This window comes from Notamacropus eugenii, chromosome 7 (genome assembly GCF_028372415.1).
Source record: "Notamacropus eugenii isolate mMacEug1 chromosome 7, mMacEug1.pri_v2, whole genome shotgun sequence".
Lineage (NCBI taxonomy): Eukaryota > Metazoa > Chordata > Mammalia > Diprotodontia > Macropodidae > Notamacropus > Notamacropus eugenii.
Window position 1 is genome coordinate 108,878,340 of NC_092878.1, and position 67,022 is coordinate 108,945,361.

Below are 67,022 nucleotides of genomic sequence, written 5' to 3' on the forward strand. Positions count from 1 at the left end.
TGTGTGTGTTGTAATTGGATTTTTTTTCAAGTCACATATCCTTATTAAGTATCTATTTCATTAAAAAAAACATAAAAACAAATGGACTGTGCTATACTTTACTTGAAAATGCAGTTTTTAAAGAGTTTCAGAACTGATTAATTCAGCCATTACAAATTAGTAACACATACAAAGTATATAAGACCATTTTTTTAGCATAGGATTCTGAACTTTGATTTCTAGTTTTCTTGATTTGTACTTGAATTAAAGTTTTATGTTTAGGAAGGTTTGACTGGTAAAACTGAGATACCAACTGACAAGAGGGAATATGAGAAAGTATATTTTTCCTCCTGTCCATAACTTCAGACTATAACATTTGTTCCCTCATCATTATTCACTTAAAGAATAGAATAGAACTATGCTTTAGGCTTAGTCTGAAAATCAGATAGTTTGACTGAATAAACTCCAAGGCCCTCTTCTATCATTATTCTATCATCCTTGTCATAAGGAAAACCTAGGAGATAGTAGAGGCTAGGAGAGGAAAGTTAAGGCAAGATTTTTCTTTTCTTTCTTTGCCCAAACAACTGATTAAGGAATTAAAAATACAAATCCAAAGGTATATAAAATATTAAAAGAAATTCAAATAAAAATTAAAGAGATTGTTCAGAAAAGGTCATTGATAGGCAAATTTTCTCCTTAATGATTTAACTTTTGCATGTCATTCCAATAGCATTATTATCCTATATAATAAAATTTGTTTCCCTATCTTATGAGATATTAACATGCAAATCAAGCAATCATTACAAATTCAATTTCAACTATGGCAACAAACGAGTCTTAATTCTTTATACTTTCCATACCTAGAAATGAAGTAATCATGTTTTTGTTCTGGACAAAAAGGATTTGTTAATATGAATCTTTTTTTTCTTAACTTTCTTCTGTATATTAGGTGTTTTCTATATTTTTTTTATTTTTTCATCATTTTTAATCATTAATGATCTAAATTTTAGAAGTTACCTCACCCCAGCTATTCTAAACATGTCCCAACATCCTTGACTGAACACCAAAAGTGATGCTTCAGAAGTACCCCCTGACGTTTGAATAATATTGTTTTCAAGAATTCAATAAGACACATTTTTTGAAACTACCTCTTACAAGATCCATCATATACCTGAGTTAATAGTCCAGGGATCTTAATTCTCCCCAGGTAGGTAACTGGTTCCTTATGGTAGCAGTCATATTTGATCATAAGGAGCATCTCGGCATGAAACTTTCCTTCCATCAAAAAGAGCTGTAGTTGATGTGTTGAACACAAAGTGTTCTTGATGTGCAATGAATCAAACATTTTCTATTAATGAGGAAAATGTTTTTTGTGCCACAGTGATTTCTGAGTTTCTACCTTTCTCTGAAATACAAAAACAAAGCTTCAAGGTTGTTTTATTTTTTTTTTCTTCAAGACTAGATGATGCTTGGTTAGTTACTTGAAACTTAGATGTAAATGTAACAGGGGCTGAGTATTCAAATATAACTGTCCATATTATATATGTATATATCAAATATAACTGAGTAATATTCTACACATGCCTATCACTTGATAGGAATGGAAAAATGCTCCTTCAAATTAAAACATAGGGGTGCTACAATTATTGTCATATTTCTGATTTTTTTTTAAATTGTGGCTTTATCAACAAAATAGTAATCCTGATACTCTCAATGAAACTCCATCATGTTCATACCTTGAACGAAAATGACATCTTTTATGATGTATTTTATAAAGAGAGAAGATAATGTGTCCAAAGCTGTCTCATCAATATGGGAATTCCTAATTCAGAAACTTTCTCCAATAATGCAATATCTAATAAATTACTGCAATTTATATTCTTAGAGAATTGCTCAGGGCATGGAAAGATGGAGTGACTTGCTCATGCTAGATCAAAAATAGGTGTCAGAGTCATAGTCTAAGTCTAACATTTCCTGACATCAAGGCTGACCCTCTATCCACTGTATCACACTAACTTCACAGTGTTAAGATCTAAGAATACTATGAAAAGTAAAAGATAGTCTTTGCTTCCAAGGAGCTTGCAGTCAAAAAAAAAGGTACAGAGTCTAAAAGGAATGATCCATAATCAACATTTATTAATTGCATTCTCATCAGTCCATTCCACTAGAGGAAGTATTCACATGCTTATAGGAGACATCTCCCTAACTCACTGATGATTTTAAGACCTGTTGGTTGTCCTCAAACTTTTTTAATTCATCTGTCATGATGGTTTTTCTGGGGTTGGCCCCTGCACATGACACAATTTCTTGGAGATTCAGGTAAGAGTGAGATGAAAAGAGGACACCAAAGTGGATGAGCATCCATGAAAAGTGCATCAATCTTAGTCAGTCATCTCAGCTGAGAATGTCATCCTTAGACCATCACGAGTTATCCTGCCTTATCCTGACATTGGACTTCAGTGATTATAAGAGAAAGTGAGACTGATGAGAGTGAGGTACCTTGGCCTCTATTAAATCCAACTGATAAGTCAGGAAACCCTGTGATGTCATAGGTCTTCTTCAAAACAAAATAAGAAAAAAAAAACAAATCAGCAATTAATTGCATACCCTCTGACAGGCATTGTTAAACTCTGAGGATGCAAAATAAATTATCTTGAATCACCTAGGTAGTGCAGTGCATAGAGTTAATCTTGGAGAAAGGAAAATGTGAGTTTAAATTCTGCCTCTTATGTGTATTAGCTATATGATCCTGGACAAGATGCAACCTCTTTTTTACTCAGTTTCCTCATCTATCAAATGAGGGACTTGATTGTCTTTTTAAAATTCCTTTGAACTCTAAATAAATGAGCATAATCTTGCCTTTAGAAAGATCTATTTTCTCCTAACATTAGCAATCAAATGAACTTTCTATGTCCTTAGGCATGCATCCAAATTTTACAAATGTCACCTAGCTCAATTCACTTCCAGAATATTGGAGAAAAGGACAATAATCATAAGAGTCAACACTTTTTTTTTTCTGAAGACTGAAGAAACTTAGACAGGAAGAAGTAAAATTACTTGTCCAAGGTAAATTAGCTAATAAGTGTCAGAAGGAAGTATTTACCTTAGTCTTCATGAATTCAAGTAGAGGACTCCATCAACTTTACCACTTACCTCCCCCATCCCTCCTCCCCCAAAAAAGCTGCAACAAGGCAGCCTAACAAGGTTCATTATTCTAAAGAGAATTTAGAGGAGAATCAAAATGACAGCCTACGACCAGAAATGGAGTCAATCATTGAAGCAACTTTCAAACCCTTACCTTTGCTTCCCTACTTTGTTTGCATGTCTTCCACCCAAACTGGTCAGGTTAAAGAAGATTCATTTCTAAACCTATCAAACCTGGCCTTTTGTGATAAGGTGATTATAACTCCAAAATGTTTGGAATCATTGAACCAAAGAAGGTAGTTCCTAATCCAGGGAAAATGGGATAGATAATTCTAATTTCAGGATAGTAACAAATGAACAAAATCTGAACGAATCATCTTTCCTGGTAAGGGCCAGAATCTTTAAACCAAAGGTTGTTAACTATTTTTGTGTGTATACTACACCCTTCAGCAGCCTGGTGAAGTTTATGGACTCTTTTCTCAGAATAATGTTTTTAAATTCATAAAACAAAATACATAGGGTTATAGAGGGTATGAATTATAAGTATTGAAATTAGGATTAAAAATTTCAGTAACTACATGTTGATTACCATTGCTGTAAATGATATCTCGATCAGTTTTTGTTCTTGTTTCTTCGTTTTGTTTTTGAGACTAAATTTTCTTATCTCCTTCAGTCTAGAAGTATGGGAGTCACTGAGACACCATTATAGATCATCATGTGAGCTTGTCCTGTTTAGTTTCCACTCCTGTCAAATTTATCTCATATTTGTCAGTCTATTGGAATGCCCCCTTGGCTCTTCTTGGCTCTTCTATGAGAGATAATTTGCTCTATTCCATTTCTCCCTTTCACCTCCCAATATGTTCACCTCTCAACCCTTAATTTTATTTTTTTTAGATATGGTCCCATCCTGTTCAACTCACCCTGTGCTCTCTGTCTCTGTCTCTGTCTCTGTCTCTGTCTCTGACTCTGTCTCTGTCTCTCTCTCTGTCTCTCTCTGTCTCTCTCTCTCTCTCTCTCTCACCATATGTGTGTGTGTGTGTGTGTGTGTGTGTGTAATTTCTCCAACTACCCAGATACTGAGAAAAATTTCAAGACTTACACAGATTATCTTTCTATGTAGGAATGTAAACAGTTCAAAGGTCAAAGGAGATAGGATTAAAAGCGAGTGTCATTTACCCAGTAAAACTGAGTATAATACTTCAAGGAGGAAAAATGGAATTTCAGTGAAATAGAGGATTTCCAAGCATTCTTGTTGAAAAGATCAGAGATGAATAGAAAATTTGACTTTCAAATATAAGAATCAAGAAAAACATGAAAAGATAAACAGGAAAGAAAATCATAAGGGACTTATTAAAATTGAACTGTTTACATTCTTACTTGGAAAGATGTTATTTGTAACTCATGAGAACTTTTTCAGTATTAGGGTAGTTATAGAGTATATATATATGTATATATATATGTATATATATGTATATATATATATATATGTATGTGTGTATTATGTATGTGTAGGTATGTCTAAGCACATGTGTGCATGTGTGCATATATCTGCATGTATATATGTGTGTGTATACATGTGTGTTATGTATATACACATATATGTTCTCTTTTTTGGATCTCTTTCAGGAGGTGATCTGTGGATGCTTTCAATATTTGTTTTGCTCCCTGTTTCTAGAATATCAGGGTAGTTTTCCTTGATAATTTCATGAAAGATGATGTTTGGGCTCTTTTTTTGATCATGGCTTTCAAGTAGTCCTATAATTTTAAAATTATCTCTCCTGGATCTGTTTTCCAGGTCAGTTGTTTTATTTTTTCCAATGAGATATTTCATATTATCTTCCATTTTTTCATTCTCTTGGTTTTGTTTTGTAATTTCTTGATTTCTCATAAAGTCATTAGGTTCCATCTCTTGCATTCTAATTTTTAAAGAAATATTTTCTTCAGTCTGTTTTTGAACCTCCTGCTCAGTGCAACAGACCTTTCCCTTCAGCCTTCCACATTACCCTGGACTGGAAATCTTCTCCACTGCATATTTCTGTGGCTTCTACTGCTCTAGAATTTGTTGAGGTTTTACAGGTATTTTATGGGCTATGGGGGAAGAACTAGATATGTACATCTTTCTATTCTGCCTTTTGGCTCCCTCCCCTTTCTACATCTTAAAAATGGTTAAATCAACATGTGTATTTTAGTCTCAAATCACTTGTGCTCTTCCTTTTATTTTAACTGTTGATTTCTACATCCAATTCATTTTTAAATTGTTAACATTTTCTTCCACAAGAATTTGAATTCAAAATTTTCTCCCTGCCTCTCCCCACTTATCACCCCAGGACAGCATGCACCCTATCCATCCTTTCCTCCAGTCTGCCCTCCCTTCAATTATGCACCTTTCTTCCATTCCCATTCCCCTTTATTTTCCTGTAGGGTACAATAGATTTCTATACACCATTGCCTGTATAGTTTAATTTTCAGTTCCATGGTAAAACAATTTTTAACATTTATTCTTAAAGCTTTGAGTTCTATATTCTCTCTCTCCCTCTCCACCCACCTTCATTGAGAAAACAAACAATTCAATATAAGTCATATATGTGTAGCAATGCAAAGCACTTCCATAACAGTTATGTTGTAAAAAACTAAAAACATTTCACTCTGTCCCCCTATTCAGTCCTTCATTTATTCCATTCTCTTCCTTGACCTGTCCTCACACAATAGTGTTTGCTTCTGATTACCCCTTCCCCAATTTGCTGTCTTTTCTATTATCTTCTCTCTCCTATTCCCTCCTCCTTTGCCTTCCCGCAAGGTAAAATAGATTTCTGTATCCAATTGAGAGTGTGTCATTCCCATCTTAAGCCAAATCCCATGAGAGTAAGGCTTAATTGTGTCTTTTCATCTACTCCCTCTTCCCCTCATTATAAAAGCTCTTTCTTCCCTCTTTTATATGAGATGACCTCTCCCTTCCTCTTACCCCTAGTACATTACATTCAACAGTAAATTTTATTTTTTTAGGTATTCTCCCTTCATATTCAGCTCACCTGTGTCATCTATGTGTGTGTGTGTGTGTGTGTGTGTGTGTGTGTGTATACATACCATACACTAACTAATACAAAATGAAGTCAGCAGAATGAGGAGACACTGTATGGAATAAGAGCAATATAGGACACTGATCAACTATGAGTGACAGATATACTCAGTGTTTTAGAGTTTTGGTGAATACCTTCATTATATGTCACACTGTCATTGAAGTATCCATTTTAGTATCTGCTCTACCTGTTCATGTGTAGGATCTTTGTAAGCATCAATGATACTCATTTTCAAGAATGTTCCTTTAACAGTAAAAATTGAAGTATCTAGCTAATTCCCTGACTGCGTTTTTTTTTTTTTTGAGAAGGAAGAGGAGGAAGGAGGTTGTATATAGAAAGCTTAACAATGTCTTTGCAACTCCCTCTTTGCCTCCATCGATACATTTCTCAGTATCAATGAAGTGTTTGTAATTAAGCCAAAGTATTTATTTTAAAGGTCTGTGATCAAACATTTTAATGGGAAAAAGCTTCTTAAATTATAACTACTAATAAACAAATGAACAAGGATTTATTTTAAACTGGATAATGTCACATCTAGATTGTTTTTCAAAGAAAACTGAGCTATTTGAGATTATCAAGATTTATTCAATTCAACAAGTTTTGGTTAGTTGCCAAGTATAGACAAAATACCATGGTAGAACAGAGGAAGAAAAAGACACAATGAAAAATTGTCCCTGTATTCAAGGAATTTCCACTCTTTTGAGAACTGTATATATATATATACACATATATATATGTATATATATACATATATACACATGTATATATGTATATATATATATATACATATATATATCCACACACATATACACATGTGTATGTGTATATGCCTGTATGTACACATAGATACACATATCAAATTATTTATTTTATCAAATGTTTCAAACTTCACTCTATCACACAGTGAATTACTTTATATTATTATTAGCAATGTAATAGAAATCAAGTATTGAATCAGATTTTTATGACATCAGTCATAAAAGATCTTTATCTGTGACTCATTACAGGTTCAGGTGGTTTGTGAACTCAGATTAGAAAAAAAAACCTTTATTTTCACTACCTATGGTTGAAATACAGTATTTTTGTAAATTATGAACCAAATGTAAAAAAAAAATATTCTGAGAAGAATTCTATAGATTTCACTAAACTGACCTAAAAAAAGTTCACAATCTGTACTGAAGACTAAATTACCATTCTGCAGAAGATTTGAACAGAAGTTATCTCAGTCTTTTCTACCCTCCAATTTTCATTTTCAAACCCATTCAAGTATAAATCTCCAGTATGGTTACTGTACAACAGCATTTCTCAATCAGCTGTCCAGCTTTTGGTGAAAAAATCCAATATTTATTTTCAACATCTTGGAAGATCTTAGATAAAAATAATTCTTTAACCTTCCAAATTGTTTTTTGGCAGTTTTTCAAAAAAGTGGAAGGGATGGAGACTCCTTTGTACTGTAAATCTCCCATTGTTTTATCTCGTCTGAGACCAGATAAAATATAGAACAATTAATACAATAAAGAGAGTGATTACAGAAACATGTGGACATACTAACCAACTTGCAATAACAACAACGGATTTAGTAATCCTGAGTTGTAGAGGGGTAGGAAATAAGGACAACAGAAGTAAAATAAATTCTGATGTAGCCTACTTTGGTTAACTTCTGGAATCTTCAAGTGACAGAGGAAACAGAGGATAAAAGAGCTGGAGCTTTTTTTGTGGGCAACTAGAATATGATTGCAGATGGAGTGATAAGTGCCTGTCACAAAGGATGAAAACCTAAAAGGATGCCAAGAAAAATGTATTCTAAAATATAGGCAGCTCCAGGTCAAAAGAGGCCACTGTCTATTAGTGTTATGTGAATAAAACATAAAATATTTCTGGAACTTTACTATTTAATACACCAGTCATGAATAAATTGAGAGATAAGAGAATTCATGCCAATCACCAATAACATTTGTAGAAATGAAATTACAAATACAAAAGACCAAATATATATTCAGTAGAAACATACACAATAAACATATGGATAGCAAAAAACAATTTTCAAGCAAAGATAATTTTCCACTTTGAAGGCTTGAAAATATGTATTTAAGACTGAATCTGGGTAGAAATTTTCCACTGGAAAATAAAACTTTGGTAGAGAAATGTGAAGACAAAATAAGTAAAAGCAATTATAACTGTATTGTATGTATAAAGCAGTTTTTCAAATGAGTTCTGGCTAAATTCTATGAGCTGCTACCTCTATATCCCCACCCTAACCTATGCACAATGCTGTAATTACACGGTTTGACCTGTTTACATAATGATGAAATTTTCCAAGTGATTATTGAATACATGTCTGCTAAACAATCAGAAGCTTAAAAATTGCCTTATGGTAGATGTGCAGAGTTTCTGTATCATAAATGTAGGACTGGAGGTGATCTGAGAGGATGTCTAGTATAAATCCTGCATTTCACAAATGAAACACTGAAATATTAAATGATTTGACCAAGGTTAAACTGTTCATAGGCATGAAGAGTAGGATTTAATCCCCTAAGACTCAATAATCAGTCCATTTTATTGCCCCCTTTCCTTGCTGAAATTAGAGAAACAAGGAAAGTAGGTATTCAAAGCCTTAAAAAAAAACTTGGCTGCCAGTTTAGGGATAAGACAAAAACTTGGATATTTTTCTAAAAGTGCCTTTGACTTCCACTGCAAATAGAGGCAATAAGCTAATTTTACTTTGGAAAGTATCTCAAACATTTTTCCTGAATAATTTTTCCTCTCTTTCATTATTTCTATCACCATTCTTAAATGTATTCCCATCTGCTCTTAAAGTTTTATCATTAACCAGGCCTAATTTATTGCTTCCCCACTTAACACAATCCTGAGTCTAGACTGTATTTCCTCTTTCTCCTAAGGAATATATTTTTTTTTTTTATTATTGGCAGCTGTCTTGAAAATGTTCCATTTAACAAAACTGAACTCTGTTCTGAAATGATGGCCCCATCCTCATACCATTCTGCAAATATCCAATAAATTATCAACTGGGGAAATATTGTTTCTTTCAATATTTCAGAGTTACCAGTGTAAGACTTGGGATGGCCATCCTTCTCCTTTCATTCTTACAAAATATTAAGCCCAAAGTGACAGTATATCATAAGGGATAAGACTTGGATTCAGAAAAACCTGTGTTCAAATCATGCCTTTAACACTGCTGTGTACCCTAAGAAAGTCATTTATCATTCTTGTGTATCAGTTTTCTCATAATGAAAAATTGAACTCTATAATCTCTAAGATCCCTTCCAACTTTAATATTATGATCCATGGTTATGCCTCATGTGTCACCCATTGCTCTTTACATTAGGTGCCATTGTGATTCTACAGATGTCTTTAATGCTCCATGATTCACTATCACAGAATATAATTAACACTTTCTAAATAGAAAACTTCTGCGAGGGGGAGGAGTGATCATTGAAGACACTGAACAAATGTCCAATTTAATGCACCTAATTCCCCTTCCTCATTAAAAGAAAATTGCCAATATTCATGAAGCACTCAGTCTGGGGTACTTTCTAATCTCTCTTCTTTTCACTAGCAGATAAAATAGAACCTGGAACAGTAGAAACTGAAATTTGAGGAGACTGTAAAGATGGAGAAAAGTCAGTTCATTTATTTTCAAAAAAGACATTTTTTTCCTTTGTAATCTCTCAAAACTTATCTTCATTAAAGAATTGTATTGTTTTTCATTTTCATGGTTGTATTACCTTCATATGGCAGTCTTGCTGCTACTTTTCTACATTTTTTTACTTACCTTGTACATATGACTTTAAAAATAATTTTGGTTCCCTTTGTTCATTTACTTTTCTGACATATTTTTAATGCACCATTTGCTTGATGGCATGAATACCGCTTGGGCTTCTCTTCATTTGTCATCCAACTTCAATTTCCTTTTTATATCCTTCTTTAAAAACTAATTTAGTGGAGTTAGACCCATAAAATCTTCTATGCTTATAGAAGTATTGTTTGATTAGTACACACTGAAGACATTCTACACAATATAATAAAATGCAAAAGAAATTGAACTCAGAAACTTGGCTTCCAATCTCGGACTTGAAACTTTTAGTCCTATGACCTAGTTTTAGTCACTTACAGTTTTGTTTTGTTTTCGTTTTTTTTCCTGAACTCAGTTTCTTTATTTATAAAGTGGGGATAATTGCATAACTTATAACTCTGTAGGAGCTCATGAGGGTCAAATGTCATATTAGATACAAAAGCATTTTGAAATCTTTGTTAAAACACAGTTTTATTTTTGTTCTCCCTTCTAGATTTATTTCTACTGACATAACACATTTGTTTGTACTTTCTCTGAAAATTGCCTTGCTATAATTATAAAATGCAGGGTTTTTATTTTATTTTACATCATTCTGATGTGAAATTAAACCCTTAGTAAACAAAGACTGCTAATGAGTTTTCTTCAATTTTTCTCACTTGTGATCTCTGAAGCAGTGACCTATGAATAAGGATTTTTTTTTTTAATGTCAGGTGAATTCAAAGTCATTTCTTCAAATCAAAAGTCAAATAATCAGGATCTAGCAACAATTGCTACCACATAATTAACAAAGAATGAATTGAATCAACCAGAATTTTTTCTTTTAACTCAATACTAATTGTCCACAATTTAATCACAATATAAGATTTTAAAATGAAATGAATCATGGAACTCACATAGTCCCATTCTTCATTTTACAAATGAAGATATTAAGACCCAGAGAGGTGAAGTTGTTTGTGTCAGGAAAAGAGAAGATATACAAGATTCAAAACCAGGTCTATTCAGTTTAGATCTAGTATTCTTCTGATTATGTCATGTTCTGTTGGTATCTAAATAAGAGGAAAATACAGTAAACATCCATCAACTATTTTAATGACTTGATTGATAAAGAAAATTCAACAAAGGGATCAAGTTCATGGTATGGAAAAAAAGTGGAAATTGACTCAAATAACATGGGCTTGAATTTTTACTCAGATTCTCATTTCTTAAGTGATCTGGATCAAGTCTTTTCCTGTATCTGTGTCTTCTCTTCTATCATAAAGGCACCATATCAAGTTAAATCAAATGTATCATTGGCCTCCATAACATATGATATTATTTTCTTATTGGAAGTTTCTGGAGCCCTGTATGACTCAGGAAAGCAATCCAAGCAAGTATCAGAAACTACATGAAAGCAAAACAAAGCACGAAATCAACAAAAATTTGATTATGAAGCATAATCTCCCTCAGCTCCAACAATGATCTCATTCTGTTCAATTATTTTGCTTATCCACTTCATGTGGATGATTCACAAATATTAGTATCTAGCTGCCACTTCTTCAACAAGCTCCACTTTTAAATTTCCAAGTATTATCTAGACAACTATACTTGAATATATCATTGGTATCTCAAATTAAGCAAGTATCAAACTGAGCTAACCTTTTTTCCTTCTAGAGTAAAGTAAATATTTCCTTCTATTAAAGGAAGCACAATTCACCCTGTTTCCCTAGCTTGAGTCTTTGATTTCTCTTGTCCCTCACACTCACTGTAGACATTCACTGAAATCATGGGATCATAGGATCATTAACTTAGGGCTTGAATTGACCTGATAGATGATCTCATGCTTATAGGTTACATGCCTTTCCCAAGGCTGATACATCATACCTACAAAGATCTTTCAATTATAATTTCACAATATTTCTGCAAACTTTCTCCTTTCTAGCCTTTCTGCATTTAACTTGGTTGAAGTTTCTCATATCTCATCTTGACAACTATAATAAGGTCAAGGAAAATATTTGTGTTTACTGTCTCTAAATTCTCCAAAGAAACCTTCATATACTCTTAAGTGTGTGTGTGTGTGTGTGTGTGTGTGCATGTGTGTGCGTGTGTGTTTGGGGTTGGGGGGGAAAGGATAAGAATAAAAATGGCAGCAACAACAGCAGCAACAAATAAAAAAACAAGGATGATTTTGAAATATTTCAATTCATCTGTGATCTCATTGATGTAAAATTTTCTAACAAGAGTGCAGATGGTGACCTATTCATGCTTTCTTTTTCTGTGACTCTTGATGAAGTCTGCCTATATAACATCCACAGGTATAGGGAATATGTTGCTGACTTTCTATAGACTCCTTAAATACTGTGTATTAAACAACAGTAAATACAGATTGTCCAAAAAATACTTTATTTTAGATGTTTTGGCAAGGGAACTCATGCAAATTGTAATAAAACCATAGTGAGAAAATGTAGACATAGAAGAATAGATACCAGGAACTCTCTTCTTGGGAGTAAGGTAACTCTACTTGACCAAGAGGAATAGGAAAGGGTATTCAGTGGCAAGACTGAAAGTCAACACAATAGATGATGGTGTAGGATTCAATTGATGACCATGACCTTTCAAAACTAAGATCTTTCCCAGGTCTCAGTCTGTCTGAAGCAATGCCATGTGAAGAAAATGGCTAGGTGAGAAGACAAAAGAAAACATAATTTACTATGCAAAAGTCCCAATCTGGGAGGGGAAGACATTCAGAGTTTCTGGCCAGAATAGAAAAAGAAAATGCTATTTACACTTATTCTAAGGCATCAAAACTAAACAATGAGCAATCTGGGATGGGGTTATTATTGTTCATTCAATTAAAGCCAGAGTGAATTGAGTTTTAAGTCTTAGTCAAGTAGCTTGATGTGAATCACAATGGGCTTTTTAAAAGTCTATTATTTCATAGTTATATTTCAAGAAATCATAAACGAAAACTGTGCAGGACAAGAAGTAAATTTTCTCAGCTTTTTGAAAATAAGAACAATAATAGTAACAAAATAAATAGTTTTAAAATATAAAATCTAACCTCCAAATCCCAAAGTACTGTACAAATCATAAGCTATCAAGAATTATATTCCTGCAACTTCTTTGCTGTTTCCCATTCTTACATCATCAACTAATTTTCAGGCATCTCAAATTGGATATCCAGTAGCTACCTTAAACCCAACATGTCCAAAACAAACTGATTTTCTTTCACCATAAACCCTCCCCAACTTCTACCTGCCCTATTACAATAATACCATTATTCTTTCAATTTCTAATTTTATGTCACCACAAAAAGAACATAATTTTTTTTGTACATATATTTCCTCATTCTTTTTCATTGATCTTTTTGGGATACTGACCTACTAGCAATAATACTAATTCAAAGGTCTGATGATACTTTTAGCACAGTTTTATAGACCTTGATTCATAGCTCCAAATTGTTCTCCAGAACAGCGGGATCAGTTCACTGGTCCACCAATGGTGGACTAATGTCTCCATTTTTCCCCATCCCCTCTAGTGTTTGCCATTTTACTTTTCTGTCATGTCAGACAATCAGATAGGTGTGAAGTGGCACCTCAGAGTTGTTCAATTTTAATTTCTCCATTTATTAGTGATTTAGATGATTTAACATGATTGTTGGTAGTTTTGATTTCTTCTTCTGAAAATTACTTGTTCATATATCTTTGACCATTTATTAATTGGGGAATAGCTCTTATTTTTTGTGAATTTGGTTCTCAGTTCTCTTTTTATTTAAAAAAAAATAGGACCACTATCAGAGAAGTTTCCTGTAATTATTTCCAAGTTTCCTACTTTCCTTCTAATTTTGGCCTCATTGTTTTCTATGAAGGAATGTGTGTATACAAATTTCATATATTCATATATAGTGTGTTTAGACAAATTTTATATGTGCACTTATGTGTATACTAGTTTGTTTTTAGATTAAGAAGTGTGCATTTCTTTTTTACCATACGTGTTGAAAATATATGCATATGAGCATGTTTATAAATTTGTGCATTTGCATACACACAGATATGGATCTATATATACACCTAAGCACTTGTATACATGTTTGTATATATATGCACATGTGTGTATATGTATACATATATATATATAAATATGAATATGTGGTCACAAATATATTTATATATGTACATGTATGTGTGGATAGATAGAAAGATAGATAGATAGATAGACTGGTTGGTTGTTGTCCTTCATCTTTGAAGAGGACCGAAATGACATCACCATTGTAGAGTGAAATTTCAGTGTGTCTGACTGTGGCTGATAAGAGCAATATGAGCTCAGAATGCTCTACTACAGGTTGGGCACAGATAGTCCATTTGAATATTTGGGGTGGATGTCCAAAATTTGTGCATCCTGCATTTACTTTGTGCTCTCTCAATCCTGCTTTGCTCAAAGAGCATAGCACCTTTGCTGATGTGGACATGCCGTGCTGAATGGTCCTATGCCAGTGTCTAACATGTTGCAAATCCAAAGTTCTTGAGAGAGACCTTGAGAGTGTCCTTGTATCACTTCTTCTGGCCACCATGTGATCACCTATCCCGTGGGAGTTCTTCATAAAATAGTCTTTTTGGCAAGCGTACATTTTCCTTTTGAACATCGTGGCCAGCCCATCTGACTTGTGCTCTCTGAATCATAGTTTGAATACTTGGCAGTTCAGCTCAAGCAAGGACTTCAGTGTCTGGTACCTTATCATGCCAGGTGATCCTCAGAATCTTCCTAAGACAGTTCAAATGGAAGCGATTCAATTTCCTGGCATGGCACTGGTAGACTGTCTATGTTTCACAAGCATATAACAATAAGATCAGAACAACGGCTCTGTACACCTTCAATTTGGGACCTGCACAGCCCTCCCTCACTCACAACAAAGTCAAGTGAAGGTCAAGTGCAAGTCAAGTCATTTCTCTGATGGAATGTTCTTCTTCAGCGATGAAGGACAAACATACAGTCTAATACTTCTTCTCTCCCAAACCTTTCTTCAATGCCTCCCAAACACTGAGCTAGCTCTGGCAATACATGCATCAGCTTCATTGTTAATGTGTACATTCCTGGAAAGCATACTACCAAGTTTAGTGAATATCCACAGCATTCAAAACTTCTCCATTTGTTGTAACCAGATAGTTCCACTTGTGGATGGTGTGGTGGTGGCTGATAGAGCACCTGTGCTTTTTTACTGTTAATTATTAGGCCAAAATTAGTACAGGCAGCAGAGAATTGATCCATATTTTGTTACATCTCAGCTTCAGAGGCTGCACTGAATGCACAATCATCTGCAAACAGAAAATCACACACCAATACTCCCTCTACTTTGGTCTTGGCTTGTAACCTTTTCAAATGGAATAACTTGCCATCGGTATGGTAGTTGACCTTGATGCTATGTTCATCCTCATTGAAAACTTTTGTCAACATGGCTGAAAACATCATGCTAAAAGGCATGGGAGCAAGCACACAGCCCTGTTTCACTCCATTGGTGACTGGGAAGGCACGAGAGCTTTACCCATTATCCAGAACCCAGGCAAACATTCCATCATAAAATTGATGTACAATATTGATGAACTTCTCCGGGCAATTTTGACATAATTTTCCACAGAAAGAGACAGAAAGAGAGAGAGAGAGAGAGAGAGAGAGAGACAGAGAGAGAGAGAGAGAGAGAGAGACAGAGAGAGAGACAGAGAGACAGAGAGACAGAGAGAGACAGAGAGACAGAGAGACAGAGACAGAGAGACAGAGACAGAGAGAGACAGAGAGAGACAGAGAGACAGACAGAGAGACAGACAGAGACAGAGAGACAGAGAGACAGACAGAGAGACAGACAGAGACAGAGAGACAGAGAGAGACAGAGAGACAGAGAGAGAGTCAGAGAGACAGAGAGACAGAGAGAGATACAGAGAGAGAAGGACGGATAGATGAATTTTCCCTCATGGAATTATGAAGAACAAAAAGTCCTTGATAATTAAAAAATAAACACACACGTACACATCTCTATGTGATGATAAGAAGGAAAAATGTTAATTAAAATAAAATTTAATTCTAATTTGGATTTATCACCTTCCTCTCCATCCACTGTAGAAAATGACTTTTTTTAGTCATTAAATTTTCTTCAAGCTTTCAGAATTTAATTCTTAGAATTTTTCCGTCATTTCCAATTCTGTTCATGAAGCATTATTCCATACAATCCCAAATCGCCTCCTTAAGAAATTCTGAAATTTGCTTTACTAAAATCTGAGATAAAGGGTATTTGATAGTTAGCTTGCCTGCCCTCTATCCAGACAGGAGAGAACACTTTTTTCCTGAGCTGGTTTACTTTCTTCAGTCCAATAATAAAATTTCCCATCACTGAGAAATAGATCACAAATAAAATTTCCCTTGTTTTTGGCTTCTCCACTTTTAGAACAAAAACATTTTTATAAAGACAAATTAATATGGTATAAGATACTCTACTTTTGGTAGAGGAAAATACAGATATTGGGACAGTTGAAGTCGTATATTATGCCTCTGTGCCTAACCTGTGATCTGTTTGCAAAGAGGTTGCAAAAGGTTTTGTTTAAAAGAATAAATTATGCTAAATTACACTAATCAAAAGACACAAGACCATGTCATCATTCTAAAATGTTGTTTGAAAAGAGTGCCAAAAAAAGTATTTCTTTTAGGTACAAATTTGGATAGATGATAAATACCTTTTATCTATCACCAGTTGAAAGTTAGGCTTCTGTCTCTTTTCATTTATATCATTCATCTCAGTGACAAATTACAAAATGGCTTGCACTTTGCTCAGCCAAATGGCACTTTTGAAAATACAAATGATATTGGGTCAAATGAGCACTTCCTATCTTTGCAGTGAAACAATTTTTTTGTTGCTTTCAATACTGGGTAGAATGGAGACTTTTGCTATGGTGTTGCTCAGAATGTGGAGGAGTCATAAACCTAAAGGAAGTCAATAATATGTTCATTGTATTTAGTTTCAATACTCTTTTGGGAAATTCGGGAGTTCTATTAAAGACCCTCAACTGTTCTCTGCCACAAAATCATACTTATTGACACCAATGAAAGCTAAATTATGACTTCTAAGTAGAGCAGTGGATAGAATTTTATGTCTGGAGTCTGGAAGACTTATCTTCCTGAGTTCAAATCTGGCCTCAGAAACTTATTAGCTGTGTGACCCTTGGCAAATCACTAAGGCCTGTGCACTTCAGTTTCTTTGTAAAATGAACTGGAAAAGGAAATGGTAAATTACTCCAGTATCTTTGTCACAGCAATGCCAAATGGGTCATGAAGATTCAGACACAACTAATATGACTTCCCAAAAAGACAAGTTATGTGAGTACAAATTTTGGAAAACCTTGATTTCAAAGGAATAAAAATATCAGATGATTCAAACAGGTTTTGAAAACGCATATGTTAGGTGAAAACAAGTTGTTGTAAAATCCTAATTGTAGATTTCTAAGAAATAGTATTGAAGACCTTGTAAAGGTCATGTATGATCAAAAATGAAAGTTGGTGAGTCTTGTAGAGAAGGTGAGTGGCAGGGGGAGGAAGAGATGGGCAGAATGTGTACTGCATGAATATATAGAGAATATTAAAAGAATCAGAAGATAAACCCCAGAAAAACTTGTATTAAAACATGACTAGGAATTATAAGAGACAAGAAATAATTTGTGAGTGAGGTTTGTTTTAGAGAAAAGGGATAAACACATTGACAAAATCACAATAACAGTTTTACAAATGAGAGAATATGTAATTTGAAATCATATCTCTGCATCTTATAAAATCTCAATACTAACTTGTTTTTCTTTTCTTTGAGAATATTGGGGGCAGAAATATCACTCATTTATTGGCATTATATATGGACATATATGACAGTTTAAAACTAGACAATGTTCTTTTTTTAATTTGGTATTCTGCATAGATTGACAGAACATATTTTCAATCATAAGAATAAAAAGCATCATGGTATAGGGAAAAGAGTGCTGGCTCTTCTTTTTAGATGTCCTGTCTTCCATTTCCAATGCCATCATTGTGCACTTGGAGAAGTGACTTAACTGCATGTACGTCAGTTTCCTTATCTGTTAAATTAAGGAGGGTATATAGTTTCAAAAACCCTTTGTAGCTATTGCTCTATGATCCATTCTTCCAAAATACTTGGTATAGTTTTCCAGGAAAAACAGCCACTAAGTATCTAAATAAGTAAAGGAATTCTTTTACAAGAAAGCATGCTGATACATCCGGTTGGCCTACTATTATAGGTTCTTTGATCTTTTCTTCCTAGAAGTTTTTTTTTTTTTTTCTGAAAGGAAAGGCAATGTTTGAGCGGTCAATAATCACTTTAATCAAGCACATATATTATTCACTTAGTCCCCAGGAAAAAGTCAGCACCTTGAACTTCAGAGAAAATGCAAAGTAATTATAATCAACAGACACGGTTTCCAAATGTCTGATTATATATACATAGTTATCAGAGAGAAACACCAACATTTGGTGTTTGCAAAACGACGGGGAGGGGGGTGGAGGGAGAAAGGGAGAGAGTGAAATGGTGGAGGGTACCTTAGTGCATGCCCAGAGTTTCATCTGACCAAAGAAACATTTCCTATTAATAAGCTCCAAAGTAAAACCTCCCCTCAGAATATTAATGCACTTTTCAGACCCAGAGGACATCACACACCTTGAGAACCAGTGTCTTATTAGAAAATTAGCAAAATTTGTGGGCCTCCCCTAATCAAGCTTCTATTAAGGGGCAGGCCCATTAATGGGTGGGGAAGATCTTTAACTTTCTGATTAACATTGCACTTCTAAATAACAAAAAACAAGCAAACAAAAACCAAAGCAGAAATCAAAAAATTGCAAAATAGAGGATACTATATGTAGAATATTTTCCACATTTGACAAGACAACTCTGTTCCTAACAAAGCCATTGATTACAGATCCATCCTTTTCATTTTTTAAGGCTTGTAGTTGGGTTATAATAAATCAGAACATTATTTCAATTATATTCACATTGTCAAAAGACATCCAGTTTTCAACTATATGAGTCAATGTGGATAAAGCATCAAACAGACCAAACTTTTCAATCCCGTCTCCTACCACCTTTGTTGAATTGCTTTAAAGTATAGGCATTGATTGGGATTTTAGTTTATTTTTCTTTCTCATTTTTGTGCAGAAGTGATAATAAGCAGAGAAATGTCCAAAAATAAAAATAGAGGGAGTTATTTTTTTTAAATGAATTACTCTAGAATTTTGGAGACAACATCGTGCAAAATGATAAAGATCACTTAAGTCAGCTAGGACTTGGTGAAAACTAAACAATTTTTTCAAAACTGCAAATGATTTAAATCACTGCTGTTAAAAGTGATATTTCAGTTACTTTATATAAATATGTTGATTAATGTAGCATGTATTCATCATGCAGTTTTAAAAAACTAGAAAAAATATTTGTTTTTAAATTTATTCAGGGAAGAATTAAATAGGATCAAGTAAATCACTCATGAAAAACAAAAATAATTAAACATAAATTCATGTTTTTCTCATTAGAAAATTCTAGATGTTTGAAGAAAATGACTTTGGTTTACAGTTATTGATCTGTATGTTTGCTTTATTTTCTTCTTTCCCTCTTCCATTCAGAAAGCTTCATTATTTCATGAGGCTAAAAATGAACAGCACTTGACTCAGTCATGGCTCATTGCAACAATGAATTGCAGAACTTTAAAGGAAGAGATGATGTCATCCAACTCCCATTCTTTATAATCTGAAAGGAAACATGATAGGGGGAAAATGATACCTCCTATGGAATACTTTAAGGCCTATTATTTAGAAAGGGAATTGATCTTCTTCTTTGTCGCTCCTAAAACTAGTCATTGTCTGAACCCATGAACTGGATTTGGATTGAGGTGTGGTCACACTTGAGTATCCGATGGTATTTCCTGATGTGAGAATATATCTATGTCCCTCTTAGTATAACAACCCTTTGACATTTGTTCCGTAGGGTGGTGTCTGCAGAAAAAGATTCCATGGCTCTAATAGTATTTTACAACTTTATACAATGCATAGAGCAAGTCTGTTCTTTCCCTGATCCAGAATGAAAACCTTAAGAAAAAACAAACAAGCAACAAGAACAAATTCTTGCATATCTATCCCCATCTAGCTTCCTTGACTGCTTTCTTGCACATGAACTGTCTCACTAATGTCTGCTGTGTGCCTTCTTGGTCCTCCTTCTGTGGTTGTTTTGTCTGAATATTTCAACTAAATTCATATCTCAAATACTGTATTCATCTTGCATATTTATGTGATTTTTCATCCTCATACATTACTGTATATCCAAAACATAATAAAGAATAGTTGATTGGTACTGAATGGTGAATCTTTCAATAAGAAATTATTTATACAGCAAACTGTGCATGATGATGGGCATTCAAAGACAACAATTGACTCCCCTCAAGATGCTTAAATTCCATCAAAGGAAATAACATGCATATATGTAATTGTGTCAAAAAACACATCTGGGATGGAGTTCATGGAGAAGGGGTCACTTGAATATAATTTTGAGGAAAATGCTCAATTTTAAGACGTAGAAGTAAGTTTGGAGCATTTTTCAGGCATTAGGCACAGTCAAGGCAAAGTCTGGAGATACCATCAAACATAGATACCTCCTTAAACCAAAATGTTCTTTTGGTAGAAAATATATAGTTGCATACTGCAATATGACATGCAGTGTCTAACGTGGCCCAATGGCACAAATGATGCCATAAACAGTAGGAAAGATCTCAGAAAGGGTTATCAAGAATTCAGGCATTTCTGACTTGTCATACATCAAAAATCAGTCAGTTTGCAGTCTCTGCTACATGTTGAACCTTAAAGTATCCAACAGCAGGTCACTAAGGATCACAGCCATAAAGCTAGAGTGCTAGAAAGGATTGTAAAGGAGAAGTAGGAGGGGAAGAGAGGCAGGAAGAGGGGAAGGAGGAAGAGATGGCTGAACTCTGTCTCTTCAGGCAGATTCCATGCAGTGAGAGCTATTGAGAGGGGTGTGTGCCCTCTTCCATAAGGGTTTTTGGGAAACAGCTGCTTCCAAGTTTTATAGAAATAGCTTCTAAGCACTTTGGAAAATGCAAAGTACATGGGTTAAATGTTCAAGCATGGGTCACATTCTTATCCAGTTCTCACTTTCCCAGCATCTTATTGCCCATTTCTGGTCTCTTTATCTCTATGTTCCTCCCAAGGCTGTGCTCTACACTTCACTATATGCAGATCCAAAGAAATTTTAACTTTCTATTTAAACCTAACTTTTAAAAACTTTTCAGCTGCCACAACTGTAAACTCAAGGGCAGCATGTACTTCATTATTAATGTAACCAACCTGTTCCTAGAAGATAACAAAGATTTTGCTATAGCTGCCAGCCTTCCAATTCCAGACTTACATCCAATTCCAATTCCAGGTTACATCACTGATTTATGAAGCTTGATGGCTATAATTAAAATAGAAGCCCTACAAAATATCTTTGTGAAGTCTTTCATTGTATTTTATTCTTTTTGTCTGTGACTTCACAGAGAGAATATTTGATAGAAAGGCTTTGCATCATCTGAGTGATGTGGGCTTCACCTGCATAAACTATTTTTTTAAATAAAAAGTCACTTGTAACAATAGCAATCCAAATTTAAACTTCAGCACTTCAATGCTAATGACACATAGTACTTAATAAATATTTATTAATTACCTGTTGATTGAATAGCTCAAGAGGTTTTAAAGGCTTATTACCTTTTCTTTCTCCTTTTTAAAAGAAATAATTTCTTTGTTTTCAGTTTTCAAAAATCTCTTCTATAAATTTTAAATTTTCTCACCCTTCCTCTCCCCTCCATCCCCGAGATGGCATTCAATCTTATATGTGTTCTACACATATATTCTTACTAAAGTCATTTTCACTTTATTCATGTTGCATAGAAGAATGAAAATGAATGGGGGGAATCATGAGAAAGATGAAAACAAACCAAAACATTACACAGGAGAAAATGGTCTGCTCCATTCTGGGTTCTGATTCCATAGTTTTTTTCTCTGGGTGTGAATGGCATTTTGCATCGAGTCCTTTGAGAATGTTTTAAGTCCTTACATTGCTCTGAAGGGCTAGTTCTATCACAAAAAGTTCTCACATCTTATGGCTGTTACTGTGTATAATGTTCTCCTGGTTCTGCTCATTTCACTCAGCATAAGTTCATATAAGTCTTTCCAGGTTTTTCATCATTTCTTATATAGTACAATAGTATTCCATTACATTCATATATCACAACTTGTTCAGCCACTCCCCCATTCATGGGTATTCCCTCAATTTCCAGGTCTTGGTCACCATAAAAAGAACTGCTATAAATATATTTGTCCATGTGAGACCTTTTCCCACTTTTATGATCTCTTTGCTATACAGTCCTAGAAGTGACATTGCTGGGTAAAGGACATGTACATTTTAGACCCTTTTGGACATAGTTCCAAATTGCTCTCCAGAATGGTTGAATCAGCTCACAGCTCCAACAGCAATGAATTAGTGTTCCAACTCTCCTACATCTTCTCCAACATTTATTGTCTTCCTGTGTTGTGATGTTAGCCAATCTGAAAGGGGGGTTGTAGTATCTCAGAGTCGTTTTGATTTGCATCTCTCTAATCAATAGTGATTTAGGGCATTTTTTTTTCAAATGTCTATAGATACCTTTAATTTTTTCCTGTGAAAACTGCCTGTTCAAATACTTTGACCATTTATCAATTCGGGAATGACTTGTATTCTTGCAAATTTAATTTATTTCCCTATATAATTTCAAAATGAGGCCTTGATCATAGACACTAGTTGCAAAAATTCTTTCCCAGTTTTCTGCTTCCCTCCTAATCTTGGTTGGATTGACTTTGTGCAAAAACTTTTCCATTTAATGTAATCAGAATTATCAATTTTGCATTTCATAATTTTCTTTATATCTTATTTGGTCATAAATTTCTCCATTTTCCATAAATCTGACCAATAAATTATTCTTTGCTCCATTAATTTGTTTATCAAATCAGCCTTTATAGCTAGACAGTCTCCCCATTTGGAATTTATTCTTGTGTACAGTGTCAGGCATTTGTCCATGCCCTGTTTCCACCACACAATTATCCAGTTTTCCCAGAAGTTTCTGTCAAACAGTGAGTTCTTATCCCAGAAGTTGGTATCCTTGAGTTTATCAAACAGTAGACTGCTATAAATCATTGACTACTGTGCCCCTCTTCCTCCTTAAGGGAATAAATAAATGAAATAATATGATACAGATATGATTATGAATAAAAATATGGATATTAAACGATGAAGATGTTTATGTGAACATATATTGTGATCTAAGTTTATGGAAAGAGGAGAGGAGAGGGAGAGAAAAAAAGAGAGTGGAAAGAAAGAAGACAGTGACAGATACAGTGAGAGATATGGACAGAGACATAGACAAAAGGGGGAGAAAAGAGAAAAGGGGTGAGGGGGTAATGAATATGAATAGTAAGGGAGGGAAAGGGAGAGAGAAATAAACTGAGTCTAGTAAGTATTATATAGGTGTTGATTAATTAATTTTCTGATCAGAATTGAAGAGGACATCAAAGATTAATCATCCGACTTACCTGTGCAACATCCTGGATATATAGTCATATAGCATCTAGCATTTGCTTGAGAACTTCCAGAAAACGGGAACCCAATGTCTCCCAAGGCAACCCAGTCTACCTTCAGGAACCTTCGATTGTTAAAAACTTGTCCAATACACCAAACCTAAATCTTTCTACCTTCAGTTTCTAATCACTTTTATCAGTTCAGTTCTTTGTGATAAATCACAATAAGTACAATTCCCAATTCCATTAGTCAGCCCTTCAAAAATTCAGACAGTTCAGAAGAACCCCTCAGTTTTCTTTTCTTCATTCCAAATATCCTTACTTTCTCCAACTGGTTCTAATATACTATGAACTTAATGTTTCACCAATCCATTCACTTACCTCTGGAGACTTTCCAGTTTATAAGGTTTTCCTAAAATGTGGTAACAAAATTGAAATGTCTATTCCAGATTTGTTCCGACCAATGCAGAGTCCAGAAGAACTATAAGCTCCCTAAATCTGACTACTATTCTTGCCTTAAGATAAGAAATTAGTAGGTTACAGACATATGTAGGTGGTCCAGACATATATAACTGGATTTGGAATCAGACGCAAATTTGGCCATAGGGACTTACAAAAAAATGTGACCATGAACAAGGTCTGTAAACTCAACCTGCCTCTGTTTCTCTAACTCTGAGCACCAAACTCTAAAGATTATTGTAAGAATCAAATGAGATAATATTTGTAAAGTGCTTCACCAACCTTACAGTGATACATGAATGCTATCTATTTTTGTAATTCTTACGAATGCCGTGAAGCTTAGCTTTGTTGTTTGCCATATGCCATTTTTGTCTCACATGTACCTTCCATTTAGTAAACATGACAGATCTTTATTCTAAGGTGAACTGGCACTTCATTAAGCTTTCTCCATATTGCAATTTGAAAATAGATTACTTAGGATCTAAAGAAAAACTTCAATGTTTTCTTGCTGTTTTTGCTGTTCAGTTGTTTCAGCTAGGTCTATCCCTTTGGGGTTTTCTTGCGAAAGATACTGGAGTGTTTGCAAGTTTCTCTTCCAAATCATTTTAGAAATGAGGAACTGAGGCAAACAGAATAATGATTTGCCTAAGGTCACCCAACTAGTATAAAAGTTCAGATTTGAACTTAGGAAGATAAGTCTTCTATATCGAATTTTATCTTCTCAGATTCAGTGCATTTTATTTTGTCAAGAATATTCTATATAGCTATTCTGTCATCCAAATGTTTTAGCTCTGTTCCTCAGCTTTGTGGCATCTATAAACTCAATTACCATGCCATCTAAGCCTTTTTTCCACAACATTGTTGTTAATCAGCTTAGAACTCCGAACAGATCATTGAACACTCAACCACAGATTTTTTTTTTCCCATGTTGACAGTGAATAAGAAATGACTATCTTATTCTATTGAGCTATTCAACAGGTTCTGCCTCTTCTTTTGCTCTTCCTGGTTTAGTTATAAGCACTGTATTTGTGTTGTTAAAAGGAAATTGTTAAGACTCTTTCTTTGCTAATTTTAATTATCTATTCTTTAAATTTTTGATAGATTCACTTTTCAATGCAACTACCCCTGGTGATTTTTTTTTTTTTCCTTAGGGAGTTCAATGACAGCTTTTTCAATTTCTTTTTTTACAAGATGGGATTATGTAAGTGTTCTATTTCATCTTTGGTTAATCTGGACAATTTATATTTTTGTAAATATTCATCCATTTCACTTGGATGGCCAGATTTATTGGAATATTTAACTGAAGAAAACAGCTCCAGTCATTGTTTAATTTCCTCTTCATTGATGAGGAAATTACACTTTAAAAAATGATCCTGGTAATTTAGATTTCTTTTTTTATTACTTAAATTAACCCACATTTTATTCATTTATTTCCCCTTGTATAAAATCAATTCCTGATTTTATTTATCAGTTCAATGTTTTTCTTACAATTTTATTATTTTCTCCTCTGATTTTCAAGATTTCAAATTTGATGCTTAAGTGTGTATTTTAAATGTCTTCTTTTTCTAGTTTTCTTGGTTGTTGCAGCATTCATAACCAATTGATGTATCTACTCGTTCTCTATTTTACTGATGTAAGTATTTATAGATATAAATTTTCTTTGAGTACTACTTTGACTATTTCCCATAAATTTTGGCATGCTATCTCATTGTTGTCCTCTTTAATAAAATTTTTGATTATTTCTATGATTTATTCTTTGACATACTCATTCTTTAGAATTAGATTATTTTGCTTCTAATGAATTTTTAATCTATCTTTTCATGTCCCCTTTACTGAATGCAATTTTTACTGCTTTACCTTCTTTTAAAAATATGCATTTAATATTTCTGCTTTTCTTCATTTTATTCTGAGGAGTTTGTGCCTGAATACATGGCCAGTTCTTATGTACCACTAAGGAAAAAAGTATTTTCCTTTGTATCCCAATTTTATTTTTTTTATAAAAGTCTATCATTTCCAAATTTTTAAAATTCTATTCAGTTCCTTAACTTCATTCTGGTTTATTTTTTGGCAAGATTTCATTCTAGTTTTGAGAAGGGAAAATTGACATCTGCTCACTAGTGTAGTTTTATTACTTAGTCCTCTAACTCACTTAAATTCTCCTTTAAAAGTTTGGATGCTATGCATTTGAAGGATATATGTATAGTATTGATATTAATTCATTGCTTATGGTAACTTTTGGCAAGATGTGGTTTGCTTCCTTAGTTCTTTTAGTTAAATCTGTTTTTACTTTTACTTTGTCCAAGATCATGGTGACTACCTCTACTTCTTTCTATCCCTCTTTCTTTCCAACCTTCTTTTCTTCCTTCCTTCCTTCCTTCCCACCAATTAATGGGCCTGCCCATTAAGGGAACCTTGATCAGGGGAGTTCTTTTTGTTGTTGTTGAAAGGTCCACATCTTTTGTTAATTTCTAATAAGGCACTGGCTCTCAAGAGTTGTGACGCTCTTTGTCTCTGAAAAGTGTATATGTACTCTGAGTTGGGGTTTTCCTTTGAAGCTTAGTTTTTGGAAGACAGTTTGTGTGCCAGATGAGACTCTAGGAAGCTGCTAAGGAGCCCCCCCAGCTTTGAAAACCCAGATGTTGGTGCTTCTATCTCTGGTAACTATGTGTGTATGGTCAAAGAGTTGGATCTCTCTGTTGATCTATGATATATGTGTTGCTTACAGTCAGACAGTTATAAACCCTGTATGTTGATCTTTGTTTCTCTGTTTGTATTTTCTCTGAAGTTCAGGATGCTAACTATTTCCCCTGAACTAAGTGGAGGTTATACATGCTTTATTAACATGATTGTTGATCCCTCAAAAATTGCTTTCCTTTTAGAAAAGCAGATCTAAGAACCTGTATAGCAGGTCCTCCTGTGTATGTCAGGGACCTTGCTGATACACTCTCTCTCTCTCTTTCATTTTCATTCTGAACCTCCTCACCTGTGTTTTCCATCTGACTACTTCTCCAAACCACTATCCTTTCTACCAGTACCCCCTTCTCTTATCTCACTTCTCTTCTATTTCCATATAGGGTAAGAAATTTACATACTCAATTGAGCATGTAGGTTATTCCCTCTTTGAGCCAGTTTCAATGACAGTAAAGTTCAAGATGTTCCCATATAACAATGATCTTTTCTTCCTCTGTAATAGATCTTATACATATTTTCAGGTGAGATAGTTTATCCCATTCTTCCTCTTCCTTCCTTCTTCTTGCAAGACCATCTTACCTCTTATCCCTTAATTTTTCTGTTGTATATCAGCAAAGATATCCAGCAAAGTCAACTTATTCCTGTGCCTTCTATCTATGGTTATTCCTTGTAACTGAACTAATGATGATAAAATTCTAAAGAGTTGAGTATCATTTTTTCCCATTTAGGAATATAAACAGTTTATCCTTATTAAGTCTTTTTATTTTCTCTTTCCAATGTACCTTTTCTTGTTTCTTTGGAATCTTGTATTTGAAAATCAAAATTTTTCTTCAGCTATGATCTTTTCAACAGGAATTCTTGAAAGTCTTCTATTTCATATAATGTCCAGTTTTTTTCTTTGCCCCTGAAAGAGTATTTTAACTTTCACTTTGTAGGTGATTTTTGATTCTAATCCTAGTTGCTTTTTCTTCTGGAATATCACATTCCACATCTTATGATTCTGAAAAGCTGCTAAGGTCTGTGTAATGCTAACTGTGGCTCCATGATGTTTGAATTATTGCTTTGTGACTGCTTGTAATACTTTCTTCTTAACCTGGAATTTCTGGAACTTAGACATAACATCCTTGGGAATTTTCATTTTAGGATCTCTTTCAGCAGGTGATTGATGTGTTGTTTCAATTTATATTTTACCCTCTGGTTCTAGGATACCAGGACAGCTTAACTTCATAATTTCTTAAAATATAATTTCCAAGCCTTTTTTTTTTTAAATCTTGACTTTCAGGTAGTTTTATAATTTTTGAATTCTCTCTCCTTGATTTATTTTCCAGGTCAATTGCTTTTCTAATGATGTTTCCCACATTTTTTTCTTTTTTTTTTTATTTTTAATTTTGTTTTATTGTTTCTTGATGTATTATAGTCACTACCTTCCACTTGCCCAATGATGATCCTTAAGATTTTATTTTCTTCATTAAGCTTTTGTACTTCCCTTTCTATCTGGCTAATTCTACTATTTAAAGTGCTGTTTTCTTAAGTTATTGTTATACCTTTTTATCTTTTTGGCCAGTTCTACTTTTTAAAGACTTGATTTGATCAGTGAAATTTTATGCATATTTTTTCCATATGGTTGTTCTTCCTTTATCAAATGATTGACTCTTTTCTTCATATTTCTCTTGCACCACTATAATTTCTTTGCTCCTCTTTCTCATCTTTTTTCTTCTGGTCGCATTGATGTTTTTTGTTTGTTTCTTTGTTTTTTTTTAAATTGAGCTTTTCCAGGAATTCTTTTTGGAGGCCTGATTTTCCTTTGAAGTTTTGCATGTAGAGATTTTGACATTGTTGTAAAACATAAACATACAAACACCTTGTGTTTTTATCTTCCCGGTCAGCATAATAACTTTCAATGGTCAGTTTCTTTTCTTTTCTTTTTGATCATTTCTCCAAACTATGTCATCACTTTTCATTTCATGTTAACATTGAGCTCTGTCCCTGAGGTACTTTCTCAAGCTTTTTGTGCCACGATCTGGGCCCTCACAGCTGGTCTTCTTGGCCTGCTGCTGTCAGAACTGGTCTGCACTCCCATTTTAGCCTAGCAAGAAAGTCCTTATGCATTTTCTTGGGCTAGAAACTTGTTTCAACCTCTCCATCTTAGTTCTGTCATAGTTGTTTGGAGCCAAATTTGAAAGAATTTAGGTGAGTTCCTGCCTTAAACCCCATCTTGATTCCACCCTGTAGGAAGAGTCCTGCTCAATTTCAAAACTTTCGATAAGGGTTTCTTTGCTCCTTACACCTACAAGTATTTCCTCTCTTTTCCAAGCCCTCAGATTACCTTGTGTGGTCTTTTCTGTATGTGTAACAGTCTACCTAATATTGTGGCTATTTGCTAAGGTATTTGTCTCTTCCTTTCTTCCAGTATTTTTTTTTCTTTCTTGGATGCTTTTGGAAACCTGGCTAAATCTTTGTGTCACTTTTCAGCATCATGTTTCCAAATGAATAAAATAAAAATATTTAAGATTGCACACTTAACTGACAATACTGAAATATAGTTTCAACAACAACAGCACATTTATGTTACCTATTTTAAGAATTTTTTTTTCTAGCTCCTAAGTTCTAATTTGGAAAATAACAACAGAAATAAATTGTCATCATTGCCAGTGTAGCACTAAACTTTTTATTTGAATAGGAATCTCTATACACTGGCAATATCATGAATCCTTCTCACATTTGTTTAAATCACAAAATTATTATAGCATGGTAATCTTGCTCTCCCTAAATGCAGATATCCATGTAATTCTATTTTGTTTCAAATTTTCTTAAATGGGTCTCAACTAAAATCAGTAGTCTGGGGAAAAATATTAATTGTATATAGTTTATTTTACTTACATTATATGATGGTACCTATGAATTTCTTGCAAGTTTGTTATTTCTAAGAGAAAAGAAAAATATTTGGCCTGGCTGAGCTGTAGCAATAGTGTTGACATCTATAGTTGTGGTGATGCTCACAAAAACAAATTTCAAAATACATAAAACATGACTCATCATAAAGTACAGGAATAGTATCATTTTATATTTACATGTAAACTATTGTATTTTTGCACCATAAAGTTCTCCATCCCTCCAAAAATAATTTTCAACTTCCCTTATCACAAGGAAAAGAAGGCCATTTAGACTATTCCAATGGACCTGAAGCTCTGTGAGGCTCAACTTAATTGAGAGTACTTTGAGTAAAGTCTGTATCTGCCACCTCACAAGAACTGAGATTCTCATTAACTTAAGTTAATCTCCCCCTACAATTGCCTTTTTTGGCCTTCACAAATTCACATAATGTGCAAAACCAACTCAAATACTTTGTTACTCCCTTCCACTTCCACTGTGACAGGGACTGAATAGCATATTCCAAGAGAGGAACTTGTAAGGAAAAAAAACTTCTTACAAGGTATTCCATGGAATATTAATGAAATAATTTGCATCATTAGCATTGCATTTTTGTCTAAAAGAGGGATCAATATACTAGCAAGGAAGCTCAATCACATCCACATAGTGTAATATTGCTACAAGTTAAATTAAAAGATGTAAATTGATTTCTGAAAATTGTGAAAATATCTCCTGGCTCTTCCTCAGAGAATTCATATAGTTTCTTTTTACAAAAAAAGGAAAAAATATAGTTTTACAACAAAAAAAATAAAAATGAAAGCAAAGCAATCATATTCTATGGGATATACACTCATAGAATGAGTACGAACAAAGAGAATTGTTTATTTTGACAGCAACAAACTAATACAAAAATAAAAGGGAAAAGCAACTCATTGTAGTATTTCGGAAACACCTTCAAGTATAGTCAATGTTCATTTTAATATATAACAATTTAATTTCAAAACTGGAAAAGAGGGAAATATAAACAACTTTTTGGGAGAAGAAAAATAAACTTTCAAGATCAAGAAATAAAGTGATTAAGATTATAGATCATCCCAAAGTCTTATACTCAAACTCAATGAGTACAGTATTCGAAAAATGAGTTGGAAGGTATCAGATGTGGAAAATGATGAATAACACAATGTAATAAAAAACTAATATGATGTTTATGAGAAATTGATTAAGATTTATCTGAAAGTTGACTAAACATAAGGAGTTTGTGTGCAGTCTAATATATTTGTCTTGTTAGATCAAAAGCCAATGTTACATGTAAGTTAGAAGATTGGAAAAGAAGACATGTTTATTTGTGTAGATCCAATTTCACCAGTATAAAAAAAAATTTACTGAAACTAAAAAACTGAGAAATCAATCAAACTAATTCAAATGATCACTGTTCCACAGGGAAGTTTGTTTCATGTCAAGCAGTCACTACATTGAGAAAGTCAAAAGAGGCTAGGAACTTCCTGAGCTAGGAAACATGTAACTGCCTTTCCAAATGAACGTGGAAGGAATATACAGACTTTTAGGAAGATTTCTTTACAGAACATCACAGAAGATAATAATGAAAGATTTTTTAGCAGTTTTCCCTATAGTAACTTCCCAAAATTTTGTGTGTGTGGGGGGTAATTTGAAAGGAAAGTGAAGTTTTAGGACTCTGAACAGATCATTCAATATACACTGTTCATTCTGAGATAATTCATCAGTGCAAATGATAGGAGTATGCTTGACTGATAAAAATAAATAAATAAAATAAGGAATATTTCACAATGACTTATTTTTACTGGTGTGACACTGGAATCACTATATTTGGATTGCATCACTTCAGATACGATTATTAAGTAAGAAAATATCAAGACAACATGAAGACAGATAGTATCCTTGATTTTGAACTAATGACTAAGGAGATATAGTGGAGAATTAGGAGCAGCCAGCCACCCAAACATACCCAACATTCCCCTCCAAACAACTTTAAAATAATTTCTCAAATTAAATTTTGGAGCAGCAGAACCATTTTTTAAACATCAAAGTAAGAGATTTTTCCACTCTAAAAAACTTGAGGTAGGCAGGAGAAATTTATACCACTGGGGTAGAGGTCTGGTGGAGATGTGTCCAGCTGCATCAGAAGGAGCTCCTTCAGGAGTTTTCAGCCCAGAGAATGTGATGGGTTGGAAAACTACTCAGAAAGAGAATACAGGGGACCCTTTTCTGACGTTTTGTATAGCTGGCACTGATTGTTAGCTCTGTTGTCCATAAAATGTGATGGACCACACTTATAGGGTGAGAAGTCTCATTGGGGGTAGATTACAAGGAAGCAAGGGCCTTTATCATAGTATGAAAGCAAGAAAGATAACTAGAGTATGAAGATGAAGGGGACCAAAGAACTTTATCCTTGATAAAGTTGAGAGCACAGATGAGAGCAATGTCCATACTTCTCCCAGGGTCATACATCCTTAGAGGCACCATAAATGTGCTGACTCCGAAAACTGCCTTGAAAACCAGTGGCACAAAAGCCTGAAGCTTAAGAAAGTGCCTTCCCAACCCCAGCTGAGAAAAATCCAACTTCACCATAAAGTTCAAATTTCAGAAGTAAGCTGGAAAAAAAAGTGAGTAAACAGCACAAAAAGCATTTGACAATAAGAAAAAAATAACACTTTAAGAAACATAATTGGTAAAAGAGGCACCAACATTCACAAAAAGAATTCTGTAAAAAGAGGAATAAGGAAAATAGAAAAGGAGTTAGAAAAATGCATTCAAAAAAAGAACTCAAGAAGTAGAATTGGCTAAATGGAAAAAAAGAACAAAATTTCACTGAAGGAAAGGATTTCTTAAAAATTGGAACTGGAGGGGGGCGGAGCCAAGATGGCGGAGTAGAAAGACACACATACACATAGCTCCGAACCCACAACCCACAGAATGGCTAGAGGGGACCAACTCATGGTGAATTCTGCACCCAGAGCCCACGGAATATTGGAGCGAGGGAGATTTCTGTTCTGGAGAGACCTGCAAACCTCTCGCGGGGGGTCCTTGCCGCTGCGGACTGGGTGCCGGGACTGGGAGCAGAGGGCAGCCCTGCAGCGGCCGTGACACCGTGAGGAAAAGATCCGAGCGGGCTACGGGGACGGGATCTCCAGCGGCCACGCGGGTCCCTCTACCCACAGAGGGACCTGCAAACCTCTCGCAAAAGGTCCGTCGTGCTGCAGACGCGGAGCCCAGCCCAGACCTGCGGCGGACGCGGCTCTGAGAGGTACAGATCCGAGCAGGCTTCAGGGACAGGATCTCCAGCGGCCGCACAAGCCCCTCTACCCACAGGTGATGGTGGGTCTGTGAGAGAGTCTCTTTGGCGGGTCTAGAGGGAAGTGGGGTGCCCCCATGGCTCGGGTCCCCCCGGGAGATAGAAGCTGAGAGGCGGCTGCAGACAGGGCCTCCTCAAGCGGGCGGGAGCCTGGATCCATTGTGGAAGGTCTGTACATAAACCCCCTGAGGGAACTGAGCCTGAGAGGCAGCCCTGCCCCAACCTGACCATCTGAACTTAATTCTCACACTGAATAGCAGCCCTGCCCCCGCCAAAAGCCCTAAGGCGGGAAGCAGCATTTGAATCTCAGTCCCCAAACGCTGGCTGGGAGGACCAGGAGGTGAGGTGGGTGTGAGGAGAATATTCAGAGGTCAAGTCACTGGCTGGGGAGAATGCCCAGAAAAGGGAAAAGAAATAAAAGTGGTGAAGGCTACTTTCTTGGAGAACAGACATTTCCTCCCTTCCTTTCTGATGAGGAAGAACAATGCTTACCATCAGGCAAAGACACAGAAATCAAGGATTCTGTGTCCCAGCCCACCCAATGGGCTCAGGCCATGGAAGAGCGGAAAAAGAATTTTGAAAATCAAGTTAGAGAGGTGGAGGAAAAACTGGGAAGAGAAATGAGAGGGATGAAAGAGAGCATGAAAAGCAGATCAGCTCCCTGCTAAGGGAGGCCCAAAAAAATGTTGAAGAAATTAACACCTTGAAAACTAGCCTAACTCAATTGGTAAAAGAGGTTCAAAAAGCCAATAAGGAGAAGAATGCTTTCAAAAGCAGAATCAGCCAAATGGAAAAGGAGATTCAAAAGCTCACTGAAGAAAATAGTTCTTTCAAAACTAGAATGGCAGAGATGGACTCTAAGGACTTTGTGAGAAAGACATATCACAGAACATAGTGAGAAGATTGGAAAAATGGAAGATAATGTGAAATATCTTATTGGAAAAACAACTGACCTGGAAAATAGATTCAGGAGAGACAATGTAAAAATTCTGGGACTACCTGAAAACCATGATCAAAAGAAGAGCCTAGACATCATCTTCCATGAAATAATCAAGGAAAACTGCCCTGAGATTCTAGAACCACAGGGCAAAATAAATATTCAAGGAATCCACAGAACACCGCATGAAAGAGATCCAAAAAGAGAAACTCCTAGGAACATTGTGGCCAAATTCCAGAATTCCCAGGTGAAAGAGAAAATATTGCAAGCAGCTAGAAAGAAAGAATTCAAGCATTGTGGAAATACAATCAGGATAACATCACCTACCCATCAAAACTGAGTATAATACTTCAGAGAAAAAATGGTCTTTCAATGAAATAGAGGATTTTCAAATTTTCTTGATGAAAAGACCAGAGCTGAAAAGAAAATTTGACTTTCAAACATAAGAATGAAGAGAACCATGAAAAGGTGAACAGCAAAGAGAAGTTATAAGGGACTTACTAAAGTTGAGCTGTTTACACTCCTACATGGAAAGACAATATTTGTAACTCTTGAAACATTTCAGTATCTAGGTACTGGGTGGGAGTACACACACACACATGCACACATGCACACATACATAGAGACAGAGTGCACAGAGTGAATTGAAGAGCATGGGATCATATCTTAAAAAAAAATGAAATCAAGGAGTGAGAGAGAAATATTGGGAGGAAAAAGGGAGAAATTGAATGGGGCAAATTATCTCTCATAAAAGAGGCAAGCAAAAGACTTATTAGTGGAGGGATAAAGAGGGGTGGCAAGAGAAAAACATGAGGTCTACTCTCATCACATTCCACTAAAGGAAAGAATAAAATGCACACTTATTTTGGTAGGAAAACCTATCTCACAATACAGGAGAGTGGGGGATAAGGGCACAAGCAGGGTGGGGGGGAGGATAGAAGGGAGGGCATGGGGAGGAGAATGCAATCCGAGGTTGACACTCATGGGGAGAGAAAGGATCATAAGAGAATAGAAGTAATGGGGGACAGGATAGGATGGACGGAAATATAGTTAGTCCTATACAACACAATTAGTATGGAAGTCATTTGCAAAACTACACAGATTTGGCCTATATTGAATTGCTTGTCTTCCAAAGGGAAGGGGTGGAGAGGGAGGGAGCTAAAGAAGTTGGAACGCAAAGTGTTAGGATCAACTGTAATGTTCTTACCACTAGGAAATAAGAAATTCAGGTTAAGGGGTAAAGAAAGCTATCTGGCCCTACAGGACAAAAGAGAAGATGGAGACAAGGGCAGAGAGGGAGGATAGAAGAGAGAGCAGATTGGTCACAGGGGCAATTAGAATGCTTGGGTTTGGGGGGGGGGGAATAAAAGGGGAGAAAATTTGTAACCCAAAATTTTGTGAAAATAAATGTTAAAAGTTAAATAAAAAATTTTAAAAAAAATTGGAACTGGACAAGTAGAAGTTAATGACCCCATGAGTCTTCAAGAAGCTAACAAGCAACAAAGTAAAACACATAAAGAAAGTAGAAGAAAGTATAGTACTATTATCAGAGAAAGAAATGACCTCAAAAATAGATCAATGAGATATAATATTAAAAAATTGGACTACTTGAAACCCATGATCAAAGAAAGTTCCTAGAGATCAGATTTCAAGAAATTATCAAGCAAAAATATTTCAATATTTTAGATCCAGAGGGTAAAATAGAAATTGAAAGAATCCAATTTCTTTACTGAAAGTAAGCCCAAGTGAAAACTCCTAGGAATATCATGGACAAACTCCAGAGCTACCAGGTCAAAGAGGTCTTCAGAAAGAAATGATTCAAATATCTGAAATCACAGTCAGAATCACGTACGATTTAATGGCTTCCATGTAAAAGGAGAAAAGGGCTTCAAATAAGATATGCTGAAATACAAAGGAGCTATGTGACAACCAAGAATAAACTACCCAGTAAAAGTGAGTATCCTCCTCCTCTCCCTCTGTCTCTCTGTCTCTGTCTTTCTTTCTCTTTTTATGTTGTCCCTTTTCAAAAGTCTATTTTGCTTCTAACTCTTACCTCCTTTAATCTACCCTTCCCTTTATCATCCTACCTCCTTTATCTTATCCCCTTCCCCTCCTCTTTGCCAGTTGGAGAAGTTACATTTTTTTATACAACTGAACTTGCATATATATTCTTCCTTCTTTGAAACAATTCTAGTGAAAGTGAGTCTCAAGTATTGCCTGCCCCCCCATTTTTCCCTTCATTCTAAAAGTTCTTTCTTGTCTGCCTCTTCTTTGTCAGAAAATTTTCTTCACTGATTTGAAAAAGACATTTCATTTGACTGAAATAAAAGTTGTTCTCATATCTCTTTCCAAACAGGTATGAATCACAATTCTATTAAAAATACAAAACTCCAGGATGGATTTGAATTTAGAGAGAACTGTATTGAATCACCCATTGAATTGTTGAATGAATTTAGGTCCAAAAAGGAAGACAGAGTTTCCAGTAGAATTCAGATAAATATGTTGATCCTATATACCCACAAAATATAGAAAAAATTCTAGGATAATTGCATATTCACACAGGAGTGTTAAAAGAACAACATGTAAAATTTTATGCATCAACTTTTGTTCCCATTTTAATCCTGTTTTGAAGGAGAGAATCAATTGATATTCATTTTGTACTTTGATTTTGAACCCCCTCTATGCAAACCTGAACCATGCAAAAAACCTAGCCTCCCTTTTTATATGCATTTTCTATTTTTAGAAAATTTGTTTGTATTGAAAAATGAATCAGAGAAAGTGAAGTATCAACATTTCTCTGACAGCCCTTTAGAAATCACAGGTTGGGTGGTGTGACAAAAAGATGCATATTCTTTGAGTGCTGATAAAAGAGTTAAATGCCCATATCAGAACCAGTCAATGCAGAACTTAGAAAACCAGCTCAGAGTAGAAGAAAGAATTAGGAACCAGTAACTCACCTTTCCCTGAAAGTCTATTACTTACCTAAGCTATCGCTTCAATGTGGAATCTGTTGCTTTCCTTTCACACATGCTTCAATTTATGCTACAAATATTTCCTTAGCAATAACTACGTGCAAAACCATATACCCATAACAGAAATACAAGTATAAATAAGGGGCATTTCCTTCATTAGAAAGGGAACTCATTGAGGTCAGGTACTTTTTTTTTCTTTTTTTGGGGTTTGGTACAATGCCTGGTACATGGTAAACAATCAAGTGTTTTTTTATTTGATTTCACTAAATATGCCATGTAGTAACACTTGGACCCATGTTGCTGATACCTAATCTTATCCAGTAGATACTCTATCTTGTTCTAAGTTTTCTTCAAAGTATGTATATGTAGATGTAGGAGAATTGGAATAGGTGTAGAATCCTTACACATTGGCAAGCTCCCATTGCAAAGTAGTGATATTTGTACCCAAGAGAGCAAAATTAAAATGTCAGATTGACCCCTTATTAGTTGTATGGTCTTGTTCAGGTCCTTCTACTCTCTGGTCTTTAGTTATGTATAACCCAGAGAGGTGGAATAGATGACCTCCACAGTCTTTTTGAGCTATAATATTCTGCAATTTTTTTGTCTGGGAATTCTTTCAAAAACAATATATTTAGTGTTTCTATTTTTCATTTTGTTTAGTTTCATTCTGTTTTTCTTCTGTACCTCTGAGAAGACTGACATTCTTTCCTCACATCAGTTTGGTTGAAAGAGGAAAAACGCTGATCTGCATTCATAGACATGTGGAAAGTTTTTCAGTGAGTTTTATCACTCCCCAAATCTTTGGTCCTTCAGTCTTTTTTTCTTTTACATTTACCACTTCCTTTTTATCTCTTCCCCTTTGGAGGCTGTGCATACTTGGACTGAACTGCAAATCTACTTCATTATCTCCCATACTGGGATTTTGATGTTATTTGCCTTGATCTGAGCCATGATTTCTTTCTGGGGACAGGACTGGCCCAGGCTATTTCCAACCCTTTCCTTCAGCAGTTGGGCAGCCACCCACACTGGCTTTCCTCTCTAGCTTCTTCCTTATCTCTTGTCTTCCTCTTCTCTAGCTGGTCTTAATTCACATCTGTCACATATTTAAGGTAAGGGGAAGGCATAGACAGTGGTTAATAAACAGTTCTACAGTATTCTGGTTCCCTAACCTAGGGGTCACCCTAGGTCAAAAACAGCATAATTTAGTCCTCTGTTCTCGTAGTGCATAGGCAGAATCATTGCCAAGATGTGTTGTGCCAGTGAAATCTCTATAAAATGAAGGGATATCAGGATGTAACTCAGGCACAAGCCAAAGTGTCAGTATAGGCATCCCTTTAGCTCAGCAAAGCTTGGGGCTAAACCAAAGTTTTAGTACTTAAAGAATTAGAGTCTCTGATGTTATTTGATATGGATTTTATTTTATTTCCCCCTATGGACTCAGGTATAATTGCCCTACATCTGGCACATAATTTTTCTTGAGGAAGGGGTGAGGGTCTAATCTGTCAACTTGTTGGTTCCTTAAAATTACTTTCAAATGAATTTTATTTTTCTAGAGGAAAGCTTGCCTTAATAAATTTTCTTTCCCACCACATATTTAATGCACTTAAAAATGAGAGATTGTGAATCCTAATCCCTGGTAGGAAAACAAGAGCCAATTTCTTGATCTTTCTTTAGTCAGCTTTACTATCTGTCAAGTGAGGATAACAATGCTAAAGGATTTTAAAGGACCCAATCACTGTAATTGATTGTAAGGATCTTGGAAAAGTGCTTTGTAATTGCTTAGTAAAAAGCTGCAGGCCCACGGAAACATTTCCATTTTCAGTTTCAATTGCTGTTATTGATATCACAAAAAGTCCATTTGGTCAGGAAAAGATATCCTAATACATGTTTACCTGAATAGAAAAGGAACCTGGGGAATATCACAGAGTCTATTGATGTCAAATGTTGTCAACAGGAGAGTTCATATATTTATTTCCCTTCTTTTTCTTTCCTCACACAGTGTTGCAACAGAACCACTGATAGAACAAGAAGGACCAAGAATTTAACCCCCCACCCCCAACTCCCCCAGTACATGCACTGTTTCTCCCTCTCTCATGGGCTAAGTCATTGAGCAGGTTCAGACCTATAAGAGCGAGAACTCTGAAAAGTGCCAAAATCTTTTTTCTTAGACTCATTCACTCTGTTTTGCTTCTAATTCAGTATGCTAGGGAGAATCACTTTACATTGGAAATGTTCATCTCATGGTTACTATTTGGCATTTTGTTTTCTCACAAAGAAATGATCAAACAAAAGAGGCACCAAGGGCATAGAGACACCAACTTAGAGTCACTCAATCAGATCCTCTGCATTAGTAGCTATTTGAAAATGGTCACTAATTCTGCCAGAGTTGGAGGAGAACCCCTTTCCTCAACCATTATAGAAAGCCTCACAGAGATGGTGTTTTCATCTCTTCATTCATGGCAGTGGAAATAGCAAGAGAAAGAAATCTGCTTCTCCTTTTGAATTGATACATGCACTCATCTCATATATCCCATTATTGTGCCAATGGGAAGGGGGCAGGAGAGAATCAGTGACCACCCAAGATTTGTTTCATTTTCCCAAAGTGCCATATTTCAGTATGGATTCAGAAAATACTCTGTAATATTCAATAAGGTCCAGGGATCTAGCAATGGGGCTAGGTAAGGCCACATGTTTCACTCCATTTTATCAGTATCTGGAAGGAGATGTTAATGTCCCATTGATGCAACGTAGGTATCAGTCACATATCTAGGGTTTATATATGAAATTCTCTCTTCTATTGCCTTTTTTATAAACTAGCAAAGCAAAAATGAAAAGTATGAGAAAATGGTGAACATGAAGGAAAATGATAACTTCCTGGTGATTTGAGTTCTGATTTATTTTAAAGCCTTGAGTCTAATCAATATTTCCATTTCCTCCACTCAATTATGTCTAATTCTCAGATTTTATTTAAGAAAATGTACAGTATTGGCAGACATTTATCCTTTCTTGAGATCAGCAATAGTAAGTGTTTAGTGATAGCTGCTGTCTATACTGGGAAATCCTCAACTGAGGTAAAAAAAAAATAAAGACAAGAAAAAAGAAAAAAGTTATAGGGAAAACTACTATACACATTTTGTATTTAAAATGGCTTTAAAAGTGCAACAAATAAAACATGCTAAAATTTTCAAGAAACTACAAGTCTTTTCAAAAACCACAATATTCATTGGTTCATCATCTGAGAGGGTAGAAGTCATGGATGTTAGGTAAACAAATGGCATATGTATAAAAACAATTCATTCAAACATGAAACAAAATGTCTCTTTCTTCTTAGTGGAATGAAGAATTTGCCTTGTGTTTTCCCTAAAACTTGCTTTGTTTTATGAAAACATTTCCAGGAAGTGTAGAAGTCATACCTCTAGGGGGTTCAATAGTTGTAGGAATCTGGCAGGCAGGGTATGAATCTCACCACAAATGGAAACTTTTGTGAGAGTTAAAATAAAAGCATAAAGTAAGAGAAAATTATCTTTTTCAGTTTTATGGAGAATGTAAATATAATTTGATAGTAGAAGAAACATTGAAACTTCTACATTCATCATGGATTCACATATGTAGAGGTGGGAGGGACAACAAGATATTAGTTCAAGTCATCATTTTAAAATGTGGAAAATGAGTTTTGAAGAGGTTACATGATGTACCAAGAATCAAACATGTAGTAATGTTTCAACTTCATTCCTCAGAGCCATAATTCTAGTGGTATTTCCACTTTACCACAGAAAAGCAATTTCTTATTCAACTACATGAACTGGGCTGCCTACAAGCCTTAAAAAGGAAGGTCTCTGTGCAATATTGAATTAAATTGCTTAGTTAGGTCCCTGGTTTGTAATTGGTCTATGATTACGAAAAATAATTAATCAAATTATCATTTTGTTTTTAATTTAGATGGACTGGCTCTTAATTGGAAACCAGAGTTATGTGCTCCAATGATAAAGATGTCAAAATTACACAAATGTTTGAGATTGGCCTATCTTCTTTTATGCCAATTGCAGGAGTTTTATGGGGGGAAAAGGTGCCAACTTGTTTCAGTCTTAAAAAAATCAAAAACAAGAGATTGTATTCTTTACTTTGGATGTTATCCCACCTCCATTATTTGTTGCTTTCTGAAAAAACAGGAAAAAGTAATGAAACTAATATGGCTGACTAGAGGTAATATTCTAGCAAACTCTCCCCAACAATCCCCTCAAAACAGCTTTAAAATAATGCCTCAAAATGGCATAACCAAAAATAGAACCATGTGAGATTGCTTTTTCAGTCAAACAGAAGATAAAATATATGAAAGACAGGTCTATGAGTGACTTGGGGCTTGGGGACATCCAGAAGCAGTAGGCCCAGCTGTGGGTCATGGAAGCTGCTGGAACAGAAGCAATAGCAAGAGCTCTCAGCACCTAGAGACAGTAAGTGAATTGAACACCTTATCCAAAAGTGATTACAGGAGACACTAAGCACAAAAACAAGTGTCATTTGAAAAGTTATTGCCTCTTTTCTAGTTCCAGATCACAGTCTCATGGAAGACAGGAGCGTTTGTGGTCGGTCACAAGGGGATAGAGGTCCCAGTTCCAGGTCACAATTTCAGGACTGAAAGTGAATAATGCAGCTAAGTCCTTATTGTCACTGAAGGGTGGAGAAAAATGTTAGTCCTAAGAGAACAGGAGCAATTATTAGATAAGGACAAAAGAACCAACCAGGAAAGCAATGACTATGCCTTTACAAAGACACTCCACCTTGGAAACACCAAAAACTTACAGACTTCCAAAATTAATTGTGAAAATAAATTGTCAAAAAGGCAGTAGTTTGAGTCAGTGACACCCCAGAGGCAAACAGAGTCCAGCTTTAATGTAAAACTCAAAGTCAAAGAATAGGCTGGCAAATGAGCAAACAACAAAAAGAGCCTGACTACAAATACCTAGGGTGGTGACAGGAAAGTCAAGACATAAATTCAGAAGAGGACAGCAATGTGAAAACATCAACAAATGAAGTTTTAATGAAAAAATAAGACATCTGAAAGAAAGTGATTTTTAAAAACCAAAAATAATATATATTTAAACATCAAGAAAGAACACTAGAGGTAAAATTTGGGGGAAAAAAGAGCAATGCAATAAAATTATAAAAGGGAATTAACATATTTGTTAAAGAGACACAAAAATGCTCAAAATGTGGCTTTTTAAAAACAGAATTGATAAAATACGGTACAAAACCTCTCGAAAAAAATAATGCCTTAAATTTAGAATAGATCAAGTGGAATATAGACTCCATGAAACATCAAGAAATGATAAAACAAGTTAAAAAAAAGAAAAAAAATAAAAGAAAATAGGAAATACATCAAAAATAACTGAAAAAAGAAAATATATTGAAAAAAAACAATATAAGAATTATTAGACTACTTGATATCCATGATGAAATTTAAAAATAACCTAAAGATCATATTTCAAGAAATTATAAAGAAAAGCCTCCCAGATATCTTAGAATCAGGCGGCAAAATAGAAATTGAGAGAATTCACTGATGACCTCTTGAAAAATATGCTGAAAATGAAGAGTTCCAGGCATATTAAAGCAATGGTCCAGACTTCCAGATCAAGGAGAAAATACTGCCATCCAGAAGAAATAAACCATTCAGGTACCATGGAGTCATAGTAAGGATCAGAATGTATTTAGCTGCTACCACAATAAGGGAGTTGAGGGATTGGAAAATAATATTCCAGAGTCAGAGGAGCTAGAATTATAACCAAGAAAAATGCACTCATAAAACTGAGTGTAATCCTTCAGAAGGAGATAGATAGATAGACAGACAGATAGAAAGACAGATAGATAGAGACATACATACATACATACATAAATGTATAGATACATAGATATAGATAGATACTAATGAAGTAGAGAAATTTCAAGGATTTTTTATGCAAAGATGACAGCTGAATAGAAATCCTGACATTCAAACACAAGACTCACGAGAAGCATTAAAAGGTAAATATGAGTGAGAAATCATGAGGAACATGAAGTAAAATTGTTTACATTTTCAAACAGAAAAATGATTCATATATTCCCCAATAACTTTATTATCATTCGTGTACTTGATGGAATGTATTTATACAGAGGGCATGAGTGCATGTTTATTATAACTGAATGATTTTAAAAGAAAAAAAATGGAAGGATGAGACAAAGGGATGTACTAGGAGAGATGGAAAGATAAAGGAAGAAGGGGGATAATTATCTCAAATAAGAGAGAGGCACACAAGGAAAAACTTAAACAATGGAGTGGCAAATAGAAGGAGGGGACAAACAATACTTGAACTTATACTTGTATATTTCTCTGCTAATGTGTGTGTATGCATGTGTGTTTGGAAATCCACCTTCCATAACAGTGAAGGAGAGAAGAAGGGATTAAGAAAAATGAGATGACAATAAGAGGAAGGGGGAAACAAAGGAGGTAGTCGGCAGTAGCAAAACAGATTTTTGAAGTGGGACAGAAAAACAAATGAAAGATGGTTAAACAAAAGAAAATAAGATGAGGGGAATGCACAATTAGCAATCAGAATGAACGCAAAGATAAAACAGGAAAGAAAGGATAGAAGAATGGATTAAAAACCAACATCCAACATTATGTTGTTTACCAGAAACACATTTGAAACAGAAGGATACACACAGATATAAACAGGGGCTGGAGCAATAATGATCTAACGAAAAGCAAAAAAAAAACAAAAAAACATATTCCTCATTTAAAGAAATAATCAAGGAAACTGCATTTTATTAAAAGGTAACAATGACAATCAAGTAATATTAAACTAGATATATGTACACCAAATGACATAATATCCAAATTCTTATTAAAAAATTGTTTTTAAAAAGAGAAAAAAAGTAATCTTCTTGATTATTGGAGTCACCAAGAAATAATTTTGTTGATAAAATTATCAACAATGGAATTCTTGTTAGTGCAAAATTTGCTATTGGCAATTCACTCTATCTTCATCTTAAGCTGTCTGATGAAAGATATTTAATGTCTATGAAAAACAATGAGAATGCTCTCATTTAAGGTGGGCAAAGGAATAGTCCCGGCCAAGCATCAAAGAATAGAGGTTTTTAAGACAAGTGAAATCCTTAAATGGTGGTTAAATAGTGCTTTAATCTCAGTTTTACCAGCAAAAATTTTTGTCATCTGTATTCTATGTTGATTTTCTTTTCTAGGATTTGAGAAAATTGCTTTCTATATATTCATACTCATGTTTCTTTGTAAATGTGTTATTTTAGGAAAAGAGTTATGTCATTTACTGTACTTTGCCCATAATCCTTTTAAGTTAAAGATGTTGCAGTTGATCTTGATGGGGACATATGTTACAATCTTAAAAGCCCAAATTGTGCTATCGCCCTTATTACAGTATAATAAATTAGATGACATTCAAACTCTCAATTTTATGGAAATATATTTGAGTAGAAATTCATTAAAGCCAATGGACATTTATAAGCCAAAGTTCCTGAAAAAAATGTTTGATTGGCATATGGAAGGCATAATACTTTCCAATGATTCCGGCAAAGGGAATATAACACAGATCTGAAAATCAGAAATACCTGAATTCCAGTTATTTTTTTCAGATAATTATTAGCTTAAGCATTCTATGCAAGTTATCATATCCTTCTCAGTTTGCTTTTTCTCATCTGTAAATTGGGCTAATAGTAATACCTACCTCAATGGGTTGTCATGATTATAAAATCAAATTCAAGGAGATAATATATGTAAATTGGTTTGTAAAACTGAATTGCTTCATAAATGTTATTATTTTTCTTCCTATCATTTCTTCTGTTATTATTAGGTGGTATGAAATATCATGTAGAGATACATACATACATATATATAATATATATATGTGTATATATATATATATATATATATATATATATATATATATATAAGCAGGAATTAAAATGGTCCCTTTAGCAGAAAGAACTTAATAGATGGAGAGTCATATAGAAAAACATATACTCCTTGTAGGTTAGAACTCATATAATCATAGGATATACAGAAAGAATTAGGTTATGGGGACATATTAGAAATTAGAGGTACAGCTCACTCATACTTCTGTACCCCCACAAAAAAACCCAATGCATGACACACAGCAGAAATTTAGAGATAATTGTTGATTAATAACCTCATTCCCCAGTCATTGCTTCATTATCTATTCCATAGTAGCAAATTGAGTAGAAGGCCTTTTGCACCCTCACTAGACTATTTTTGAAGGACTCAAGGACAGGCATTTATAAAGGTCATAGGATGTGCAAAGTTACAGAGTAGAAGGTAAGGACTTAAGGTAAGGATGGATTATTCCTAGGAATGAGACAATAGACTTATTATAATTGAAGACAAGTATATATTGTGAAATATCATTAGTCAAGGAAAAGCAAAACTTCAGATCCAAAATGGAATTTTATAAAAGCTACTACTGCCATCCCTAATTTTTTCTACTTAGGTGAGAGAATAGCAGTTACAGAATGCAAGACATTTTAGTGATAAATTTGGGAGTTTTGGACTATTCTGGGAAAACTATTACTTCTGGTATGAGGACTACTGAGTCCTTTTCAGGACTACTTTCCACCTTTGTTACTCAACTCTCACTTGTGGCTCCAAGAAACTGTAGCATGTTCACCGATGACACTTTGGTAAACAATTTCTGCAGATGGGTTAAACCAGGTTGAGAGTAGCTGATGGGTCTCAAACCCATCCGTGAGTTGAGGAAGGGGGTGTCTAACCCAAACATGTGAAGACTTCCCTGGCAGAACAAACGTATATGAACAATTTATTCCAATAGGTGATCAAGGCAGCAGAACTAGGCTCTGTGGAGCACATAGGCTTGGTTAGACTTTGAAGACACCAAGGTCATCCACTCTATCCCAAGCCATTACCAATCATCTCATGTTTGGTGTAGCCAGTGAACTTTGATGACTACGGAAGAAAAAATTAAAGCTGATGACTTCTTACATCTCTTCCTCACTTATATCCAGCTCGTGCATAAGTTAAGGAAATCATTCCTTGACATTTTCATATTTTACCTACCTCAAAATTCTGTGGCACTGGGCAAGTAATGAAGCAGCAGGTGCAGATGCACTGTGAGTTGTATTCACAACCCTGCACACAGGTGGTCTAGGCCACAGTGTCATCTTCTCACTGGACCAAAGCAGCAGTAGGATTCAGCAGCAACCTGGTTATCTGAGCATTTTTCTGGACTGGCCTCAGTGATGGGGAGTGCTGTAGTTTTTGTAATTAAAATTGATGTGGTCAACAGATTGCTGAGTGATAGATTCATTACAATGTGATTGCCACTTTCAGGAAAGCTGCAAGCCACCATCATCAGAGCATATGCTCCCACCATGATGAATCCTGATGAGGTCAAAGGAAAAAAATATTGAAGACCTAGAGATGTTCTTTATTAATCTGCTTAAAGAGGACAAGTTTGTTATTCTCGGTGACTTTAACAACCAAGTAAGCACAGGCTGTCAGAGAGGGCAGGGAGTCCTTGGGAGGAGTGCAGTTAGAATCAGCAATATCGATGGTCACTTCAGATGTGTGTTACTCATTTCCTTTTAGTCACCAGCACTGTCTTCTATTTACATAAATTAAATAAAACCTCTTGGATACACTCTCACAGGAACCATTGGCATTTATTAGATTTTGTTACTACAAGGAGAAAAGGCAGAGAGGATGTGAAGGCAGAGGTGAGATGTGGCACAGAGTAGGGACTAGGCCTAGACTTATCTTTTATAAGATACACATTGACATTTAACAAAAGCAGCAGCCCCAAGGCAACTTAACTATCTGAAAACTAAATGTCAACAGATTAAAGAACTTCTCCAAGGGGTAATAATATTTCATTGCTAATTTGGAGAGTAAGCACACGACTGGCAACAATAGAAGAGAAAAGGAGTTGGCAGTTTTCAGAGAATTTGTGTATAGCACCACTTTTATTAGTGGAGCTGGAACACTGACAAACATTTAGAGTGCTTTCATGAAAGTGATGGGGAAAATCAGGAGCTGATAACTAAAACCAACTACCCAGTAAGATATTTTTTTTTTCCATCTCTAAGAAGAAATTATTTAACTCCATCAAAAGTAAAGTGCAAGTGAAGCTTAGAGAGATGCAGGATTCTTGGCTCAGTAGGAAGGCAGAAGAAATTCAGTTTTACGTTGATAATAACAATCCAAAGGGTTTTTATGATGTTCCGAATGCTATTTATGGGCCAAAGCCCTATGGTACATCTCAGCTACTCAGCGCTGATGGTGTCACATTAACTAGGAAAAAAGACATGATCCTAGAGAGACCAGCTGAACATTTTCGTGTTTTCAATAGACTGTCATCAAACAATGTTGAGGTTTTGATCTTTTACCTTAGGCTGAAGTCAATGCCTTCTTAGCTGAATTTTCAACTGAAGAAGAGGTTTGGCATGCTTATTAGGCTCCTCTAGCATAGCAAAGCACCTCATGCTCATTTTATTTTAGCTGGCATTCACAAGGTCCATTGCTCCTACAAAAATTAACTTAAATTTTCTGGGTTCTATGTCAAGAAGAGTTTATCCCTCAGGAATTCAAACATGCCTCCCTTACTCATTCCTATAAATGAAAGAGAAATAGATTTTCCTGTGGCAAACACAGAGAAATTGTCTCTCTTACACATTGTTGACAAGATTCTTGCCTAAATCTTCCTTAGTAGACTGATTCTCCACCTGAAAAATGCTCGTTTTCCTGACAGCCAATGTGGTTACAAAAGATGAAGGGAAGGTGAATATGGAACAACTTCAGGAGAAATGCTAGGAGAAGAAGAGAGGTTTGTACACAGTATTTGTTGATCTGACCAAGGCCTTTGATACTGTCAGTCATAGGGGACTGTGGAAGATCATGACAAAATTTGTTTGCCTAGTGAACTTCATCAGTATTCTACTCCAGTTCCAAGTGGGCATGCTTAAATGACTTCTGGATAATGACCAATGCTCTTGTGTTTTCCCAGTTGCCAATAGTGTGAAACAGTATATGTGCTTGTTCCCATGCTTTTTAGTATAATGTCTTCAGAAAGGTTTTCAGATGCCTTAAATGAGGATGAAAATGGCATAAAGTTCATCTACTGCAGTGACAGTAAATTATTTACCTCAAAAAAGGCTAGAAGCCAAGACTAAAATGGAGGGAGAATACCTGGTGGATGATTTTTTGTTTGCAGATTATTGTGAACTGAGTGCATCCTCTGAGACTAAGGTGCAACAAGATGTGGGTCAACTGTCTGCCTCTTTTGCTACTTTTGGCCTGATAATTAATGCCAAGAACAAGGTCCTCTACCAGCCAGTTCAACAACATTCTTACACTGAACCATCAGTTAGAAGAAATGGAAAAATTTACAGTGTTGAAGATAAGTTCACTTACCCTGGCAGTATACTTCTGAAGGCCTGTAGAGTTGATGTGATGATCTCATTGTTGCATTTCTGTGAAACCTGGACAATATACCAGTACCATTCCACGAAACTGAATCATTTCCATTTTAATTATCTCATGAGGATTCTGGAAATCAACTCTATACATTTCTTTAGCTGAATTTCCAAGCATGTCCAAGTCTACTAGTACAATGCTAGGAATTGGGGAGGAGAGAAAAAGTGCAAATTATATAAAAAAATAATCGAGGAAGGGAAGGGATTCACTGAGATGTCTGTAGACAATAGCAACCAGGATTTTGTTTGGGAGAGAAAGAAGTGAATGAATCTCAAAGGAGGAGAAATTACTGAGTGGTGAAGGTAGGGATAGAAACTGGAAATGGAAACAATAAAGAGTATTCCAATTCCTCTATGTCAACCAATGAGCCAAGGAGAATGCCTGAAGAAGATTCAACTAGTACTAGAAAGCGGAGCTATAATGGCTGTATCATTGGGGAAAAACAGGTCTCAATAATAGCTAGTAGTGGAAAAGGGAAACATTTAAGATGAAGAGGAATTTGTTACCCATGGAACAGGCATTCCACAGGGTTCAGTAGAATGGCAGGATGGTGTGTGCTGAGGACTTTGGGCTCTATAGCACCCAATGATTACAACTAGTATTCTTTTTCTGAAGGGGTAAAAAGGACCACAGTTTAATTGTAGACCTCAGTGCAATTAAAAAAAATCAATACTGTAGTCAATTTCAGGACCTTATATTTGAACAGGGGCCAATAATTTCTGTTTTAGAGACCAGGTTTACTGCAACAGTAAGAAAAACAATTATTCTTCTTAGACAATCTTTTGGCTGCTGGGAAGAAAACTCCTGTGCCAGACATACTTTGTAGTTCTCTCTGTAGGGCCTTCAGGATTCAGCTGATTAACAAGGGAAACTCTCATTCCACTTAACCTTTCAGAGAAGATATTCTGGGTCTCATGATCTCATCAACCAGGAGAATATTGGTGGCAATCCCAGTACAGGAGAGAAGGAGCTGCTCCTTGACACAATAGTTATCCCAGATGCCCACCTCAGCTGTAATAACCAGCTCAACTGTCTTTAAATCAAGCCCAACAAGCTTAACTGATTCTGAATGTTCAGCCTGTTCTTAACTAGTGTTTCCTGAAGGTCAAAACCTGAGTTCTGAGCAAGAACCTTAGGATTAATAACTAATGTGTCAGCAAAAACTTGGGCTCCAAGAGGGGCCCTTCCCTTGACACTGGGCTCATGTTTATTGAGATTTTCATCTATAGCTACTTCCACTGCACCAGCACCAAGAATCACACAGCCATCTTCAATTGCATTCTTGACAGCATGCAGACCATCTCTTACTGCATCCTTGATCTATGTAATTGTGTGTTTATTTGGCCTTTTGATCAACAGAGTTACAGATCGAGGGTTGTCACATTTCTCAATGAAGGTGAACTTCTCTTCTCCCAATGTGTATTCATAGACAAGCCCTGCATGTCCCAAACAGTCAGAATTTTAATTGTCCAGAGAATTCATAGCCATCCCATCACATGCAAGAGTCAACCTCTCCATATTTCTTCTTTTTGCTTTGTGGAGGGCTATTATACTTTCTTTTGCAAGAGTATCTAAAGAAAATGGATCAATTCTCTTTTAAGTAATAACAACAAAGCCTTTGTCTGAAACACCATACGCTTTTCAGTTCTACTATTTTCTTTACTCTGTTTTCAACGAATTTGCTTTCTGCCTTCACTATTTTCTCTCTTTCTTTTGCACTTTATATAAAAATCCAGAATTCACTTCTGTCATTTTCATATTGTAATGACACATTGCAGGTAAGGATGTAAGCATCTTCTACTTTTTCTTCTTATCAGGATGTCGGACACCATGGTGCAAAACCAGTCCTCTAATTAACGTTGTGTCAGGATCTGATTTATGCTTCATCTCCATGATTTCTACCATGAAAAGATCAACAGTTTCATTTGGTTTTCTGATGGCCAAAACTGAGTCTACTACTGCCTGTCAGCACATTGGCCAGGTCAGCATTGACTTTGGTGCACAGGGAAGAATGTTCGTGCCACATAAATGTCAATTTCTCTATCTATTTCCTTACTTATTTTGATCTGACACTGAACTTCAAGGGCCCTTGTCTTGGCAGCTTCAGATTCTTCCCTTATGATTAGAGGGTGCAGACCTTCAGAGATGTAGAGATCTACGTGCTTCACCAGCTCCCCAGTGATGACAACATTTGAAGTGGTGCCATCACCAATAATGTCATCCTGGGCTGTAGTTACTTTTGCTATCAAGGAGGCTGTTGAGTGTTGAATTTGTTTCTTGTGCAGCAGCATGTTGCCTTCCTTTGTGAGTTTGATGTCTCCTCCCTAGATACAAGCATCTTCGTCGTGCCTTTGGGCCCCAGGTTTGTCCTCAGCATGTCCTGCAGTCCCCAGGTGGCGCAGATTTTCATGGCCAGTGCTGCCTGGGCCTTGGCCACCTCAGCTTTGGGGTTCGATGCCGTCAAGGCCAACGTGGCTGTGGAGTGGAGGAGGAGGAGGAAATGGGTGCAAGAAAAGTGACTCAGAACGTACTTAGCTCAGCCACGGCCCCGAACCTAGCTCTGCATGTACCCACCTACAACTAGTATTCTTGATGATTGGCAGAAACAGCTCACTACCATAAATCTTAAGATCTCAGTGATATTATATTTACATGTACTTTTCAAAAACTTTTAGCAACTTTTGTTAATAATCTAATCAAATTTACTCAGGAATAAGTATTCCTTCTGTAAGAATTCTAATTTTATGTAGTGAAACGTTATGTGAAAACTTTAAGCACAAGTGTTCTTAACCTGGGATTTATAAAGCTCATTTCAAGAACTTGACGATTGATAGCTATGTAATTTGGATAATGATGTCACCCTCAGTTTTACCATCTCTAAAATGGGAATGATTGTAAATTTACCTCACCTCATTGTTTGAAGGTTCAGATGATATAACTTATGTGTAGCACTTAAAATATTATATAAATACTAAGTATAATAATAACAATAACAAAGATAACTATTATTATTGACATTATTCTTATTGCACTTGAGGATAGTTCTAATCATTAGTAGTAGTTTTCCTTTCATTGACAAAATTTGCCTACTTGGGACTTTTAACCCATTGCTTCTAATTCTTCCTGTTGGGGTCTGGCAGAACAAATCTAATCTGAATCATTTAAATATTTTAAGGCAGCTATCATATTTGCCCTAAGTCTTGTCCTCTTTAGACTAAATGTTATTGGGGTAAATGGAAACATTTTTCCCGCTACATCACTCTGGGATTTGTCTGGACTTCAGGTCAAGTAAAACTTAAGCCAGAATTGGTGGTTCTACATACAGTCATAACTACAGTAATATCCAATTTCTTCTCCTTCCACTTAGTCCTCCACAGAATCCATGTTCCATTCTGTCACTGGGCTTATCTTCTGTTGAATAAATGTAACTGGGAGTGAAGTCAAGATGGCAGAGTTGAGGCAGCTGAACTCTCCCAACATCCCCCTTCAAAAAACTTAAAAGTAACTCCTCAAATGGAATTCTGGAGTTCCAGAGCCAACAAAGTGCCATAATCAAAGCTTATTTCAGCTCAAGTCAACCTAGAAGGTTGAGAAGAAAGGTCTATGATACCAAAGTGTTGGTAGGTCTGGGGCACAGCACATGTCTCTACTACACCATCAGCATAACTTGGAGCTGGCTACAAGTAACAGTTTCAGGAATTCCCAGCCCTCAGATTGGTAGGACAATAGGTCAAAAAAAATTACATGGGATGCTTGCTGGACTCAGGATCAGCATCCTCTTGTTTAGCCCATAGGCAGTTTTGGGTCACAGTTCTTGGTCTAAGAGGAGCACTTGTGGAAAACAATGTGCCCTTCTGGACCCCAGAGCATAGGCCAAGAGAGCAGTGAACATAACTCTCCTTACATCATAACATCTTGGAAGCACGAAAAAGTTACAGAACTTCAGAACTAGCTCTTCATATAGCAACACACCCAACCCTGAAGCTTGTGCCAATCCTCCTTCCAACCTAGGAGAGTCACTAAATTTCTATTTGCCTCAGTTTCCTCAACTAGAAAATTGGGATATACATAGCACATTTCTCACTGGGATATTATGAGGATTAAATGAGATTCTATAAAATGTGTAAAAGCACTTATTACAGTGCCTATAATATAGTAGCTGCTATATTAATGTTTATTCCTTTTCTTTTCTTCTCTTCAACTCATACTGAGACTATTTCAATAGTCTGATAGTATCCCTATTCAAATTTTCTCTCTGCTCCAATCTATCCTCCATTCAGTTGTTAAAATGATCATCCTGAAGCTCATATTTGACTGGCACCCCTTATTCAATAAATTCTGGTGCCTCCCTAACATCTCCAGGATGAAATATAAAATCTATTAACTTTTAAAGCCTTCATGACTTGCCTCTTTTCTCCATTTCCATTTTTCTTCCATCTTACTCTCTTATATACCATGATGCACAAGATAATATTTACCTTCTTGCATGGCTTCTTTCATAATATTCAACATGCCACATAGAAGGACCATCACTTTCTGTCCTTTGTGTCTGAACTTTTCTTCCTCCTCATCTCTTTCTCTTAGCTTCCTTGTCTTCCTACAAGTCTCAACTAAAGTTTCAACTTCTTCACAAAAGCCTTTAATTGTCCTCCTTATTTCTTTCCAAATATATTTCCAATCCATCCTATTTTATATTTTTATTTATCTGTTATCTCTTCCATAAGAATAAACTCCTTTGAAAAGAAAGACTGTCTTCTGTCTCTTTTACTCCCCAGCATATGTCAGTACCATGCTCATAAATGGCACATAAGGAATGTTTGTTATTTAACTTGATCCAACCCTTTCTTAAAAGATCTTCAATGAGGGGAACCTCATTTCCTCCAGAATAAACCACTCTAATATTTCATTGCTATAATTATTTGTGGCCCTCCTCCAAATAAAACCAAATTTTTCCATTTTGCAATGTCTATCCTCTGGAGCCAAGCCAAAGCAAATTATGAAAAACCCTATTCCCTTACGACAATACTTCAAAAACTTTACAGTTATTTACTTTCTTCAAGAATCTTGAGTATAGATTTCTAGGGGGGAGGAATCAAGATGGTAGAATAAGAGCAATGACTCACCTAAGGTCTTGGACAAACTCCTTCATATACCACTAAAAAGAGAATCTGACCAAATTTTGGAGGTGAAGAATCCAATAGGAGACAGACTGTGACAGATTCAAAGCCCAGGACAGACTAGAAAGACATAGGAAAGATCCCGTCCTTCCACAGCACAGCACATCCAACACAGTAGAGCAGGAGGGCCCTGAGAAACCTGAGACAGCAGCAGGCAGAACCAGCTGACTGCCAGCCCAGGGTGAGAGACCAGCAGAACCCAGTGAGTGACAGCTGCTGAGAACCAGATATCAGCACAGCAGCTCCTGAGACTTTCAGCCTGCAGATTAAATGTCTGTAAGTCACCTATTTGAACTTCCGGGAGCCAGGATGGTGGAGTGATCAGTAAATGCTCTCTCCTCCCCTCTTGATGACCTTGAAAGAACCATAAAATACTTCCCCAGGAAAATCATGGATCAGCGGGAACAGCAGAAGGGGGCAAATAGTCTCATAACACCTGAAGCTAGAAAAATAGTTAAGGGGGATTCCTCCTACTGGGGCAGAAGCAAACTGGAAGGAAAGGGACCCCAGGGCAGAGAAAACTGACACTAGGACCCAGGCAAGCCTCAGTACTAGGAGAGGAGCCCCAGGAGGGTTGGAAACTCTCACTAGAATCTAGGCATGCCTCAGCACTACAGGGGAAATGGAAAGACAATAGGGCAGCTGTGATCACCATCCCCTGAGCTTGCCTTTGCCTCAGTTCAGCTGAGGTGATCTCCCTCGACCAGACCACCCCTGCCCCACACTTAACAAGCTAACCCCATGACTGATCCAAGAAACACAAAACAAAAACCTGCTCTTAGCTTTTTCACACAAGTCACCTCAACACCAAGTTCTGCAGCTTCTAGCTGAAAGAACCAGAAGCCACAATACACAATCCGCATCATGAACAAAAACAAGCAAAAAAAGGGTGAAAAAAACATAGAATCTTTCTATGGGGACAAAGACCAAAACAAAAATACCAAAGAGGTCAGTCTTGAGACTGTACTTCCATCTGAAAATTCAGAAGGGACTATGAACTGTTCACATGCACAAACAGCTCTCCTGGAACAGCTGAAGAAGGAAATAGAAGAAAAACTGGCCAATGATTTTAAAAGTATAAAAAAAGAATTCACGATGTGAACATCTATTTGAAAAGGAAAATTGAACAAATGGAAAAAGAAGTAAAAAAATTAACTGGAGAAAATAACTCCTTAAAAGGAAAAAAATGGACAGATGGAAAAGGAGATGCAAAAGTTAACTGAAGAATATAATTTGATAAAGATTAGAATTGGGCAAGTAGAAACTAATGACTCTATGAGACAGCAAGAATCAGTCAAACAAAATCTAAAGAGTGAAAAGATAGAAGAAAATGTAAAATATCTAATTGGAAAAACAACTGACCCAGAAAATAGATCCAGGAGAGAAAATTTAAGAATTATTGGTCTGCCAGAAAGCCATGATGAAAAAAACAAGTCTGGACAATATCTTCCAGGAAATCATCAAGGAAAACTGCCCAGAAGTGCTAGATCCAGAGGGCAAAATAGTCATCAAAAGAATCCATTGTTCCCTTCCCGAAAGGGATCCCAAACTCAAAACCCCAAGAAATATTGTTGCCAAATTCCAGAACTATCAGATGAAGGAGAAAATACTGTAGGCAGCCAGAAAGAAACCATTCAGATATTGAGGAGCTACAGTCAGGATCACACAGGACCTTTGCAGCTTCTATGTTAAAAGGTCAAAGGAATTGCAATCCAATATTCTATAAGGCAAAGGAGTTGGGACTACAACCAGCAAAGTTCAGCATAACATTTTGGGCAAGGAGATGGTCATTCAATGAAGTAAGGGATTTCCAGACCTTCCTGACAAAAACACCAGAACTTAAGAGAAAATTAAATCTTCAAATGCAGATTTCAAGAGAGACATAAAAACATAAATGGGGGGAAAAACAAAACAAAACAACAATTTCAATTTGGGCAAACTGTTTACCTCCATATAAGGGAAGATGACACCTGTTAATCTTGAGAATTGTGCATCTATTATGAAATATAAAAGGAATATACATAGATGGAATGGGTATAAAGTAAATGATGTCATGTTAAAAATATGATTTAAGGATGTGAAGGGATTGTAACAGGAAGTGTGAAAAGGAGGAAGCACAAAATGGTAAATTACATCTCAGGAAGAAGTACAAAATTATAGTAGAAGGAAAGAGAGGAGAGGGATGAGCTTTGTTTGAGAGGTACTCTTATCTGATTTGGTTCAAGGAGGGAACAATAAACTTAAGTATATAAACCTAACTAGCTATATAGGCAGTAGGAGGGGAAAGGGGAAGAAAGGGGAAGGGAGTTAAAAGGGAGGGAAGAAGCAGTAAGGGTAAAGGGGAGTAAAAGGGAGGGTGGCTAAAAGAAGGAAGGGAAGGCTGTAGGAGGTGGTGGTGAAAAGTGAAAACTATTGAGGAGGGGAAGGGAGACGGGAGAGCTAAAAGCACAAATGGTGGGAAAGAGGATGGAGGGAAATACACAGATTGTAATCATAACTGTGAATGTGAATGGAATGAACTCTCCCATAAGACAGAGATGGATAGCAGAATGGATTAAAAGCCATAACCCAACAATGTTTTGCTTACAAGAAACATATCTGAAACAGGGGGATACACACAGGATAAAAAGTTAGAGCAGAATATATTGTGCTTCAGCTGATGTAAGAAAAGCAGGATTAACAATCCTAATCTCAGACAAAGCAAAAGCAGAAATAGATCTAATCAAAAGAGATATGGATGGAAACTATATCCTGCTAAAATGCACCATAGACAATGAAGCAATATCATTACTAAACATGTATGCTCCAAATGGAATAGCACCCAAATTCTTAGAGGAGAGGTTGGGGGAGTTAAAAGAAGAAATTGACAGCAAAACTATACTAGTGGGGGACCTCAACCTCCCTCTCTCTGAATTTGATATATCTAACCTCAGAATAAACAAGAAAGAGGTTAAGGAGGTAAATAAAACTCTGTATAAGGTAGATATAATAGATCTCTGGAGAAAATTTAATGGAAATAGAAAGGAATATACCTTTTTCTCAGGGGTACCTGGCACATATACAAAAATTGACCATATACTAGGACATGAAAACCTCACAATCCAGTGCGGAAAGGCACAAATAATCAATGCATCACTTCTCAGATCATAATGCAACAAAAATTACATGTAATAAAAGGCCATGGAAAGATAAACCAAAGATCAGTTGGATACTAAATAATTTAATCCTAAAGAAGGAGTGGGTTTAAGAAGAAATAATAAAAACAATCAACAACTTCATTCAAGAGAATGACAATAATGAGACAACTTACCAAATCTTATGGGATACGGCAAAAAGCAGTTCTTAGGGGAAGTTTTATATCTATGAAAGCCTACATAAATAAAATAGAGAAAGAGATCAATGACTTGGGCACTCAGCTGAAGAAGCTAGAAAAAGAACAAATTGAAAATCTCCAAGTAAATACCAAATTAGAAATACTGAAAACCAAAGGAGAGATTGATAAAATTCAAATTAAGAAAACTATTGAATTCATAAATAAAGCCAATAGTTGGTTTTATTAAAAAACTAATAAAAGTGATAAACCTTTGGTCAATTTGATTAAAAAAAAAATCTTGAGTATAAAGTATCTTCAAGGAGACAAATTTTCTCTGCTTTCTGTAAGTAGTTTTCCCTTTTACTTTTCATTTGATACTTATCTTATTCTCAGATACACATACACGGAGTATGCAAACATACCCATGCTTTTCACATCTCTACTGCACTCACCATTTATTTTACATTATAACCTTTTGTTATTTTTAGTCATTTCCAGTCATGTCCAATTTTCCTGATCCCATTTGAGGTTTTCTTGCCAAAAATACTGGAGTGGTATACTATTCCCTCCTCCAGCTCATTTTACAGATGAGAAAGCTGAAGCAAACAAAGTTAAACTATGTGCCAAGGGTCATACAGCTATTAAGTGTCCAAGGTCAGATTTGAAATCAGGAAGATGAGTCTTCCTACCTCCAGGTCATGTGCTTTATCCACTGCACCATCTAGCTACTCTCTGTCTCTCTCTTTCTCTGTCTCTCTGTCTCTGTCTCTGTCTCTCTCTCTTTCTATGTATATATAGACATATATGTCTGTCTGTATATACATACGTAACATATATAATATATATATATGTATATAACATATACATATGCTTCACAGGCTCCTCCTAGACAATAATAATAAAGGGAGGAATCTCACTTAGTTTTTGTTTCTCCCTTTCATCTTGCACGATGATTTACACCCAGTTGAAATGAACTGTGGCTTTGAATTTGGTAAAAATTTTGTGCCATACATACCTTATAGCCCTAAAGATTTAAAAGTAGGTAATTTTAAAATATATATATAATTTATTTTCAGTTTTCAACATTCACTTCCACAAGCTTTTAAATTCTAAATTTTCTCCCAATCTCTCCCCTCCATTCATCCCAAGAGAGAATTCAATCTGATTACCCCTTCCCCAAATTGGCCCTCACTTCTATCACTCTCTCCCTTCCTAACGCTCACCTAATGTTGTTGAGAAAGCAAGCAATCAGATACAGGTCATATTTGTTCAGTCATGCAAAACTCTTCCATAACAGTCATGTTGCAAAAGACTAACCACATTTCCTCTATTCTTTCCTGCCCTCCATTTATTCTATTCTCTCCCTTGACCTCTCCCACTGCAATAGTGTTTGCCTCTGATTATTCTTTCCCCCAACCTGCCATCCCTTCCATTGTCCTCTTTTTCCTAACCCCTTCCCCCATCTTCTTGAATGGTAAGAGAGATTTCAATAACTAATTGAATGTTTGTTGTTCCCTGCTTAAACTAAACCAAAAGACAATAAGGCTCATTTACTGGCTCTCACCTTTCCCTGTTCCCCTCCATTATAAAAAAATCTTTCTTGTCTCTTTTATGTGAGTTGTTTTACTACATTCTACCTCTCCCTTTCTCTTTCTCCCAGTACAAACCTCTCAATACTAGATTTTTTTTTTTAGGTATCCTCCCTTCATATTCAACTCACCCCATACCATATGTATGTATGTATGTATGCATGCATGCATGTATGTGTATATAGGCATGTATATGAACACATATGTATATGAGTACATATATACATAAATGTGTATATATGCATGTGTGCACATGTATGTGTGTGTATGTATATATATATATATATATATGAATGTTTGCACGTGTATGTGTGTGTATTCCATCTAACTACCCTAATACTGAGAAAGATCACATGGGTTACAAATATCATTTTTCATGTAAGAATGTAGAAGTTCAAGTTTAATGCATCACTTACAGTTTCTTTCCTCTGTTTACCTCTTCATGTTTCTTTTGATTCGTGTATGTCTATTCATCTCTGATTTTTTCAAAAAGAATGCATGGAAGTACTCTATTTCACTGAAATTCCACCTCTCTCCAGAAATATTATACTCAGTTTTTCTGGGCAAGTGAGTCTTGATTTTAATCCTAGCTCATTTGAAATCTGGAATATTGTATTCCATGCCCTTCAGTCCCTCAGTGTAGAAGCTGCTAAATCCTGTGACATCTTGATTGTATTTCCATAATGCTTAAATTGTTACTTTCTGGCTGCTGTAATATTTTCTCCTAGATCTGGGAATTCTCGAATTTGTCTAAAATGTACCTAGAAGTTTTCTTTTTAGGATCTCTTTCAGGAAGTGATAGGTAGATTGTTCCCATTTCTATTTTACTCTCTAGTTCTAAAATAGCAGGGCAGTTTTTCTTGATATTTTGTGGAAAGATGATGTATCATCTGATCACAGTTTTCAGGTAGATCAATATTTTTAAATTGTTTGTCCTGGATCTATTTTCCAGGTCAGTTGTTTTTCTATGGAGATAGTTCACATTGTCTTCTACTTTTTCATTTTTTTGACTTTGTTTTATAACTTTTTGGTTTCTCAAAAAGACATTAGCTTCCATTTGCTCCATTCTACCTTTTAAGGAGCTCTTTTCTATCTCTTATTTGGTCATGAATTTTTTCATTCTCCACAAATCTGACAGATAAGCTATTCCTTGCTCCCCTAAATTGTTTATAGTATCACTCTTTATGTGTAAATTGTGTACCCATTTGCTTTTAATTTGGGAATTAGGTATCATATGTTGTTCTATTCCGAGTTTCTGCCATACTATTTTCCAGGTTTTTCAGCAATTTTTAACAGAAAGTGAGTTCTTATCCCAGAAGCGGAGTTCTTTAGGTTTATCAAACAGTAAATTACCATAATCATTGACTACTGTTTTTTGTGTACCTACCTATTCCCCTGACCCTACCCCTCTATTTCTTAGCCAGTATCAAATAATTTTAGTGATTGTTGATGTACAACACAATTTAAGATCTGGGATAGCTAGGTCACCTTCCCAGGCATTTTTTTCCTTAGTTCCCTTTATAGAGCATTGGTATTTTATGTATGGAATTCATGGTCACTATCAGCTATCCAAATTATTCAATTAAACAGTATTCTGCATTTGATAGCCATTATGGATAAACACATCACTCTTTCAGAGAAAAAAAAATAACCCTTACTCTAGGCAAGTTAATAGTGGTAATTCTGTCCTAAAATCAGAGAGAAAGAGATGGAGCAAGACAAAAAGGGATATACAGAGAGAAATCGAAAACAAAAAGATCCTAAAGAATTAGACCCGATCTCAGATGCTTATTAGTCATTTCATGAGAAAACATTTATTAAGTATCTTCTCAGGTACTGAGCTGAACTCTGAGGATAGAAAAATTGCCAAAGGACAATCATAGCCCTTAAGGACCTCACAATCAAATTACTATGCATTTGTTTTTCATTCTGCAGTGGTGGTAAAATGTCCTTACTATGTGTTTCCTTTGCCACAGCCTGTGCTATTTTTTTCCCAAAGAAAAGGTGAAGTCTTTTCCCAGGAAACATACTCACAAACTTTAAGAATGAAGTTTCACTTTTTGAAACAGACTGATATCATCTAGTTGCTTGGGAAATTTATAGTGCTGTCTTACAATTCAGAACCAAGATATAATTCCTGGCAGTTATGTGAAATGAACAGTGGATTGCCACACTCTAAAGCTTTGCTCTTTAGTTGAACCTGTAATGATTTGCTGTGTCTTTTACTGTGGGGAGAGAGTAAGGGGAGTGGGACTGCTGAGTTATTATAATGAGAATGTTTGCTCTGGGATTACTGTAGCCCCTGACCTGACTGTGAGGCGATACTCTCTAGTTCAGCACTTGCCTTTTTTATTGAGATTTTCTTTTGTGCTTAGGGATAATAAATAAACCATCTATCCACAGATCCACCTATAGCTATGGAAATCAAAAACCCATTCAGTATCAATCTTTCCCCTTGGTATAGTAAGTACAGAGTTGTTAGTTGAGAAAGACAGATTTCAAGTATTTGGATTTAATAGAAAATGTGAAGTAGAAGCCTCCTTTCCTGTTATTAAAAACAATGAGTTTAGGGGAATGTAAAACCAAAGCATAACTCAAGTGGTTGTCTCTTTGTCCCCATGCAGGTGAAAATACACAACCTGTTCAAATTACTAGTAATATTGGTTTCCATTCACACAGTATCATACTACCATGAAGCTTAAAACATTTATAAACTTTTTCTCATTAATCCTCCCTTTGTCTTCATGAAGTACTTGGTCAATCATCATTACTGTTGGATTTTCCATAACTAATATAAAATGTAACATAATATTAATACAATTTATAATATAATATATAATAAAATATTAACATAAGATATAATGTAAGCTATCCACTAATGCTCAATATTGTGTGGTTCCTTGTTGTTAGTGTGTTATAGATAGGTGGAATTCTGCACTTGCAGTTTGGAAGACTTTTATTTAAATTTCACATTTGGCACTAGCAAGCTGTGAGAACAATGCACAAATGATTTAACATCTTTGAGCTTCATTTTCCTTATCTATAAACAGGGCTAAAATTATCAGCAGTATTTTACAGAATTGTTGGGGTACTCCCATAATAGAGACAGCGCAAATAAGGTTATATATGTAAGAATAATTTTATTCTTTAAAGATCTATAAAATATAATTAAATACTATCAGTAATGGGAACATAGCATGTTTGCAAATTCTCAGTTTTCATATCTGCCATGAAAAGTCTAGTGGTGCATAGAAGTGGGTAGAATTGTATCAGGTAGGATGGTGCTGTAAAGAGGGAAAGAAATGTAGGCTACTTTTTAGAAGAGCAAGTGAAGTTGTTTAAACATTCACTAAATTGTGTATTGATTTCTCCTCTTTTGACATTTTGTAAATTTTCCTCCCTTTCCCAGAAAATTATGCTTTTTCATATCTTTGACACATAGCTCTCACTTACCCCTACTGTTCCCTTAATTTTTCTCATGATTTTTATTGTTTTTTTAACTTCTTTTTAAGAAATTCTTTCTGATCTTTTATCTAAAATGAATTTTTCTTTGAGTCTTTGATTGTACACATTGTTAAAGTCATTATCTCTTCTGGGTTGCTGTCTTGAGGTTCCCTCTCACCAGAGTAACTTTTTTCTGGTCAAGTTATAATTTTTTTGTTTGCTTATTCTTCCTATCTGCTTCTTCCCCACCCTACTTAATAGTATTTCCTCCACTACATGCAAAAACAGTTATCAACATTCATTTTTATAAGATTTTGAATTTCAAATTTTTCTCCCTCCCTCCCTATCATCCCTCTCTTCTCCTCTAGTCAACAAACAATCTTATTTAGATCATACACATAAAACCATGTTAAACATATTTCCACATTATTCACATTATAAGAGAATCAGAACAAAAGGTATAAAAAACACAAGAAAGAAAATAAAATGAAAGTAGTATTGCTTCTCTCTGCATTCAGACTCTACAATTCTTTCTCTGGATATGGTTAGCAGTTTCCATCATGATTCTTGGGAATATTTCTGATCATTGTATTGCTGAGAAGAAGTAAGATTATCATAGTTTATCATCACACTATGTTGCTGTTACTGTGTACAATGATCTCATGGTTGTGCTCACTTCACTCAGCATTAGTTCATGTTAAGTTAGAGATGAGGGATTAATGGTTTTAATATTAAAAAGATGAATTTGTCTTTGATTCTTAAATGTAGGCAGTCACTGAAAGTTATTGTGCAAGGAATGAGGCAATCAAAATTGGATTATAAAGAAAATCACTTCTGTAGCTTTGTGGAGGATGAATTAGATACGAGAAAGACTTGAGGGAAAGAAAGCTAAATAAAAGTCTGTTATAACAGTACAAGGAGGAGATCTTAAGGACATAAAATATAGTGTTGTCTATGTGAATAGAAAGAAGGGAAAAGGTGCAAGAGATGTTGTGAGATTACAGTGAATAAGCCTCACAACCGAATAGACATTTAAGGGAAATAGGAATGAAGAGTTGAAAATGAAAATCTGAGTTATCAGAAGTTGTGCCTTTGGCACAAATTTGGAAGACAGATGAATTAAAAGGTAAAGGAAGCAAATTCTCATTTGGTCATTTTAATTTCAAAGAAATTTTTAACACCAAATTCATATCTCAATTCTTAATTATGAATTCATTCATTCATTCAACAAACATTTATTAAGTACCTACTATTTACCAAGCACTATGTTAGGAAGTGAATCTATAAAGAGGAAAACATTATAGTACATGTATTAAATGGCTTGTTATTGTTGTTCAGTCTTTTATTCGCGTCTGAATATTTGTGACCATAATATTCCAGGCCCTTCTATCCTCCACTATCTCGGTCCAAGCTCATGTTCCCTGCTTCCATGACACTATCTCTCAATTTCTTCCTCTTAGTGGAAGTTTGATTGTCTTGCTTCCCTTCTCATTTTTCCTTTAATATTTCCCAATATCAGACTCTTTTACAGTGAGTCCAGTCTTCTCATTATGTGGCCAAAGAATTTAAACTTCAGCTTCAGCATATGGCCTTCCAATGAATTGTCTGAATTAATTCATTTAAATATTGAGTATTTAATCTACTTGTTAGTCAAGCGGTCTCAAGAGTCTTCTCTAGCACCAGTATTTTGAAGCCTTGACTCTGTGCCAATCAGCTTTCCTTACAGTCCAGCTCTGAAAGGCATACGTTGTTACTGAAACAACAGTTTTGATAGTATAGGATTTTTTGGTATGGTGATATCTCTGCATTTTTGCATGCTCTCCATATTTGCCACAGCTTTCCTTTCAAGAAGCAAGCATTTTTGTTTGTTTGTTTTTTATTGATATAGTCTCCATTTGTAGTGAGTGATCTTTGAGCCCAAGAATATAAAAATCTGAACTCTTTCTATTTCTTCTCCCTTTATTTGCTTGGAAATTATAGGAGGAATTGCCATGATCTTTAGGTTTGTTGTTATTGTTGTTGTTGTTTCAATTAAACTTTAATTCAGTTTTTACATTCTCCTTTTCCACCCTTATTAGGAGGCGACTTGGTGCAGCTAGGTGGTGCAGTGGGTAGAGCACCAGTGCAGGAGTCAGGAGGATCTAAGTTCAAATCTCACCTCAGACACTTGACACTCACTAGTTGTGTGACCTTGGGCAAGTCACTTAACCCAAATTGCCTCATCCTAGGTCGTCTTCAGTCATCCTGATGAATATCTGGTTACTGGATTCAGATGCCTCTGGAGGAGAAGTGAGGCTGGTGACCTGCATAGCCCTCCTTCATTCAAAACAAATTCAAGTGTAAGACATGTCATTATTTCTCTGATGGCATGGTCTTCCTTGGCAACAAAGGACTAACACACACACACACACACACACACACACACACACACAGGAGGCAGCTTAATTCTTCTTTGCTTTCTGCCATCAGGTCAGGCACAAAGAGTCCATGTGAACATCTGGAATGAATTCTATAAATTTGTGGATTTCACATTTCTTTTGAGCTCCTTCAATTCTGATTTGCTCATAAAACATAGCACTTTCTTTAATGAAGGAACACCATGCTGGTGTTTCTGTGCCAGTGCTTCCCATGTCACACAATCAGTTCTAAAATTCTTCAGAGAGAACTTGAGAATGTCACTGTCATTTCATCTGACCACTATGTGAGTTCTTGCCTTGTGTGAGTTCTCCATAAAAGAGTCTCTTAGGCAAGTGTGCGTTTGGTATTTGAATAACATGGCCAGTCACTAGAGTTGTGCTCACTGCTGAAGAGTTTGAATACTTGGCAGTTTAGCTCAAGAAAAGACCTCAGTGACAGGAAACTTATTCTGCCAGATGATCTTCAGAATCATTTATCAGCTATTTGTAAAGCCTCATCAAATAACCATTTTGCTTTCTTGTTCTTTTTTCTTTGGAATGGTTTTATTGCTGACTGCTATGCAACATTGTGAACCTCTAGACAGTTTTTCATGCATTCTATCTAACAAATCTGATCACTTCAATCCATTCATCACTTTCACTTTATATTCCTAAAGGATGTTTAGTTGTTTAGTTCATACCTATACGGGCTGATGGTTTTCTTTACTTTTTTTTGGCAATTTAAGTCTGAATTTTGCAATAAGAAGCTCAAGATCTGAGTCACAGTCAATGTCAGATCTTGTTCTAACTGACTATTTATAGATTCTCTGCCTTTGCCTGTTAAGGATATAATCAACCTGATTTCTGTGTAGACCAGATGATCATGTCCATGTGTAGAGTCACCTTCTGAGTTGTTAAAAAAAAATATTGGCTATCACCAATGAGTTATCTTGACAAAACCCTATTAGTCCTTGTCCTGTTTCATTCTGTATTCCAAGAACAAAGTTCACTGCCATTCTAATTATCTTTTGATTTGTTACATTACCATTTCAGTTTTTATGATGAATGTAATGTCATTTTGGGGGATGGTATTGTTTTTTCTAGATGATGTAAGTCTTCACAGTATGGATATACTTGGGTATCTTCAGCATCAGTGGCTGGATCATATGCTTGTATTGCTGTGGTGTTGAACAGTTTGCTTTGGATTCAAATAGTTAGCATTTGGTCTTTTCTTTTGTCATATGATTATACCCCTGTACTCCCTTTCTGATCTGCTGGTGTCTTTTCATCATTTTAATAGTGTCACTGGAGTTTTCTTGACAGAAATAAAAAAAAAAAAACATTGAAAGGGTTTGTTATTTCTTTCCGTAATGGATCACCTTTTGTCAGAACTCTCTACCCATTTTGGGTAATCCTTCATTGCATAGCTCAAAGTTTCATTGAGCTGAACGAGCACTTCTACCATGAAAAGGCAGTGATGATGCAATAGAGAATTAAGGTACTTGTATTGTATCAAAGGAGAAAATATGAACACAGATAAGTAGATACATTAAACAAAGTAATTTATTGGGAGAGACACTAATTACTTGGGACACTAGGATAGGAGTCATATGGAAGACATCACTTGAACCTAGAATTAAAGGAAAATAACAATTCTGTGAGACAAAGGTGAGGAAGTGGTACACTGCAGATAAAGAGGGGGAAAAAAACACTGACAGAAAACAAAATGCAATATACATGGAGCTATAGACTAATATCGCTGGAATGTCAGACATAAAAAATTGAATGTGTTTGGGATGCGAAAGTTCCAGAAATGCACATATACAATTATACACAAATATATACATATATATATATATATAAATATATATGTGTACATTCTTCATTCCTTTCTTCTTTCCTTCCTTCCTTCTTTCCCTCCTTCCTTCTTTCATTCCTTCCTTCCTTCTTTTGCCAGCATTTAGCATAATAGGTCACATAGAGTAAGGACATAATAAGATGTTGTCTTAACTACAATGTGACAGTCAGATAGAACTAGGAACCTAGAATATTAGGATAAGATTTCTTAATATTTTCATGTTCTAATCCCATATAGTGGTTCATATGTCTGAAGGGACCCCCAAAAAGTCATCTAGTCTAACGCTCTCATTTGACTAATGATGAAATAGACCTGATCTTTCTTTCCCTCAGTCTTGGAATTTCAGTGTCTAATACAAAGTCTTCTGTTTGGCAATCAAAGTTTTTCCTTACTTAACTTCCTTCTACCTTTGTGTAGTCTTATACATAACTCCCCACCACATTCTCTTCCATACAGTACACTGATCTATGGGCTCTTCCATGTACTAGACACACTATCTTTCACCTCTGGGAAATTTCTCTGGCTGTCTCTGATACCTGGAATGCTCTCCCTCCCCATATCTGTCTGCTCTTAATTCCCAACTTGGACTCTGTCTTCTATGTTACACCTTTTACAAATGTCTTGCTAACTGAAGTGCCTTGACTCTTTTCATCATTACCTATTTATCCTATAGATGCAATTTGTACATATTTACTTCTTGTGTAGATCATTTTGAGTTTCCAGAGGACAGGAATTGCTTTTTGCCTCCTATTATATAGAGAACACTTAGCACACTGCCTGACCCACAATAGGTGCCTAATAAATGTTTATTCTCTGACTGATTACACCTTTTCACATACAACAATGGAAC

At 35.5% G+C, this 67,022-nt stretch overlaps 2 pseudogenes; both read right to left on the reverse strand.

The window, feature by feature from the left end:
* Nucleotides 1–1,237, reverse strand: part of LOC140514733 (transcription factor IIIB 50 kDa subunit-like) — a 7,377-nt pseudogene extending 6,140 nt beyond the window's left edge.
* A 48,041-nt stretch (nucleotides 1,238–49,278) lies between these two features.
* Nucleotides 49,279–53,078, reverse strand: LOC140514734 (T-complex protein 1 subunit zeta pseudogene; annotated as a pseudogene).
* Between the last annotated feature and the right edge of the window lie 13,944 nt (nucleotides 53,079–67,022).